Source organism: Ipomoea nil, unplaced genomic scaffold (assembly GCF_001879475.1).
Source record: "Ipomoea nil cultivar Tokyo-kokei standard unplaced genomic scaffold, Asagao_1.1 scaffold2939, whole genome shotgun sequence".
Lineage (NCBI taxonomy): Eukaryota > Viridiplantae > Streptophyta > Magnoliopsida > Solanales > Convolvulaceae > Ipomoea > Ipomoea nil.
In genome coordinates, this window is record NW_017619367.1 from 628,757 (window position 1) to 700,845 (window position 72,089).

The 72,089-nt window shown below is 36.2% G+C and overlaps 1 protein-coding gene across 2 annotated transcripts; it reads left to right on the forward strand.

The window, feature by feature from the left end:
- Positions 1–20,526: 20,526 nt before the first annotated feature.
- On the forward strand, positions 20,527–33,811 carry LOC109162364 (alpha-glucan water dikinase, chloroplastic-like). Of its 2 annotated transcripts, none has more exons than XM_019311085.1 (34): positions 20,527–20,685; positions 21,549–21,833; positions 22,213–22,254; positions 22,367–22,476; positions 22,568–22,646; positions 22,771–22,862; positions 22,970–23,123; positions 23,716–23,940; positions 24,038–24,394; positions 24,487–24,594; positions 24,719–24,814; positions 24,947–25,078; positions 25,170–25,258; positions 25,720–25,854; positions 26,005–26,167; positions 26,254–26,343; positions 26,410–26,595; positions 27,034–27,096; positions 27,182–27,244; positions 27,353–27,412; positions 27,502–27,654; positions 27,750–27,833; positions 28,446–28,622; positions 28,711–28,817; positions 29,234–29,447; positions 29,538–29,641; positions 29,759–29,891; positions 30,071–30,196; positions 30,557–30,667; positions 31,550–31,648; positions 31,873–32,046; positions 32,488–32,580; positions 33,018–33,133; positions 33,222–33,811. In XM_019311085.1, exons 2-34 carry the CDS (start codon positions 21,570–21,572, stop codon positions 33,424–33,426), a joined length of 4,404 nt encoding a protein of 1,467 aa, XP_019166630.1. In that variant the 5' UTR covers positions 20,527–20,685; positions 21,549–21,569; the 3' UTR covers positions 33,427–33,811. The 2 variants fall into 2 exon arrangements, with proteins under 2 accessions (XP_019166630.1, XP_019166631.1); XM_019311086.1 differs by having other exon boundaries at positions 20,527–20,671; positions 21,546–21,833.
- The last annotated feature ends 38,278 nt before the right edge of the window (positions 33,812–72,089 follow it).

Below are 72,089 nucleotides of genomic sequence, written 5' to 3' on the forward strand. Positions count from 1 at the left end.
GTGGACAGCCCGGTCTCGCTCAGAATTCTGTTAGGAATAAAGTATAATGGTTTTGATATGCCAACTTTGTATTTATAGATCCCCCAATTTTGTTTATAGGTTTAGTAGAGTCTTAGACCATGATCGGGAAATTATTTAAATATGAAAAGAGAAAAACAGAGGAAGATGGATGAAAATAGAAGAAGAAGATATAAAGCCTAAAATCAAGAATTTGTCTGGAGAAAATGACAAATTGAAGAAGAAGATGAATGATACAATATTCACGTCGCTACTACTTAAAGAAATATCCCAGAAGAATTTTCGTAAAGAAAATTAATATTGGAAGAATGCATGAAATTGACTTGGAGATCAAGCATCTATGGAAAGAAAGGAGTACATCAAATGTGATTGGAGATTTAATCAAAAGCTGTACGGACGAAGTCGATGATGCTTGATATGTTATGTGAAATGGCTCAAGTTTAAAACTCACCATCAACAATTTTACAAGGTAAAATTTGAGAAGACAAATTAAATTAATCTGATGGAGTTGGGCGCGATTACAAGTGGAAATTGGGAAGCAATTTCACTTGGGTGGCAATTGAGATGCAATTGCACTTGGGAGCCAATTCAAAGGAATTGGGAGCCGGGAGGCAGTTTCAGAGAAATTGAAATGAAATTGGGAGCCAATTCAAGATGGGAGCCAATGTAGAATTGAAATTGGGAGCCAATTGAGGTTTTGAAATTGGGAGCCAATGTAGAATTGAAATTGGGAGCCAATTGAGGTTGTAGTATGGGATGCAATTTCAAGTTGGGGACCGATTCAAAGAAGAGTTGGGGACCGATTCAAAGAAGACATGGAGATCAAATTGAAAATTCAAGATGGGAGCCAATGTAGAATTGAAATTGGGAGCCAATTGAGGTTGTAGTATGGAGCCAATTGAGGTTGTAGTATGGGATGCAATTTCAAGTTGGGGACCGATTCAAAGAAGACATGGAGATCAAATTGAAAAGAAGACATGGAGATCAAATTGAATTGATATGAAATTCAATACCAGGAGAAGTCTGGGAGCCAATTTCGAAGTCAAAGTCAAAAATTCAAATTGGGGGAAGCAATTGAAAGCACCAGGAGCAGTTTGGGAGCCAATTACAATGGAGAAATTCAAATTGGGTGCCAATTACAAGCCAATTGAAATTGGGTGTCAATTACAAAGGAGAAATTCAAATTGGGTGGAAGTTCAAAGCCAGTTTGAAGTCTGAGAACACCCAGACGTGAGAATGAAGAAGATGAAGATGAACTTACAGTGAAAATATTCTCACTAGGAAAAATACTAGTGTTAACTAGTATGTGATTAAATTGATGAATATTTTTAAATCCCAAAGATACAAAGACCACTCCAGAGCTGATCAGAGAAGTCATTCTACACCAAAACTGAGACCCAGATATTCACACTCAACGTTAAACCAGAGGAATATCAGATGAAGTTTGGGAGCTCATTTACATGGAGATGAAGATCCATCAAACGGCTAGCTTATCCTTTCTGACATCTTTGCAAAAGATAAGATAAGATCTCTGACAAAAAGATACAAGATTTCAAAAATGAGAGCGTCTCTTTCCAACGGACAGATTCTCATTACCAGCTATAAAATGATGAAGATATGAAGACTTGAAGAATAGTGAAGAGCATAGAGCAGTTGAGAAAACTCACGAACAAGAGAGCAAAAAATTCGAAACTCTTCAAGGACTTCGAATAGAGCAATTAAGCTTGAAAGAGCATAGAGCAAAAATCTCATTTGGTACAGAGCATACCAAAAATCTTCAAGTGAGAAGTGAGAAAAGAAAAAGAACTCAGAGAGCTTCAAAGAGAAATATTCTGAGAGTTCTTAAACAGAGCAAAGCAGAGCAAAAATATCAAGTGCTTTACTTGGTATATCCAAAGAGAGAAAACACTCAGAGCTATTAAGAGAAATCATTCCAGAGTGTTTATCTTCATCAAAGAGACCTGCGCATCATTGAAGATCATCTACAGAGTCTCAGAAGTTGGAAGCAAGACAACACTTGTTTTGGAGCAAAACAAGAGAAGGGAGGAAAGTAGCACGGAGCTGTGAAATCCTGGATTGTCACACGGAGCTGTGAGATCCGAAGCAGCAGTGTTGGAGGCACTGGGCGTGATTAGTGTGGGCTTTGTGATCAAAGCACTATATCACGGGATATGTTTCTACCGGAGTGTGGAAGACAGGGGGAAAGTAACGCGGAGTCGTGAAATCCTGGGATAGTAGCGCGGCGACGTGAAACCCGAAGCAGCAATGTGGTGTCACTGGGCGTGATTAGTATGGGCTTTGTGATCAAAGCACTAGATCACGGAAATTCATTGTATCTTGGAACCAAGAAGTGGTAGATATAGTGAATTGCTCTTGGAGATAAGAGCAAGTGGAGTATGAGGATTACACCACCTCGCGAACCACTATAATTGTATTGTGTTCTTTACTGCTTTCTTTACTTACTGCTCTTTACATTTTCGCTCTACACGAGATATACTGCTCACACAATCTCACACACACTTTATGTTTATTTATTTCCGCTGTGCACCATACTCTAACAATCTAGTTAAGAGTTTTGGTTTATCTCTGGCTTAGCAATTGTTATGCTGTGCGAAAAAGTTTGAAAGTCTATTTTACGCCCCCCCCCCCCCCCCCCCCCCCTCTCTAGACTTTCACCTTACCTCTTTTGGGACCAACAATTGGTATCAGAGCCTGTAGCCTATTTGAGTCAGTTTATACCAACCTTTGGTATTAAAACACGTTGCCCAACCGGGTTAACTGTTTTTGACTGCTAGGCTGATCCATTCTACAAAGTGTGTAAATTGTATTAATCTTTCATATCTCTCGTGATGATGATGAAGAAAGATTTAGCTCAAAATCTATTATTCTCACTTGATAAATTTGATGATTGGAAAGTTCGTATGCAGGTACACTTATCGGTTTTACACGACGAAATGTGGGAAGTTATTTCCACTGGCCCTATCGAAATATTAAAAGTCAATACGGCGTTTGTCCTATCGCCGGATGCTCCACAGTACGTACAAAAGCCAAAACCGGAATGGACATCGGACGATAGAACGCGGAATAATCTTGACAATATTGCCAAGGATATTCTATTCAAAGCCGTTGATGATACAATATTTCCGAAGATCCGAAAGTGTGCCACTGCCAAAGAAATATGGGAAACTCTCATCAAGATTGGCGAAGGAGATGAACAAGAAAAAAACAATAAGCTCACAATCGCCATGAAGAAGTTTGAAGATTTCAAAATGCTCTCAAATGAAAGTGTTGCAGACATGGAAGCTCGAATGATCAAAGTTCTTGGAGAGATTAGTGATCTTGGCAAAAATATTAGCCAAAAAGAAATTAATCTCAAAATCCTACGAGGCTTACCATCTGCATGGGATATGAAGGTTACGGCTATGCGCGATCACCGAGATCTAAGAATGTTGTCAACAGACAAATTATTTAGTGATCTAAAGGCATATGAGTTCGAAATGAAGGCCAAAGATGATGATGTTCATGAAGCTCGAAATGCTGCTCTAATGGCCGAACAACCGTCAATCTCCAGGTCAGTAGAAAATAATGTTGATTTTATGACTGACGAACAATTTGCTCTTTTTGTGAAAAGATTTAAAAGGTTTATGCGAAAAGGAGACAACAAAAATTCTGCTCGTGGAAAATTCATCTCTCGCATAACACAAGAAGAAAAAGTCGAAGAAAATAAGGATTTGTGCTACAATTGCTGCAAACCCGGACATTTTAAAATAAATTGTCCGTATCCGATCGTTAGCCAGTATCAAGGCAAAAATGTTGAATCTACGCCGAACAAATCCGAAAGCAAAAGGTTCAAGCGCGACAAAAGAAAAGCTCTCGTTAGCAACGAACCAAACGAAAATGATGATTCGGAGGATTCATCATCAAGCGATGAAAGTTCATGTTCGGATGATGATACGGCTCTAATATGCAAGTCAATTGAGTTGAGTACAAGTGAAGATTGTCTTATGGCTCTTGAAGCAGAGGAAGAAGAGGTAACATCTAATTCTTTCAATTCTGTTAATTCTTCTTTTTCTCGTGAATCTATTGACAATCTAATGCGAGAATGTCAAGAGATTATGCTCACTCATCCTCAACTCAAGGAGCGCAATAATATTCTAATTCTTGAAAAAGAAGAAATGAATAAAAAATCGCAAGATGCTTTACTTGAAGTGAGTAAATTGAAGAATGAAAATATTCATCTTCAAGAAGAGTGTAAAGCTAGAGAGGTTAGAGAACATAATCTTAGAGCTACTATTGCTACGTTCACTAATTCGTCTAAAATAATAGATAAAATGGTGAGCATGCAAAAGCCATCAGGAGATAGAACCGGAATTGGTTATGACTCCACATGTTCTCAAACCCCTCAAAATCTGACTAATTCTACTACTACTTTAAATAATAAAGTTCAAGTGGTAAAATTTGTTAAAAGTCAGAATAGCACGATGAGACAAGGACTTGGCTATCAAACAAATGCAAAGTTGAATATTGAAAGGCCAAAACAATTCTATGATACGGCAAAACAACAAAAATTCATCAAGCAAAGATATGCCAAAGAGTCAAGTGCAAAAAGATTTCATAGAAAAGAGGGAAGCTTTTCTAGAAATAAAGTTGGAAAATTTCATCCCACTCAAAAAGATTGGTTGTGCAATAGATGTAATACTTTTTATAGACCAAAGCAACCATTCTCTTCCCAGGTGCCAAAATATAAAAATAATTTTCAAAACCCGGCGCCAAAAATATTTTCTAATGTGAGTTATGATTATCGTGTCTCTAATAGTTACAAATCGCCTCATCTTAATTCAATAAGATCAAGGTGGGTTTGGTTACCTAAAATCACTAACAATAAAGGACCCAAGCAAGTATGGGTACCTAAAGTTAATTAATCTTTTTTGCAGGATGTTTGGTACATCGATAGTGGTTGCTCACGCCACATGACTAGAAATAAATCATATCTAGTGAATTTCAAAGAAATCGATGGACCAAAAGTTATATTCGGAGGAAATCAAAATTATGGAATCACAAAAGGAGTTGGCACGATCAAGAAAAATGGTTTGAACATTGAAGATGTTTCTTTCATTGAAAGATTGAAATTTAATTTGTTGAGCACTAGTCAATTTTGTGATAAAGGCTATCTTGTAGAATTTTCTAAAGATAATTGCCTAATCAAAAATGAGCTCACAAATGAGATTATTTTATCTGGAAAACGGCGAAAGAATATGTATGTTGTTGATTGGAGCACAAGCAAAGAATCAGTGTGCTTAATGGCCAGAAATTCAAATGAAGCTAATTGGGAATGGCACAGAAAGCTCAACCACTTAAACTTCAAGACCATCAATCAGCTTGCAAAGAAAAATCTAGTAGAAGGCTTGCCAGATATTATCTTCAAGAAGGACCAAGTGTGCGATGCATGCCAACGCGGAAAGCAAATCAAATCATCATTCAAATCAAAGACACACGAGTCAACGTCCAGACCGCTAAGCTTACTACATATGGACTTATTTGGACTGGTTGATCCAATAAGTGTAAGTGGTAAGAAATATACTCTCGTTGTTGTTGATGATTTTTCCAGGTACACTTGGACCGTGTTCATCAAGAAGAAAAATGAAGTTGAGCAAGTTCTACCGAAGCTGTTGAAGCAACTACAGAATGAGAAAGAATTGCAAATATCAAAAATACGAACGGATCGCGGAACCGAGTTCGTGAATGGAGTTATACAAGCTTTTTGCAATTCACATGGAATTTCTCATCAATTATCTGCCGCAAGAACACCGCAACAAAACGGTGTTGCCGAAAGAAGAAACCGGACGCTCAAAGAAGCCGCACGAGTGATGATTAGTGCTGCCGGTCTCCCGAAACGATATTGGGCAGAAGCTATCAACTCTGCTTGTTACACGCAAAATCGAAGCATGATCCATAAGCAGTACAAGAAGACGCCATATGAGCTTTATAAAGGGAGAAAACCAAATATTGGTTATTTTCATATTTTTGGATGCAAATATTTTATTCATATTAATGATAAATTGCATCTAAAAGCTTTTGATGAGCGTGCAGATGAAGGAATTTTTCTAGGATATTCGACTACCAGCAAGGTGTTCAGAGTTTTGAATAAAAGATCAATGGTGGTTGAAGAATCCATACACGTGGTATTTGATGAAAAATCACAGATCAAGAATGATGCACTGGACGAAGAAATTGCACAAAATGGTAACAAGTGTCATATTGATTTTTGTGATACTAATGATACGTGTGAAGATGATGTTTTGCAGGGAATGGATGAGTTGGAAATTAATTCTCTAGAAAATCTCATCCCTCATCTAGAAGAAGTTGGAAATTCTTTTAATAATAATTTTGGGAGTGATGCCTCACGTGATAATGAGGATGCAGTACGGGTTCCAATTAGTGATCAAGTTACTGGTGAAGTTGGTGGTCAATTACAAAGTGAATTAAATGTGGAAATTCGAACCAACTCTCCCAGTACACAACAAATGGATCCACCCAGTACCATGCACCCATTTGAACCAGATTTAAGATGGCTCAAAAATCACCCTCCAGAATTAATTATTGGGAATATCCATGAAGGCGTGAAAACAAGATCATCTACCATGGAAGCACTGTTCACGTGTTATCTATCTCAGATTGAACAAAAAGAAATTGACGAAGCTCTCAATGATCCGGATTGGATAAACGCTATGCAAGAAGAGCTCGATCAATTCAAAAGAAATGATGTTTGGGAACTTGTTCCAAGACCGGCGAACCACAATGTTGTAGGAACCAAATGGGTCTTCCGGAACAAAGCAAACGAAGAAGGCGTGATTGTTAGGAATAAAGCAAGGCTCGTTGCAAAAGGATACTCTCAAGAAGAAGGAATAGATTTTGATGAAACTTTTGCACCGGTGGCCCGACTTGAAGCAATCAGAATTTTCCTAGCCTACGCCGCACACAAAGATTTCACCGTTTATCAAATGGACGTGAAAAGCGCATTCTTGAATGGTTTACTCGAAGAAGAAGTTTATGTCGAACAACCCCTAGGTTTTGAGCTTATGCAGAATAAATTCGAAATGAGCATGATGGGTGAATTGAATTACTTCTTGGGCTTACAAGTCAAACAACTGAAAGAAGGAGTATTCATCAATCAAGCAAAGTACACCCGCGACTTGATAAAGAAGTTTGGCCTTGATGGAAAATCATCGATCAAAATTCCAATGAGCACATCAATAAGGCTAGACAAAGATGAAGATGGAAAGGATGTCGATCAAACAAAATATAGAGGAATGATTGGTTCACTTTTATATCTTACTGCAAGCAGGCCGGACATTTCTTATGCTGTGGGCGTGTGTGCAAGATTCCAAGCAAATCCAAAAGAAAGCCACCTCACCGCAACAAAGAAGATCATACGATATTTGAAAGGCACAATCAATGTTGGATTATGGTATCCAAAAGGTACAGATTTTACTCGAATGGGTTTTTCAGATGCGGATTTTGCAGGTTGCAAAATAGACAGAAAAAGCACTTCTGGGACATGCCAGTTCTTGGGGGGAAGGCTTGTTTCTTGGTTCAGCAAGAAGCAAAATTCTATCGCAACTAGTACCGCCGAGGCCGAATATATTGCTGCAGGAAGTTGTTGTGCGCAAATTTTGTGGATGAAGCAACAATTGAAGGATTACGGAGTTAATTGTGATGACGTTAGTATTTATTGTGATAATACTAATGCAATCGCTATCACTCACAATCCGGTGCTTCACTCAAGAACCAAACATATCGACATTCGACATCATTTCATAAGGGATCACGTTGAAAAGAAAAATCTGAAGATCGAATATATCCCTACGGAAAACCAAGTTGCTGATATTCTCACGAAGCCTTTATGCGAAACGAAGTTTTCTACCTTAAGGCACGAGTTGGGAATGATCGAAATGAGCTAAGTATCACTGTACTTAATCTCTCTATTTAAATTGATACTTGTGCTCAAAATAAATTGTTTTATATGAATAAATTGTTTTACGTATTTGCATGTATGTTTTTATTCGAAATTTTTATATGATAAAATTGCAATATGTGTTAGGAATTTAATTGTGTATTTGCATGTGTTATTTAACGTGAGATCATATGCCATGCAAATTAATTTGATAAAATTTGCAATTCGTGATTTATTTGATGTTTTGTTTAAAATTGCATGTTTTAACGTGTTAATCAGTTTTTGAGTATGTGTTCATGTTTCTGTAAATTAACTAACTTGTTTGCATGAACAATTTACTCTAAAAATGATTTACCGTGTTTGTTTAATAATATATATATATGTGTGTTATGTGCAAAATGTGATTTAAAGTGTTAATTGTACATGTGTTTCGTATATATGCATTATATGTGATATAATTTGCTATAAAATGTTTTAGAAATTTAGAAGTTAGTATTTTTGTTAGTTTCTAAATTTTTTTTTGGAATCTGTTTAATGTGCTTTTTATATAAAGTTGTTTCTAAAATGTTAATTGGAATATGTGTGTTAATTTTGTTAATTTCCAAATGTGTTTAATTTTTGATTGGAAATTACCGTGTATGAGTTTAATATAATTGGTATGTGTGATTAATTATTTGTGGAGTAATTTTTGCTACTAACGAGATGTTTGAGTATTATTATGTTTGTGGTACACGAATTTGAGAAGGAAATCAGGAAATAAAGGAGGATAATCAGAGTTTAATTGGGCATCAAATCTCCACCCATAAACTCCTACCCTTTCTAAACATCCACCCAACCTAAACCTCCCCCCATAATCCTCTCCTAAATCAAATCTTTCCAAACAAGATTTACCCCCTCTCTCAATCGACACCCCCATCTCGCCTGTCAGAAATCTACTCTCTTAATCGATCCCCATAAACAAATCTCAAGGAGATCAGAATCCAAATCCTTCCTAAGTGTCTCTTCAAATCTCCACCCTCTACATCTTACGTGCATTGGGTATTTCTAAAGAGGTGTGAGCATTAAATGCTATTGTCTGCTCATGATGACATTTTCTCTTTCCTCGTAACACTATCTATCAGATGACTCATCTACCCTAAACTCACCCAATCGACACACCTCAACCAAAGGGTACAATTGAGAAGTCCCATCTCTCTCTCTTAAATTCGAAAAACCCCTTCGAGTCGTCCTCCTCATATAAACCCCTCACTTATATCTCAAAAACTCTTTCAAGACCTTCAGAATATCAGAAAACTCTCTCTCAAATTATCTCTCCTCGATCAATCGATCTGATCATCATGGCCCAATCTGGAAGAAGGCAAATTGATCCTATTTTCGCCCTCGCAACAAGTGACGAATGGGATGGTACTCAATCCTGAGTTTTTCAGACTAGGTTCTACCAACAAGGACACGGCCGAGAAAATTCTTCAAGCTTTAAAAGACTGTGGATTGTTTGATTTCTTCACCTACAACTACTTTGGAACCTTTGAAGAAGATGTAGCCGAATTTTATCTACATGCAGTCGTTGAAAATGACTCGATTAAATCTAAAGTTGGAGGATCAGAAGTTTCGATCATTGAAGATGACATACACAAGTGCTTCAGTTTTCCTGAATCTCAGATAATGCCAGAATCTCACAGCTATGTTGTTCAAAACTTTTGGAACGAGATTCGTGGCCCTACGGCTCTAATTTTCTCTGATGTATCCGCTCATAAGAATGTATTGAAGTTTGAATACGAGATGATGGTGGACATGATTTACAAGATTCTTGAACACAAACTGGGAAGTACTGAAGATTTGACCGCCTCAATAGTGTGCCTGATGGTCGGAAGATGGTTATTTTTGTGCCTGACCGGAAGAGCAAAATTTTGTTCATGCTGCCAAACCAATGAAGAAACCCGCTGTAGTGGATCGGTTCTATCAAAATGTTGGATATGGTCTCATCATTGGAGAACTGCTAAGGAAGAAGACAATTCCAATGAGAAAACACACAAATATTGTAATTTACAGAGCTCTCTTCAGAAAATTCAGTCCTAATTTTGGAAAAAGGTCAAGCCAGAGAAGAGGACAAGAAGGTGGGAGTTCTACAAGTTCAAAAACACCTCAGAGTTCTAAACCGAGAAACAGCAAAGCAATCTCAACCTCAAGTAATCAAATGGGATCAAGCAATCGATCAGGAAGAGATCAAGAAGCCATCAGTACGGCTATGGCAGTTGTTCCGATCAAATATGCCGAACCAAACTTGTTGGCCGAAGGAGTTGATGATACTACAAGAATGGAATTTGCAGGAGTTGATGTGCAAATTTCGAATGATCTACAAAGAAGACTCTCGAGTCAATCTGCAGCCGAAGGAAGTGCAGGACCTATAGTTTTTGACTCAGCTCTCATTCAAGATGATCCGGAGCTGTTGAAAGAATTGATAATGGTGCAAACTTGGAGAGAATGGAAACTTGAAAGATATCATTCTTTCATGTCAAAAATCATACGGAGTGAAGATTTTTCCTTAGAATGGTGCGGAACGAACGTGATGCTAGATGCACTCAACATGGATTTAAATCAAGTTTATCACATGAAGCTACACGAGAAGGCAGCAAGACAAAAAGGAAAAGCACCAATAAAGGGAGGCAGTACGGCTCAAGACAGCTTAGTCGAACAAGAACGACAAAATGAAATTTCACTTCAGTTAGCTCTACAAAGGTCAGTTTATGACACACATCATTATCCAGGTAACACATCTCTTGTGGATAATGAAATTTTTTATGAAAGAACTAAAGGGACGACACTCATTGATGTACCAATCATAAGCATTGAAAATCATATGGACATACCTGTGAAAGTCCATGATGTTTCTTTATTAATATCTGATCTGACCCCCACAACAACTAATGTGAATCTGGAGTGTAATGAACAACTTGTGGGATCCAATGAAGCAGAAGTGTCAGTACGAGAAGTGTCAGAAGAAAGAAGAAGAGATATACCAGTTGAAGTTGCAGTAGAAGTTGCTACTGAGAGTAGACAACCAATCACAGAGGATTTATCCAGTGTATTGCCGGTACACCATACCGAGTCTACCATGCCTACCATGGACCCTGTTCTAGAAAATGAAGGATTATTTGCAGACAATTACACGAGAACAGAAGTCCTAGAAGAACAAGTTGGTGATCTCAATCAAGAAGTCGAATCACCTGAAGAAGAAGGGATGCAACTTATTGATACAGTTGTTCTCACAGATCCGAATAGAAGTCCATTCGGATCCCCTCAAAACTTTGTGCAGATGAATGATCAAGATGATGGCATATTTTCATCCTTATTTGCCAAAGTGGCCGAATCCAGTGATGTTGTTTGTCAAACAATTGGAGAAAAGTTGGTTGAACAAAATCAAAAGATGGATCAACAACACACGTACACGAGTCAATCTGAAGGAATTAATGGAGCATCAAAATATTTTGAAGACCCAGATTGACAAAGTAGAAAGAATTTTGAAAGGAGAATTGACAAAAGGCTTACTTGAAGTGATTCAGCTCATGAAGAAGGAACGAGAAGCAGCTGAAAAGATTAACAACGAACGTCACTTGAGACAGATCAAAGCAATTCAAGATCAAGAAAGACGAATCAACAAACTTGAAGCTGAACTCGTAGTTACAACAAACAAGCTTGACAACGTGCAAACTGTTTTCATTGAAACACACAACAATGTTGAAACTGTGAAGGCAAACCAAGACCGAGATTTTAAGACCCTTGCATTTTTGGTTGATAACGCCAAAAGGGGGGAAGAAATTCTCAGTCACTTGGCTTTGCAACAACAATAATTTATTCTTGGAAGCCAACAACAGCCAGTAATGTCTACTCAAGGTAGAGGCCGAAGCCGCGAACAATCCTCACAAGGACCATCTCAGATTGGTTTTGCTCAGTTCGCGAATCCTAGTCTTGGTACGAGTACATCAAAGGTTGCTGAACAGCGTGGCTGGTTTGAATGCTCTAAGGGTACCGCCACTCAGACAACAATATGGACTAAGGAAAATCTACCAAGCATGATCAAGAAATGGCCTGCAGCCGATCAAGCCCAATGGATCTCGGAGAAGAATAAAGAAGAAGAAGGCAAAAGGAAAAAAACCGAGATGTGGTATGAACTAAGAGATTTCACCGGAAATATGGGCATGAATCTTGGAGAAGAAAGAAGCTTCGAAGAATGTGTCTTATGGTGGGAAAACGGAGTTCTTCCGGGCAACAATATCAAAGAAGCTTATGGACATTACATGGCCGGACAACTTACAAAGAAATTTCAGAATGCAAAGTTCAAAGATGATTTCTTCAAGCTTAGAGAACATGTCAAGGAAATTTTGAAGAAAGACTTTGGTGTGAAGAAACCTAGAAGGTAATCTGAAAATTCTCTTAAGCTGATATTTTCTCTATTTTCGAACCTCTGTTGCGTTTTTCTCCATAAATTCGAAATATATCAATAATAATTTCCCATGGTCTATTTTGAGTCTTTAATTTTATTTGTTTAATGTAATTAGACTTTCGTGAATTAAAAGACAAGAAATATGTCAAACGCACGACAAAATTAAAAATTGATGATGATCAAAATAAAAATAATTCAAGATGCGTTTAGGAGCTTGTCTAAAAATTTAATTCACAAATTTCTTTTGATTGTGTCTAGAAAACCATCTGTTAAACTCATCTTGTCTTTGTCAAATAAAATTGAGCAAAAAGATTATTTTTCAAAGACTTAAAGCCAATGACTGAGTATAGGTTTTGACATTATCAAAAGGGGAGAAATTGTTAGGAATAAAGTATAATGGTTTTGATATGCCAAATTTGTATTTGTAGATCCCCCAATTTTGTTTATAGGTCTAGTAGAGTCTTAGACCATGATCGAGAAATTATTTAAATATGAAAAGAGAAAAACAGAGGAAGATGGATGAAAATAGAAGAAGAAGATATAAAGCCTAAAATCAAGAATTTGTCTGGAGAAAATGACAAATTGAAGAAGAAGATGAATGATACAATATTCACGTCGCTACTACTTAAAGAAATATCCCAGAAGAATTTTCGTGAAGAAAATTAATATTGGAAGAATGCATGAAATTGACTTGGAGATCAAGCATCTATGGAAAGAAAGGAGTACATCAAATGTGATTGGAGATTTAATTAAAAGCTGTATGGGCAAAGTGGATGATGCTTGATATGTTATGTGAAATGGCTCACGTTCAAAACTCATCATTAACAATTTTACATGGTAAAATTTGAGAAGACAAATGACAAATTAAATTAATCTGATGGAGTTGGGCGCTAGTTTAAGCTTTGGGCGCCGATTACAAGTGGAAATTGGGAAGCAATTGCACTTGGGAGCTGAGAGGCAGTTTCTGGAAGCAATTGAAAGCACCAGGAGCCAATTGCAAGTCAAAGTCAATTGGGTGCCAATTACAAGCCAATTGAAATAAGTCAATTGGGTGCCAATTACAAGCCAATTGAAATTGGGTGTCAATTACAAAGGAGAAATTCAAAATTGAAATTGGGTGTCAATTACAAAGGAGAAATTCAAATTGGGTGGAAGTTCAAAGCCAGTTTGAAGTCTGAGAACACCCAGACGTGAGAATGAAGAAGATGAAGATGAACTTATGAAAATATTCTCACTAGGAAAAATACTAGTTATAACTAGTATGGGATTAAAAATACTAGTTTTAACTAGTATGGGATTAAATTGATGAATATTTTTAGATCCCAAAGATACAAAGACCACTCCAGAGCTGATCAGAGAAGCCATTCTACACCAAAACTGAGACCCAGATATTCCCACTCAACGTTAAACCAGAGGAATATCAGATGAAGTTTGGGAGCTCATTTACATGGAGATGAAGATCCATCAAACGGCTAGCTTATCCTTTCTGACATCTTTGTAGAAGATAAGATAAGATCTCTGACAAAAAGATACAAGATTTCAAAAATGAGAGCGTCTCTTTCCAACGGACAGATTCTCATTACCAGCTATAAAATGATGAAGATATGAAGACTTGAAGAATAGTGAAGAGCATAGAGCAGTTGAGAAAACTCACGAACAAGAGAGCAGAAAATTCGAAACTCTTCAAGGAGTTCGAATAGAGCAATTAAGCTTGAAAGAGCATAGAGCAAAAATCTCATTTGGTACAGAGCATACCAAAAATCTTCAAGTGAGAAGTGAGAAAAGAAAAAGAACTCAGAGAGCTTCAAAGAGAAATATTCTGAGAGTTCTTAAACAGAGCAAAGCAGAGCAAAAATATCAAGTGCTTTACTTGGTATATTCAAAGAGAGAAAACACTTAGAGCTATTAAGAGAAATCATTCCAGAGTGTTTATCTTCATCAAAGAGACCTGCGCATCATTGAAGATCATCTACAGAGTCTCAGAAGTTGGAAGCAAGACAACACTTGTTTTGGAGCAAAACAAGAGAAGGGAGGAAAGTAGCACGGAGCTGTGAAATCCTGGATTGTCACACGGAGCTGTGAGATCCGAAGCAGCAGTGTCGGAGGTACTGGGCGTGATTAGTGCGGGCTTTGTGATCAAAGCACTAGATCACGGGATATGTTTCTACCGGAGTGTGGAAGACGGGGGGAAAGTAACGCGGAGTCGTGAAATCCTGGGATAGTAGCGCGGCGACGTGAAACCCGAAGCAGCAGTGTGGTGTCACTGGGCGTGATTAGTGCGGGCTTTGTGATCAAAGCACTAGATCACGGAAATTCATTGTATCTTGGAACCAAGAAGTGGTAGATATAGTGAATTGCTCTTGGAGATAAGAGCAAGTGGAGTATGAGGATTACACCACCTCGCGAACCACTATAATTGTATTGTGTTCTTTACTGCTTTCTTTACTTACTGCTCTTTACATTTTCGCTCTACACGAGATATACTGCTCACACAATCTCACACACACTTTATGTTTATTTATTTCCGCTGTGCACCATACTCTAACAATCTAGTTAAGAGTTTTGGTTTATCTCTGGCTTAGCAATTGTTATGCTGTGCGAAAAAGTTTGAAAGTCTATTTTACGCCCCCCCCCCCCCCCCCCCCCCCCTCTCTAGACTTTCACCTTACCTCTTTTGGGACCAACAAATTCTCCAAAATTCTTAAGAAAAGTGGATAATGGAGATGGAATAGGAATTTGGATAATTAAATTTAGTAAACATGTTTTTCATTTTTCATTTTTCTACCTCTACAATTTTATGTTTTTAAAGAAAACCTTTCATTTCTCCACTTTGGTAAATAACCCATTGTGTTTTTGCAGGAAGAACCTACCCCTCTCTCTCTCTTCCATGTGGCAAAAATGTCTTAAAAAAACCACTTAATAGTGATGCTCTGAGCAACTACAATAGTCTAGTTTTTTTGTGGGGTTTTAGGTGCCAAATAGGAGTGAGAAGATGGAGGAAAAAAAGGGAGAAAAAGAAAAAGAAAAAAAAGGAATCTAACATGGAATCAGGAAAAAAAAAAACACAAAGCAGGTTACGCACCCGCAGGTGTTTCCAGCACGCGGAGGCAGACAAACAAAGAGCTTTGTTTTCCTTTCTCAAAATGTGGACCCCACAAAAATTTATCTCTTGTAAGAGTAAAATTTCTCCAAAAATTCTATCCCACATTAACAAAAAATCATGTTTTTTTTATACGATTTCAAAAACCCACCAAAATTCATTGATGTGATTACTCTTAGGTAATGATTATATTTTCTCTCATCGCTCATATATAAAATATATTCTTAACATTACTTTTCTTTGTACGTAATTAAATTCAAAAGAGGCATTAACTATGTATTTGTTAGTGCAAATATGTTTGCAACTCAAAATCACTAACCAAATAGAAAACTTTAAGAGAGCATTTGATAATTTTTCATCAATTAAATTTTTGGGAAATATTTTTAAGGACTGTTTGCTAAGAATAACTTTGCAGAGAAAATATTAAAATGTTTGGAGTTACCCAAAAACATAAGAATTAAATTACCTAGAAAATCAATTAAGAAGCGCGGTTCAATTAAGCTTTCTTATGGAAATTTGTAAATTTCTAATATATCCTTGATATATACAATCACTAAAAAAAATATAAAGAATAATCGAGAATTTAATAAATCATATGCCAAAAGATTTTAGTAAATTAAAATTACCAATATGGTCATTGGCGAATTTTTTACCAATTAAGTCCCTCAACTTTAAAAATCTTAATTAATTTGGTCCTCAATTTGTTTTGCCGTTAGACATCCGTTAACTCAGGACCAAATTGATAATTTTGCTATAGTCAAGTAGCCATTTTAGTAAAATGGTCATCACGGTGCATGTGATGACCGAAATAGTCCCTTGGCTATAGCGAAATTACCAATTTGGTCATGAGTTTATGGATGTCTAAAAGCAAAACAAATGGAGGACCAAATTGGTTAAGATTTTAAAGTTGAGGGACTTAATTGGTAAAAAAAATAGTCAAGGACCAAAAACGGTAATTTAGCTATAGTCAAATGACCATTTCGGTAAGAGAAAATTACCGATTTGGTCCCCTGACTATGAGGATTTCACCAATTTGGTCATCGACTTCTAAAATTTCTCAATTTCGTCCTCGACTATGTCATTTTCACCCGATTTGGTCCTAAGTGTTAATTGAGTTTTTACCCGATTTGGTCCTCGACTATACCACTTTAGGACCAAATCGAGTAAAAATGACATAGTCAAGGACGAAATTGAGGAATTTTGAAAGTCGAGGACCAAATTTGTGAAATCATCATAGTTGGACGACCAAATCGGTAATTTTCTCATTTCGGTAATTAACTCTTTATATTTATAAGAAACTTTTAACCTAAGCCAAAAATGATAAATATGGAATTGAATATATTTGGTAGATTTCCCAATCACTCGGGAAAAAATTTATACCTCTCCTAGGTGGAATTGAATTTCCTTTGATACCATGAAATTAGATTTTCTTTGACTCAAACTTTTCTAAATCAAATATTGCACAAACATGAAAAGTAATTTTCTCACCTTTTAGATCCCAGAACAATTCAAACTTTTATAATTATCGAGCGCTCTCTAAGTATTCACGTACTACATTGGGAGCTCACACTACCTACCAAGGACTCTTTACACGACTCATTTAGATAAGCTACATGAACCGGTTGGTCTCATCTTGTGTTAAGAAAATAATTTACCTATTAACCAAATACGAATCAAATATTGTAACTAGTTTTTCACGCGTATTGCGTGATTGGGTTAATGCCTAATGTTTAATTTCAAATAAGTACTTAGTATATCAAGACAAGATTATATTGAAGTTATTCATGCATAGATAATTGAATGTTAAATTTACGTATTTAAATATGTAATTGCTTGGGATAGGTTAATGGAGGTTGGACGGAGGCAGCAATTTGTATAATATTATAGAAACATGATAGGAGATGTACAAACATACTTGCAAAATTCCTCAAATTCCCCATTGATATTGTGCCTCATCGGAAGAGTTAGATAATACCCAACATGTGCAGGGCTGACACACCAAAAAAATAATAGTTTCTTTAGCACAAATTGATCTGGTCTTACTATTTTTAGAAGGAAAAATAATCGTGCACAGTAACAGCTCGTTTGGTTTGCTGGAAAATATTTGAACAGAAATGAAATTGAAATTCCATAGAAAATAAATTCCGAGAAAATAGATTCCATTGTTTGGTTGGTGGAAAAGAAATTACTTGAGAATATGAATTCCATTGTTTAGTTGAGTTTGGAATGGTAAGAAATAATGTTTATAATGACAAATATAACCTTACACAACAACAATAATATAATAATAATAAGAGTAATTAATAAAGAATGGTGAGGTTAAAATTGTCATATTAGTTTTTCATGGAAAACAAAATACCTATGATGAGTTAGGAATTTGTTTTCCTCATTTTCAAGGAAAACTTTTTCCAATAAAAAATATTTTTCATGACAAGTGTTTTCCATCCAACCAAACACCCCTAATAGTGTAACACTTCAAACACGATTCCTAATTAACTGAACTCATCACATATTAATCAAATAAATCATAACGACGAATGCAAATTTGTGTGCATCTTATTTTGCGTATTCTTATTCCCCATTTGCGTATTTAGGTTTGTACTTCTAAGTTCTGAACAGTGGGCAATGACTTAATATATAAATTAATAGGGTAGTTATAATTTTATAAGGATTTGTGGGTTAGAGTTCTATTAAGAATTTAATATTATAATTAGACTAATGGTATGGTTATAATTCTATATTAGACTTTAATAATAGAATTAGAGTAATGGTGTAGTTATAATTTTATAAAGATTTGTGGGTTAGAGTTCTATTAAGACTTTAATATTAGAATTCTATAAGGATTTGTATGCTTTTCTTCGGTTGAATTAAGGGAAATTATAATAATATTAACGGAGAAGATAATATTTAACGGAGAATCATATAATTAAGGATAAATTAAGAAATTTCAAGGAAAATTTAAAATCTGAACAATTCATTTTCTTTGGCTCTTATTCTTCCAAAAGGAAGAACCCCAACTCGGTCCGACAGAGCATTTGAGAAGATGTAAATTATGAGTCCCCTAAGGGCCCCCCACACCCCGCGACAGAGCATTTGGGAGGATATAACTCAACTGAACATGAACCATAGAGGCTAAATCACGGTGACTCAACTGAACATGAACCATAGCCCGACAGAGCATTTGAGAGGGTGTAAATCATGAGTCCCCTAATCATGGTGACTCAACTAAACATGAACCATAGAGGCTCTATAGCCCGACAGAGCATTTGAGAGGGTGTAAATCATGAGTCCCCTAATTATGGTGACTCAACTGAACATGAACCATAGAGGCTAGACCGGTGCTCACTGCGCACAAAGAGCCCCCCTCACTTTGAGAGGTTACTCCCACACTACCGCTGGTGAGACTCGATCCCTGGTCATTCTTCCAAAGTTTCACCTCTATGACCAGTTGAGCTACCCATGCGGGCTTCTTTAGCTTTTATTAGTATAATATACTAGATAGATAGATGCTAGATGATGATAAAATATTTTGATATATGTTATTTGATTTTTTAAAAATTTTTTACAAAATATTTAATCACTATCAAGATGATTATTTCAAGTGAAGTTCTATTGCGAAAGTAAAAAAAAAAAAAAAACTAGAAAAGGGAAAGAGAAAATCTTGGCACCGGAAATATCGTGTACATAGATCCAAATGGAACAATAAAAGGAAAAATAAATATGGGTGGACGCGAGCTTTTTTTTTGAAGGCGGGTGGACGCGAGCTACTTAACCCATTTTTGCATTTTATTCCGTAAATAACAGAAAAAGAAAAATCCAAAAAAGAAAAAGAAAAAAGAAAAACAGAAAAAGAAAATTCAGAAATAGCCAAACGATAGAGTCAGATATTCATACGATCTTTATCACTTTATGGCTTCCCATCCCAAAATATCTCTCCTCACGGACCCCACTGCCACGCACCATGTCACCTTCTTCATGTGAGTGTTTATTTATTTATTTATTTTTTTAAACAATGGTAAATAAAAGAATTTCAAAAAAATATTATCATAAAAATTATTTTCTGTATCATTCTGTCAACTTACTATTATTAATTCGTCAAACCAATTCTTTCTACTTTGTTTATTTTCTTTAGTATTTTTACTTATTTTTAATTTTTTATGTTTAATAGTACATTTAGTACAATTTTTAAATATATAAATTTTGTATATCAATACTATACTTAATATTATAAACAAATGAATTAAAATAATTTCAGTTAAGTCTCGTTAATTAAATTCGACACAAAATGAGGTAGACAGAATAATAAATTTATAAAAGGCTATTCATTGTCTCCTTCCTTTTTTAATTTGTTTGATTAATAATTAGCTGCAAAAGAAGTTTACTATATTTGTTTTCCCTTTTCTTCTTATAACTTACATATATATGTTCATAAAAGTAGAAGTAGAAGTGTTCAGTGCACAAAAAATTTAGACTAATTGAATTAATATCTAAATTAGTCATTGACTATAATGATTTTTTTTTTTGATTTAGTCTAAATTTTTTGTGCTTAATTAGGTTGTCGATTTTGATGATTTTACCTTACCTAATTGGTCATCTATTAATATAACTCGGTAATTTCATCTCTTTTAATACATATTGGTTGTTATGACTTAAAAAATAACGAGCGAATATATGTATTTTGTATTGATGGAGGTTGCTTGTGAATAATGAATATTGCTCCCATTTTTCTCATCTATGGAGTTTATTTATACCGTCCTACAAGAAATTAAAATTCGAAACTATCTGAAGTCTTTGTTACATTGAAAATAATAAATCTTATTCCTATTCTTATTATATTAAAAATAGTGAATCCAATTCTTATTCTTATTACATTATAGAAAGAATAAATAACTCAATTCTTATTAAACTCTTAAGTTGCTTGGTGTATCCTTCCTAGGCTTCATAGATGTAGTTATTTTTAAATATACGGTGTGTATGCATTCTAGAATTTTTCAATAATTTTAGCTCCAAACTTGCCACGTGTCTCTTCTCGCGATACTAAACCCGATCCCCTCGCAGTGACGTTTTCGCCATTGCACGTCCCATACTCCAAAGCTCTGTTCTCCTTCACTCAAGCTCTTTGGTATCTGTGCTTCACGTTTCACTCTCTTCACTTTTCCAGCTTATTCCCAGGTAAAGTATCTTCTAATGTAAGAAATTTTACGAGGAATCGGATCTCAATTTCCATGCGTTTCTTCTTCACTCCGTGATTCATGAATTTGAGCTTTTCTGTTCGATTTTTGCGTGCTTCTCATAAAGTTTATTCAACCTCATGCTGGGCGCATAGATTCACACATTTATAGGAGAGGCATTTTCTATTACATTGATGAATTACGTAAACAAATTTGGTTGTATATATGGATATGGATTGTGTCCCCATACAGCGTACTGAAATGTATATGTGGTGTACGTCTGTTTGCTTATATATAAATTGGTAAATTCAGGGCCGGATTTTGGGCTGTGCAAAATGCTCAAGAGCTAAGAGTCTCAAATTTTAAAGGATTCAATATTTATTTTTGACCATAAATTTACAATTAATCCTGAAACTTATCAGTTTTTTTTTTTTTTTTTTCAGGTAACTACTAATCAGGTAGTTTTAAGATGTTTTATTTTTTTATTTTTTTATTTAAATTTTTCTATTTGTTTGGACTTGAGATAGTAGGCTAATAGGATTCTTATGGTTTGATTTTAAAGATTGCGCTTATATTTTGTGTAAGACATCATTTATTTATAAGAACCGAGACCACAAAAATCCGGTTAAATTTCTGTTTAGCAGTTCTTACTTGTGATCAAGGTTGTTGTTGTTGTTGTTGTTTTTTTTTTTTTTTTTTTTTTTTTTTTTTTTTTTTTTTTTAAATTTATTTTTTATGCATTCTTACTTCTAGTACGTGTTTGATTTGCAGTTTATTAGTATATATATATGCGATGTGTACTGATGCAAATATATAATTGTGGATTTATGCTTGCTTGTTAATTGATATTTGTACTTGAGACAGTGATATCTGAGAGACTGGAATATGAGCAATTCAATAGGGAATAATTTGCTGCATCAGAGATTCCTTCATCCAGTGGTGTTGGAATATCAAAGTAGAATCGGCTCGACTTCTGTTCGGGGTGGTTCCTTGTTTCAGTCTCATGCAATTTCACACATACGGAAATCAACTTTGTCAACTGAGTTTCATGGCGAAAGATTAACAGTGCAGAAAAAGAAGTTACTGATGCAACAGCAGCGTGCTTCTTCTGTTTCTGGAGCTGTCTTAGCCACCGTTCTCTCTTCTGAGGTGAAATTGGAATTAAGTATTCCCTTCATATAGTATTGGTTTATTGGCTGATCAGGTTATCAGATGGATGATTTGTTGATTCATTATTTTGGTTAGAGAATGGCTCTTATCATTCTGGGCATGACATTTGCGTCCCCTTTATTTTATAATCTGTTTTAGCTATAAAGAATCTCCTAATCCTGCAAAAATCATATTGATAATGACATAGCGGTTAACACTTTATTTTTGAATTATATTCACTTTTAGTTGATAATCTGCATCAAAGTTTGTGGGGATGTCTATTATGTTGTTACTCATTTGTTTTGTTTTTTTTTTTTTTTTTTTGTTTTTTTTTTTTTGTTTTTTCGTTTTTGTTTTTTTGTTTCTTGAATTCTTGCAGATTGCTGAGAAATTCAACCTTGAAGGAGATATTGAACTGCAGGTATCTAGAAAAGTTTCAAGTTATTTGTTGTGGTCAGTGGTCCTATGTGATGGGGATCAGCAATACTGGAGTTATTAATAAATGATATAAGGTTTGCCTTTTCCATGAACAGGTTGATGTTAAGCCCCCCACTTCAGGTCATGTCACAGTGGTGGATTTTAAGGTTACGAGAGACATCAGTGGCTTGTTTCTACACTGGGGTGCTGTGAAGTCTGGAAAAGAGTAAGTCCTATTACATTTATCAAGTTGGACATAAATAAGCTTTGTCATATACTCATATGACATTTTACCCTTTTTTCTATGGTTCTATTAGCAAGTGGGTACTTCCTCATCGACGTCCAGATGGAACCAAAGATTATAAGAATAAGGCACTTAGAACCCCGTTTGTGAAAGTAAGTTTGCAGCTGGCATAAAACTCAGTTGTTGGATTATTTTGGGTAATGAATACCTGCTTATTTGCTTTAGAAGCATTACTTGAAGTGGATGTTTACCTGACTTCAAAATACTTCCCTTTAGTCTGGCTCCAATGCTATGGTGAGATTGGAGATAGATGATCCTGCAATTCAGGCCATAGAGTTCCTAATATTTAATGAAGTCCAAAACAAATGGTATGGCAACGCATTATTTTTTCAAATTATAGTGATTGTAAAAGTGAAAGTAGAAATGCAGGAGTAATTTTGCCGTCTCTCTCTCTCTCCCCCTTCTTCTATATCAGGATAAAGAACAATGGCGACAACTTCCATGTTGAATTGTCACCAAGAGCAATACAGATAACTAATGCCTCAGTTCCTGAAGATCTTGTACAGATTCAGGCATATTTGAGGTGGGAAAGGAAGGGAAAACAAATGTATTCCCCTGAGAAAGAGAAAGTAAGTAATTTATGTTATTTGATTCTGGTAGCCTAAAGGTGCAACTGCATTGCAAGTATTGCTGACTCTAGAAAGTCACCTAATTTCCTTTAAGTAATACAGGCCAAAATCACATGTTTATCATAGTCACCTAATTTCCTTTAAGTAATACAGGCCAAAATCACATGTTTATCATAATTTATAAATCTGAATGTTTTAAATGTTTAAGTTATAACATTGGGAAGTAACCAATTTGGACATTCTCCACTGTTGCAGTCATGCATAGTTCAGGTTAATTTATTGTGGATCATATGTGGTCAATATAGAGGTTTTCTTGTTGTAGCTATTTGAAAGTTCCAATCATGATTATGCTGTTTTGCTGGGCTCCCTAGTACTTTATGTTATTCAAAGGTGCTTTTTCAGCATCAATCTAACCTCTCAATTTTTAAGAATGCAAACTTGATACTTGCTAGTTTCAAAGTTCTTGAGAATTATGGTTCAACATTTTTTCCAGCCTTACAATGCTATAAATCCTTGTTCTGACATAATAATTTTATTGCAACTATACATACATGCACATGTTTATTAATAACAAATGCTGTAACATTTAAAGGAGGAATATGAGGCAGCACGAGCAGAACTTTTAGAGGAAATAACAAGGGGTGCTTCCGTAGAGGAAATCCGAGCAAGGTTAACAAAGAAGAATGATACAACTGAACACAAGGAGCAGCATCATCGTGAAGCAAAGAGTGATATACCTGATGACCTTGTGCAGATACAATCTTATATACGATGGGAGAAAGCTGGAAAGCCAAGCTATCCTCCAGAGAAGCAACTTGTAAATCCTGAACTTTGTTATGTGTTTGTATATAGTAAAGCCATGCTATAATCCACAGAAGTCACTTTTGAGTCCTCAATTATTGTCTGATTAACAGAAAGAATTTGAAGAAGCAAGACAAGAGCTGCAACTTGAACTTGAAAAAGGTGTAACCTTTGATGAGTTGCGGAAGAGGATTGTAAAAGGAGAAGTAAAAACTAAGGTTGCCAAACAACTGGAAAAAAAGAGTTATTTCACCATTGAAAAAATTCAGAGGAAGCAGAGAGATTTAGCTCAAATTATCAACAGGAATGTTCCTTGGTCTGGATCTGAGTCTGGTTCTGGGGTGGAGCAGATCTTGTTGGAACCTCAATCATTATCCACGATTGAGCTTTTTGCCAAAGCAAAGGAAGAACAGGTTGATGGTCCTATCCTAAACAAGAAAATATATAAGGTTGCTAACGGCGAACTCATGGTGAGTACTTAATATTGTTGACTTCTACCAACAATAGTTTTGGTCTTTTGGATGTATGGTTCTAAAACATTTGTTCCCATGTACTTCTCTAGGTACTTGTCACAAAACCAGAGGGTAAGGTGAAAGTTTATCTGGCTACAGATCTCAATGAGCCTGCTATTCTTCATTGGGCGTTATCAAAAAATGCTGGAGAGTGGTTGGTAAGATGGTGGATATGATTTCATAGGCCATTTTTGTTTTGAACTCCAAATTTAAAAAAAATAAAAATAAAAATGTGAACTTATATTAGCTTTATGTAAATCACCTATGGTGGCTATTTTGCAGGCACCACCTGAAAATGATTTGCCTCCTGGATCAACTAGTTCAGATAAATACGCTGAAACACTATTTTCAACCAGTTCTGATAATCTGTCTTATAAGGTATGGCAGTTGATTATATTATTGTTTTCTTTTATTTGCAACAATGCTGAACCATAATTCAAAGTGTCGTTAGAATTTATATGTTGTTGAGATTCATGGAAGATAAATCATTTCTATTTCCAATTTTTGCAGGTCCAATCATTAGAAATTGCAATTGAGGATGAAGATTATGTTGGTATGCCGTTTGTTCTTTTGTGTGGTGAAAAATGGATAAAAAACAGTGGATCAGACTTTTATGTTGACTTTCGTACTCAACCTCAGCGGGTAAAAGAGAAGGATCCCATTCCCTATAATTATCTTGTCAACCTCCTATGATTTACCTTGGTGAAAAACTGTTCTTTATTGCTTTGGCTAGGATGTTGGGGATGGCACGGGGACCGCTAAGGCCTTGTTGGATAAAATAGCGGATATGGAAAGTGAGGCTCAGAAGTCTTTCATGCATCGGTGAGTATATTCTACTCTTTTTCTTTTTTCGTTTGTTATATTCATGAAAGTTGATTAGTTAGCTTTACATGTCATTAATTCATGTTACTCATATGTGATATATTTGGACTGTTTTAAGGGATTTAAGATGTAAATGGCATTGTTTGAGATTTTCTTCAAAAGACTTCTGTTCTTTTGAATTTCTATGTTTTCTTCTTATTATTAGCGATGACAGTTTAGAGGAATAATATCATGTTTTAAGGTGGATTTTGGATAATGGTATTGAACGATTCAACCTTAATGCTTGGTTTTGCTTCAATGCATAATTAATGTAATACGTAATATAAGTGTATTTTATTTATGCATATATCTTCTTACTAGTTATCCATCTGATAAGCACATGGTTTGTTAATTAGCATGCTAATTTATTCTGATAGATTTCGAAAGAGTGATCTTCTAGATATTGTCATTTCTCCTCTTAGGTTTAATATTGCAGCTGACTTGACAGAAGAAGCCACAAATGCTGGTGAGCTGGGTTTTGCAGGAATTCTTGTTTGGATGCGTTTCATGGCTACACGACAGCTTATCTGGAATAAAAACTACAACATAAAGCCACGGTATAACTCTTATGAATATATATATTTAAATATTTTTAAATTTATTTGTGGATTTATATTTGTGAAGATCCACTGCACTATTGTTTTCTGCTGATGTACATGTATGAAGTAGCAGGTTTTTCCTTATGTGATGTTCCTAATATGGTGCAGTGAGATTAGTAAAGCCCAAGACAGGCTGACAGATTTGCTGCAGAATGTTTATTTAAGTCGTCCACAGTACCGTGAATTATTGCGCATGATCCTGTCAACTGTGGGGCGTGGAGGTGAAGGGGATGTTGGACAGCGAATACGGGATGAAATACTGGTTATCCAGGTACATTCAATTCTCTTCATATTTCTAGTCTTATATCCTGGGTTCCATTCAATGTAACTGATGTTCACAACTTCTTTCTAATGCAGCGAAAAAATGACTGCAAAGGTGGAATGATGGAGGAATGGCACCAGAAACTGCATAATAACACTAGTCCTGATGATGTCGTTATCTGCCAGGTATCAAGATGCTACAATGTTATATGGTTGCCTTTGAAATCCATTCTGATGATTTTCTTCTTGCAGGCACTGATAGACTATATCAAGAGTGATTTTGATATTAGTGTTTATTGGCAAACCTTGAATTCAAATGGAATCACTAAAGAGAGGCTTTTAAGTTATGACCGTGCTATCCATTCTGAACCAAACTTTAGAAGTGATCAAAGGGAAAGCCTTTTGCGTGATCTAGGGAACTATATGAGAACACTGAAGGTGGGTTTTCTCTATACAATACATTGCATCAATTTTTTCTTTGCTCTGAGCTTTCTCTTGAATGCATGTGTTCATTTCTAGTATAACATACAGAGTATTCTTTAAATTATTCTTAAGAAAACAAAATGACTTATTTAGTTCATTTAGTCTCCTGCTTAAGCTGAAAGTTTAACTTTAATCGTGGATAGAAAAATACATCATCACCATACGATTCTGAGCCAGTGTTGTGGTAAACCTCACTGTCACATGAATCAAGCATGATGTAAAATAAATGTTCCTCATATACAAATACTCTCTGTTTGGCTGTTCCTTTTGGATATGCTAAGGCACGGAATTCTGTTCTTAATGTTGTACTTATTGTGTACAAAATTGTTCCGCCAGTAATCATTTTCTAATATGAAAGCTATGGAAACTGTCCTAACTGTAAGTTTTGCACAGGCTGTCCATTCAGGTGCTGATCTTGAGTCTGCCATTGCAAATTGTATGGGATATAAAACAGAGGTAAAGGTCTTATTAGGAAAGTTGCTTAAAAAACTGATATATTCCCGGTATCTGTTTGTCTGGCTTAGCTTCTAATTCTCCTCAGGGTGAAGGCTTCATGGTTGGTGTGCAGATAAATCCTGTATCAGGCTTGCCTTCAGGATTTCCGGTATTACCTTACTGGCCACTACTGCCATATGGTTCATGCTTGAGAATTCCGTCAGTTGACAACTAATGAGTTCCTAATAAGAATAATAATTATTACCATTTTAAATAGGAGTTGCTTCAATTTGTCTTAGAGCATGTCGAAGATAGAAATGTGGAATCTCTTCTTGAGGTCTGTCATCTATTTTCCCTGTATCCTTAATCTTCAGTGTCGTTCAGAAGTTGTGGGCTCGTTCCTTTAAGTAAACCTCTTACATCCAGGGTTTGCTAGAGGCTCGTGAGGAACTCAGACCATTACTTTCCCAATCAAACAACCGTCTGAAGGATCTTTTGTTTCTGGATATTGCCTTGGATTCTACTGTTAGGACAGCTGTAGAGAGGGGGTATGAGGAACTGAATAATGCTAGTCCTGAGGTATATTTTGTTTTCTTATACATAAAGCATTTAGATTATTAAGGCAATATATACAATCTTTAAAATATCATCATGATCATGTTCATTTATTACAGAAAATTATGTACTTCATCTCCCTTGTTCTGGAGAATCTTGCACTGTCTGTGGATGATAATGAAGATCTTGTCTATTGCTTAAAGGTAAATGCTGGGCAATATTCTAATACTTTGTTTTTTCATTCTTTTACAAGTTCTTTAGATTACGTTCTTTTTCAAGTTACACTGGTTTTGTGGTGCATATTTTTGGCTTCTTTTCACTGTAAAAATTGTGTATATATTGAAGTTGCTACAAGAGCCATCCACTGAAAATGCATATAGTTGTAAATTTAGCTTTAATATTCATAAGCTTTTTCTTCCTTCCTGGCGAAAAGCTTTAAATAATATTACGTATTTCTATTACCTATATGCCTGTATGATACAAAAAATTCTGTAAATAACTCTACATCCCATCTTGTAAGCAGTTAATAAAGGGCTGCAAGTAATGTGCATATACTAGTCTTCACAGTGCATGCATGATTAGTCTGAGTATGGTACGGGCTTAAAGGTGCCTCCTACAGTTAGGGCCTACTCAGGACACCTCGTGGTCTGACCAAAAAAAATAGTGCATGCATGATAAGCTTTTCCAGTTCTTTCCAGTAATCAAATTAAGGATTTACATGTTCAGATAAGCACCAAAATACTACTTCAAAATTCAAGTATTCTCTTTTCGCAAGTAAATCTACACTAATCTAGGGTACCATTGTTGATATGAAGGGCTGGAACCAAGCACTGAGAATGTCTAAGAGTGGAGACAATAACTGGGCTTTATTTGCAAAATCAGTCCTTGACCGAACGAGGCTTTCTCTTGCAAACAAAGCAGAGTCGTATCATCATCTATTGCAGCCATCAGCAGAGTACCTTGGATCAAAACTTGGGGTGGATGAGTGGGCTGTATGTCATTAATACTAAAAGCATGTAATACATACGCTTGTTATACAAAGAGTTTACAAATAATTACCTATATGATTCTTTAATGCAGGTGAACATATTCACTGAAGAAATTATACGTGCTGGATCAGCTGCTTCCTTATCATCACTTCTTAATCGACTAGACCCTATTCTTAGGCAAACTGCTAATCTGGGAAGGTTGAATGGCTTGCCAACATCTCTTATTGAATTTTTTTTAACAATGTTTTGAGTTTATGAACATTTGATATATCCTCAGATTACCTACAATTGGCACTGATGACCCTTTTCTTTAAAGTATATATATTTAGTGCATTGCTACTTGAAATATATTTCTTGGGATTTCCAGTGCAGGGAATACTTTAGCTAGCATGTACTCCTAAACCATCTAATGGTTAATCTCTGCATCAGCACCTACTAATCTCTTTTTTAAAAAAAATATATAGCTGGTCATTGTATGATGGCATCAACTAAGACTTAACTCTGAACTTTTAAGACAGCTGTTGAAAGAAACAGAAGGGAAGGTTTTGGAGTCGGAGTCCTTTTTCTAAGCAAGATGAAAACCTCTTCAATGCAATAATTTTGTGCTTATTCAGTTGGCAGATTATCAGCCCAGTTGAGGCTGTTGGCTACATTGTTGTTGTGGATGAACTGCTCTCTGTTCAGAACAAAACTTATGACAAGCCAACAATTTTGGTTGCAAATACTGTCAAAGGTGAGGAGGAAATTCCTGATGGTACTGTTGCTGTGCTGACACCAGACATGCCAGATGTCCTTTCTCATGTTGCTGTTCGAGCGAGGAACTCTAAGGTAGTATTTTTATTACAGCTCGTATGTCTAAATGTATCAGAATATCAATCCTTGCCATGTATGATTCAATAGGAATTTCTCCTTTGGCAGGTATGCTTTGCAACTTGCTATGATCCCAGTGTTCTAGCTGAACTTCAAGCAAAAGAAGGACAATTTTTGCGCTTAAAGCCTACATCTGCTGATATAATATATAGGTGCACTCCTGTAACTCCAAAAGTTTGCTGAATTTGTATTTTCATATTCAATTCAAATCTCTACTGAGTTAGTAGATGTGGGAATTAAGGCATTTATGTTCTTCCATGTAAACACAGCGAGGAGAAAGAGGTTGAGGTCCAGAGTTCAGCTAACTTGATGGAGGCTGGCCCTTCACAATCTTTAAAATTGGTCAAAAAACACTTCGCTGGTAGATATGCAATAACATCTGAGGAATTCACGAGTGAACTGGTGAGGCTTGCATTTGTTCTATAATCAATGAATTTGAGTGGAGGTTCTTCTCTGTTGGCATCATGTTATTTATAAACATTTTTGCATTTATATACAATATATTTTGCATATATATGCTATTTTTTTTTTTTTTTTCCTATTAATGATGAACAAAATTCTTTATGCTTTAATATGCTTAGGTTGGTGCAAAATCTCGTAACATTGCAAATCTGAAAGGAAAAGTCCCATCTTGGATTGGGATCCCTACTTCAGTTGCCCTACCATTTGGAGTTTTCGAGAAAGTTCTTTCAGATGATATTAATAAGGTTCAGTTCTATTCTATTTTAGTAACATGTTTATTCATATTTCTGGTTAGTTATAGCTGCTGTCAATTGGTGTACCTTTAAGCACAGTGGAAACAAGATTTTCCTTAAGAGTGACAAGAGCTTAACTGCAATGACTTAGTACTCTTGTTTATTGATTGTAGCAACTGTTTTGGTGAAACAACCAATGACCTTGGATCATTACTCTAAAATAAAGGATGAATTATATTTTTCACAATTCCTAAAATTCCTACTTTGAGCTACTTCTTTTCAGTGGGACATTTGATGCTTCACTGTTATAGTCTTCATACAAATATTTTCCTCAAATTGTTCCATTTTAAAGACTGTTTAAATACTCTTCAGGGAGTGGATGCAAAATTGCAAGTTCTGAAGAAAAAGCTATCTGAAGGGGATTTCAGTTTCCTTGGTGAAATCCGAAACACAGTTCTAGAACTTTCAGCACCACCTCAGCTGGTATTGTTTTATTCATTTATCTAACATGTTTCTCTCATTGACTTTTCCTTTGATGACCTCATGACACATTCTTCTAGGCCTTCCATGTCTATGATGATTTCTAGCTGGATAAATTTTGCCTCTCGTATATAGTTTAGGGAAAAGGGTCAAATAGGCTCTTGAGCTTTATACGAAAAAGCAATTAGGCCTCTGAGTTTTATAAAGTTTAAACACATCAGCTCGTCGGTTTTGATAACTTGCCAAATTGCCCAGCAAACCTAAGTCCTAAGGTAAAGCTGGTAAAAATATGATGATGTGTCAATTTTTAATTAAAAAATTTTAAAAAATATTTTTTTAAATAAGATGATCAAAAAAATATTTTTTAAATAAAATGGTCACCATTGGTATACCTTCTCCCGTGATTCTCTGGTGCCTATTTGTCTTCTTTGGTGATTTTTGCTTTCTGTCTTTTTATTTTTATTTTTATTTTTATTTTAAATTTTTAAATTAAATTATTTGAATAAATATTGCCACATCAACATTTTTATTGGTTACCTTTGGATAACTAGCTAATTGGTTTAATTGCATTAAATTGAAAAGTTGATGCGTAATTACAAATTTTTAAAGTTTAAGGGCCTAATTGGCTTTTTGCATAAAGTTCAGGCCTATTTGACCATTTTCCCTATAATTTATTGTTAAATATCTCAAGTAATGCATACTCCATACTATATTATACTCCATTCTTCAATGACCATACTTGAATGCTTACATGTGCACATTAGATTCTGCTTTTGTTCTATTTAGGTTATTGTGACCCAGATACGTTCATGTCTACTATAGAAAATAATTCATTCATGTCCGGGGTAAACTTTAAACTTGATGTGGGCCAAATTTTTATTTCAGATCAATGAGCTCAAAGACAAGATGCAAAGTTCTGGTATGCCTTGGCCTGGTGATGAAGGTCCAGAACGATGGGAACAGGCATGGATGGCAATCAAAAAAGTAAACTGCATTCTTCTTCTTAGCTATGATTTAACCAAAGTATTATTGCCCCAAAGCTCTGTTATGGGAGGGCAATCAGTGATGAAAAGTTCTATAGATATCTAGTGATGAAGTTTTCCCCTTTCTTGCCATGTTAGGTTTTATACAAGGTTCAGATGAATATTGTGGATACTTATAGAATACTTGTTAATGCATATGCGTTATTGTTTTCTCCCATGTGCCAGGTGTGGGCTTCAAAATGGAATGAAAGAGCATATTTCAGCACAAGGAAAGTCAAACTAGATCATGACTATCTTTGCATGGCCGTACTTGTTCAAGAAATAATAAATGCTGATTACGCATTTGTTATTCATACCACTAATCCATCCTCTGGAGAGTTGTCTGAGATATATGCTGAGGTGATGCTATATCAACTTGTGTTTCATGCTGCTTCTATATTAGTGCCATTTTCTGCTAGATTTAGTCAAGAAATTAAAATATGAATATCCCCACCAATTAACTTTCAAATATTAAGGCCTTTTAATTTGAGTATCAGGTTCAGAATCATTTTACAATGATTTGCAATGAGGAATTTAAATCCTTCTCATAACCTAATTGCTACCTAATCCTAAAAGTTCTGAAACTAGAGCTTCAAATCCCTGATGTTAGGAACCAAAAAATCAAAATGGAACCTTTGTTAAATTTTTGTCCATACAGTACATGTAAATAAGCGAACATACAAAATGAGAAGCTCTTACTTTCAACCCAAGAATCAATATATCTGGGAAAAAATGTCAGTCTTCATGAATGTATGTTAAAGTAAGTACTGATGCTTATATCATGTATTCATTTGGGAACAGGTTGTAAGGGGCCTTGGGGAAACACTAGTTGGCGCTTATCCAGGTCGTGCTCTGAGTTTCGTCTGCAAAAAGAATAATCTAGACTCTCCTCAGGTGAGTAGAGAGCGTGTTTTGATCTTCTAGAAATAGTATGTAATCTGATATCCACCTACATATCTAGTGTAATAATTGAAATTCCACTTAGTTTTTGATGTTTTTATTGTTTAATCTAGCACACGAACCCATCAGTAACAAGAAAAAGTATACCTGATAGCCTTTTATAAGTGTAATTAACTGGAAGACCTAATCTTTTGTTGCTCAACATGGCTATAATGCACATGGGCCAAATCATACTGAAAGATTGGATCTAAGGGTGGACAATTGGGTGAGCACGGAGTGGACTGAACATGCTCTGATACTATGTTATAATCTAAAATTGGGTCAAGGTTGCTATAATGCATAGGGCCAAACCATACTAAAAGTTATCCAAGGATATCCATAGGGTCAATGTGGGATTTTTAACACTTATATTATGAATTTAACACTTTCAGGTGCTTGGTTACCCAAGCAAGCCCATAGGCCTTTTCATAAGGCGATCTATAATCTTCCGCTCTGACTCCAATGGTGAAGATCTAGAAGGTTATGCTGGTGCTGGTCTTTATGATAGGTGAAGCTCATAGATTTTCAGTTTATTTTACATGCTCTTGTTTTCTTTCCTTTATGTGCTGATCTTGAGCATGCAAACTTGCTTGTAGTGTGCCAATGGATGAAGAGGAGAAAGTTGTGTTGGATTACTCAGCTGATCCATTAATAACCAGTAATGATTTCCGTCATTCAATCCTCTCTAACATTGCCCGTGCTGGAAGCGTGATTGAGGAGCTATACGGATCACCTCAAGACATCGAAGGTGTAGTGAGGGATGGGAAGATTTTTGTTGTCCAGACACGACCACAGATGTGATTGACTATGTGGAAATCCGAGCTATCTTTGAACTTGGCCTGATCTCAGTTCTAAATTCAAGATTTGGAAGAGAATTGCAGGATGAAAGAAATGCACAGATAGAATGCAAAACTCAACAGCTATAACCTCATGCAATAAATTATTTCTGTATTAAAAGGTTTTGTTATTGATTTTCGTATCAACATAGTATTACCAATAAAAATATTGTATCCTATATATACAACCGTGTCTCTGTACACTGTGCAGTGTTATGCATGCAAAAGCTATTACACATGCAAATAGCAGAGAAAAGATAATAAGAATTATAGCAGCGCCACACAAGCTTCGTGACTTCTATTGCAGCTGAAGACTACTATAGTTTAGGCTATATGCATTTTACTTTTCACTGCTTTTACTATTGACTAGTTCATTATTTAATTAGAGATTTTATTATTAGTCTACTACTTGTGCGGCAGAGATATCAATGGGGTCAATTTGTTCGATTTTGAGTTAGTTCTGTTGGGTTGTTGGACTTATTAGGTCGAGCTAACTGATATTTAACTTTTTGGTTTGATTTTTTATTTTATTTTGGCTGGGTTGGTCTTAACTGTAAATCTCGAGTTATCGGGTTTATCGGGTGAGTTGAATTACTAAACTAAAATTGAAAAATGAATGTCAATACTTACATTCGATGGAGTGAGATGAGTTTTGTAAAATTTACCCACACCATCGATAGGTTGAAATTTACTTAATGATATGTAAATGATAACCTTATAAATTTATTACATGACATGTAAATATATAATGACTATCGATGTCAATCAGGTTTGGTACTCTACTGGGTGTTGTTTGGAAGACCACTGCAATTGAGGAGATTAGTTAGTCTTTGTAATAGTATAAATAGCACTAAATCATTTTCATGTTATCAAAAAAAGTTATCATTCTCAACGCCATTATAATCTCTTTTTCCTCCAAATTCTTTTGAGTTATATAATGGATATGCATACAGAGTGACGTTGCATTGGCGGATGGTATGAGGTTTTTGAAACATCAGTCAGGGGGTTCTGCATTGGTTGGCTTTACCAACCGTGCTTACAATTCGATGGCTTGTGAGAGTTTGAAGTGTTTGGATGGAACTGATTCCAATTCTTTGATTGGAATATTTAGGAGGAGGCAATCTAATGAAGCTAATTTCTTTTTTGATTTTGAAATTGATTTGGATGCAAGACTGTGTAGTTTTTTTTGGAGAGATGGTCAAATGAGACGGGATTATGAGTTGTTTGGGGATTTGTTAGTGCACGATACAACATATCACACTAACAAATATGATATGATTTGTGGTCCTTTTATAGGGATGAACCATCATTGCATGAATGTAATGTTTGGATGTGGGTTCTTGATGAACGAGATGATAGAATCATTTGCGTGGTTGTTTAGAGCGTTAAGATCCATGGATGGCAAATGTCCACAGACTATCATGACGGATCAATGTTCAGCTATGGCTACTGCCATTTCTATGGTATTTCCAACATCACGCCACCGTCTTTGCATATGGCATATTGGTGAGAATTCGAAGAAGCATATCAAGGCATTAAGGAATCATAAGGATTTTTTGGATATGTTCAATTGTGTGTTGAAATACACCGAGACTGAAGCTGAGTTTGAATTTTATCGGACAAGGTATGTTATTATTTACTTTGTTCATTGGGTACTGTATCATATTTTGGTATTTTAGTCATTTATATTGTGTATATTCAAGAGGAGGTAAGAATTATGAATATACAGTTAGAAGTTATGAATCTAGAGCATAGATATTATAGATATTCTATGTATATATTATGAATGTACAATATGCTGTTTGGACTTTTACTCATTTATATTCTGTATTGCAGAGGATAAGAATTATGAATATGCAGTTTATATATTATGGATATACAACATAGAAATTATGGATATATAGTATTATGTTTTTTTGATATTGTTGTTCTGTTTCATATAAGCTTAGTAAACGTGTCTTGTAACTTTCAGGATGGTGACAGAATATAAGTGTCCTAAGAATACTTGGCTAGAGAAGCTTTCTTATTGTAGGGAGAAGTGGTGTCCAGCATTTAACAAGGGTTATTTTTCCGGGGCATTTTATCTTATCAAAGGAGTGAAACTACAAATCATTCAATTTCTAGAAGGTTATCTAAGACTGCTGGTCTATGTGATTTTTATTCATCCTTTGTTAGTGTTATTTCTGAATGGAGAAGTAAGAAAAGTGGTGAAGGTTTTCGGTGTTCTCAAGGAGTACCTGCCATGATGATGGATCATGTGAAACTTCTTTCACATGCTAGAGAGGTATATACTATTGAGATATACTTTTTGTTCGAGGAACAATTTATGAAAGGTATCTCTTGTTATCGAGAAATTGTTATGAATGATGGATGCAAGTGTTGTATCATTTGTGGCGACCAGATATAGACATTATAAGGCATGAAGTAATTTTTAAGCCAGTCAATTTGGATATATGCTGTAGTTGCAAGTTGTTTTCAGAATTGGGAATACTTTGCTGTCACTGTTTACGTATACTTCATGTGCACTGTGTTTCTAGTATTCCAGAAAAATACATTTTAAAAAGATGGACTAAAAATGTTGTTGATGGTAGAAATGTGGACATTGCATCTGTGTTTTATAATGTTGGTATCCCTCCTTCAATTTGGGTTGTCAAGATTAATAGGAAATTTCAAAGATTGATTGTTTCTAGTCAAGATAATAGTGTTGATTTTGTGATGAAGCTGTTGAGAATGCAAGGAAAAATGTTGAAGCTGAGATTGGGGATGTGAATATCGAGGAGGGTGCTTTGTCTTCTTCAAGTGGTATTGTACAAGATCCTACAAGTCGGAGGAGTAAAGGTGTGCGATAAAAGGAGTAGTAGTGTTATTGAGAAGAAGTACAGTGCAGCAAGGGGGAGAAAGAGTGCTGCAAACAAGCTTGCTTCAATTACAAAGGGTGCTGTCCAAGCATTGGTTTTGGAAAATATATCAGAGATTGCTCGGGATGGATATCTCGTACATCTAAGTTCTAGGGGTTCACAGTTTGTTCATTTTAATAAGAATTTATATCACAATGTAGATATAGATTGAGATTGTGTTAATAGAACTTGATATATGTTAAGCAGTGATGTGATGAACACTATGCAAAATATTCAGATTTGAACTATATATTTGCAATATGTTTGATGTATACATCTGCAAATTTTGCATTCTATGTTCAGATTATCAATTTACATTTGTTAAGTTATGAATTTTCTTTTATGTGATTATGAATTTACAGTTATGTAATTATGAATTTCATGCTATTAGATTATGAATTGACAATTATATAATTATAAATTTTCTGCTATGAGATTATGAATGTACAGTTATGTAATTATGGATATAGTGGTTACAAGTATGGCTAGAAAACCCATAATTATAAATTCATAATCTCATACCGAAAAGTTCATAATTACATAACATAAAATTCATAAATCCGCATCTGCACATTCATGATTATATTTTCATAATATATGGACTCTATAATTATAATAGATTTAAAATTACACAATAGATTTAAATTAAAATAACAGATTTCTATAATTACATAACTTTGAATGCTTATACCCTGCATATTCATAATTATATTACTTTAAATTCATAATGTCATACAGAAAATTCAGAATTGTATAATTGTAAATTCATAATCTCATAACACAAAATTTATAATTACATAATAAAAAATTCATAATTACATAACAGAAAATTTGTAATATGATAGTAGAAAATTCATAAATCCATATGAACCATATATTCATAATATCTGAAACCTGAATTAACAAGAATAGATTTTATATTCACAGGTGCAAAATATTTGTTCACATTACAAAATGAGAGATTATGAAATTAGGGTACCAACAGTCACAATTTCAAAATGAAGTATTCACAAATTTACTGCTTCATGTTCACAACATTTTCAAACCCCAAAAACAGTATAGATTCATTTCTTCTTTGAGAGCTCCCTTGCTGCCTTCATAACCTGGGTTTTTACAGCGTTCATACCCCATGTGATAATGTTTGATGCATATTTAGCTCTCAATTCGCAAAGAAGTCAGCCTTAAAAAAAAAAAACATTAAATAATCAGTTTAATGGGATGTTAAAAAATAAAAAAGTAAATATAAGTTGAAAGTAATATATCTTATACTCTTACATTTACACGAGTGTTTCTCTTGAACCCACTGTTCCAATCTTGCATATCCCCCTTGTACGTTTCCAGGTGTCGCATGACATATATGCCAGAGTCAATGGCATTGTCAAGCTCCTTCCAGTGAATGGCCAAGAATTCTACAGGAAGCTTTTGTATCTTACGTATAGGGGTGATTTCTCTGCAGTCAAGTATTCCTTTAAAGCAGTTATCTGGACAAAAATCAAACTGGTGTCATAATGGTTTATAGCAAATGTGTAACAAATGATTAGAAGTTCAAGTTTATTGTCAAGTTACTAGTAGACTGGGGCAATCTTGATATTTGTCAACTTCTGTAACACCAGTAGGCAGGGATTTGTTGTCTATGATATCAACTTTTTTTGCAATGGTGTTAATGCAGACAACAAAGTAGTGTCCGTGTCGAAGCACGGGGAAAATATCTAATGTCAGAAGAAGAAGAAGTTAGAATAGAAAAAAAAAGTGTTGCTAATAAATAAAAGTTGAACGTGGGTAATTATAAATTACCAAATCAGCATCACTAATGTCAAGATTCCCAAACTTGGCAATTTCATATTGTAACATCTCTTTGAAATTTTCCTTCCGCTTTTGAAGTGGAAGATCCTTCATCCATTGATCAGTTGGGTCAAGTTGTAGCTAAGGGGAAAAAAATACATATTAATGATAAGTTGTCCAATATGTAATGAGAATGATTAAATTATATATTCAGAATTATAGAGTCATACATTCATAGTTTCAAATTTTAAAATTTTTTGGTATCAACTTACATGTACTAATGTGCTAAAATAGATGCATTTTGGCTGCCCCAATGTGGCTGTGTGTTGAAGAATGTAAGCCTCAACGCCCATATATCAATGAAGGTGCTAAAAATTTCACCACTGCTCAGTGTGTGGAAATCTACCCGTGTCATAGAGAGTTCATCAAAGCTAAATAGTGTTTCACTACAACACCAAAAAGTTAGATAAATAAATAAACAAATTAATACATGTTTATAAATGTTAAATACTCATGGTAATAAAAATTTTATTAAATATTTAGATTCAAACATACTCTATTGGATGATTTGGAGAAGCATCCATGAAGGCATAATTTGATACGGCCTTCTCTTTGACAGTAGCATTATGAGCAAATGGTGCATTTTTTGTCCAGAAAGGTGACCTCAAGTTCAGTGGGATGTTTTTGAATTTTCTGATTGGCCTCCTTCGGATAGTGACATCTTCAACATCGGATTCGCTATCCTGAAATGCACTGTGTGTGTACACAAAATGCATGAAGTTAGTTAACAATATCATAATTGCATAATCTCATATCAGAAAATTCAAAATTGCATAACTGTAAATTCATAATGTCATAACACAAAATTCATAGTTGCATATATCTAAATTCATAATATCATAACAGAAAATTCATAATCTGCTAATTGTAAATTCATAATCTCATAACTTTAAATTCATAATATCATAATAGAAAATTCATAATATCATAATAGAAACTTCATAATATCATAACATAAAATTCATAATTTCATAACTGCATTAGTTTACCTATCAACATCATCAAGGTCAGCAGCAGGTGTAGCAGTATGTGTAGCTGCATCAGTAGCACCAGGGATATCTTTGGGGAATGGCACCCTAATCAATGGAGTTCTTTCTTGACTTTCAATGGTCGAAGCAGCAGGAACACCTTCCATAATGTTGTGAACGAGGGCATCTAATTGTTGTTCATCCAATGTGCACTGCTCTTGTGGTTGTTCAGCCAATGGTGTTGGGGGATAAGAAATTCCCAAATCAAATGATGGAGGTTCCATCTCCATTTGCTTGTTAGTCTTTTGAAATGCTTCAATCAAAGCATCAACTGCCTCTGTGAAAGACTCTTGGCCAAAGAAGATGTCATCAAGTTGAGAGGAGGTTGCGGTTGACAGTCTGTCCATCGTACTAGCCACGATAATCATGGTAGAAATGCCTGAAAAGGCTGTCTTCATAACCTCCACAGGTGCACTTTTTTTGCCAACTTCAGCCATCGCCTCTCCAAATTCCAAGACATCAGCAGTAAGCCGCCGTAGCACTTACATAACTCTGTCAACACTGGATGGCGGCACAGAGACTGATGGGACTGTCTGATGAGCAACAGGAGCAGTAGGTTGGTTTGAAGTAGAAGCAGTAGCGTGAGTGACATGATCAGCAGTAGGCTTCGCAATACGCGGGATAACTTTCCCTTTCCCAAATCCACCTGACCTTCTCTCCGTAGAAACTCTTTGTTTTACAAGCTTTCTTGCCCTTGCGGTTATGCTTGGGTATGTTCTCTCAACTCTCATCCCTTTGAATTGGACCCGATCAAAGTAGAATAGCTACAATTTTCAAAAAAAAGGAAAAAAAATAGTTATAATCATAATTTTATAACTGTAAATTCATAATCTCATAACACAAAATTCATAATTACATAACAAAAAATTCATAATATCATAGTAGAAAATTCATAAATCCATATGAACCCTATATTCATAATATCATAGTAGAAAATTCATAATATCATAGTAGAAAATTCATAAATCCATATGAACCCTATATTCATAATACCATAATGAAAATTCATAATATCATAGTAGAAAATTCATAAATCCACATGAACCCTATATTATAATATCATAAATGAAAATTCATAATATCATAATAGAAAATTCATAATCTGTTAACAGAAAATTCAAAATCTCATAATCTCAATAACCCTATATTCACAATTTCATAATTATATATGTGTAATATTATAACATTGTATTGAAGGTCAGATAATCACACAAAGACAATAAATTCAATAAAGACATTTGATGTATAACTAGAATTTACCAGTATGAATGTCATCGGTCCAGTAAAAAAGCTATTATTATTTTTCTTATACTTCTCAATGGACTTGATAAGAGAGTTGTAGGTGTAGCTACACCAATTGTATTCCTTTATTTCATGAACATTAAACAAGGAGTTGAGTATTCTATGGTTGCAGTTGCGTGTCTGAAACCCTCGCATCATGCATGAAACAGTCAAGACCATGAAGTCCCTTTTAAATTCATCACCATAATCTCCTCTGTTAACAATCACATCCCCCATTTTGGTTGTGATTGGGGAACCATTTGTAATATTCCACCTTGTCCTCCAACTTTTTAACAGTGCTCTGTACTCAGGTGTTCCTCGTTCATCATACTTTCGGCCCTCAACGACCACCTTTTGTCCCCGTGGAATACCTAGAGTGTACTCTATGTCGTCTTCTTTAACAATGAGCTTATCATTCTCCAATATGAAATGTGTTTGGTAAAACTTAAAGTTTTTAATTAGATACTGCACTAACTGTGACTCGTTTGTGCACAGCTGAAGATTCAATAGGGATCCAAAACCAATATCACTGACAGTTTTTTTTTTTTTTTCTTTTTTTTGTTCTGGGGTTAGTTTCTGTACAAGTTTAAACATGATCTTTGGCCCCATTCTTGTGCTGAAGTAGGGAGTACCACTCTGCTCCTCATCATTACCTTCTTGTTCATCTTCCTCCTCGTCTTGTACTTGATCCGGGACATTGGCTGCTTTGCCTTTTCTCCTATCATTTAGTGTCTTTGATCTCTTTTCTCTTATTACTTCATTACAGAGTAGCTCCTCAAGTTGTTGTTGGGATGGTTCAGCAGATTGTGAATCCAACGTGGCTCGTGCTGTTCTTTGTCTTTTGGTTTTTGATTTAACTTTGACTGAAGGGTTCTATTCCTCACGGGACGGTTGTGAAGGATCTGTAGATTGCACTACAGTGTTGTGCTGCTCAGCAGGGGGTTGTTTGATTCCTCGGCAGCTTGTGAACTCAAGATTGCCCGTGTTGTTTGCCCCGTGTTCTTTTTCGGGGAACAGAGTCCATTGCTGATATTAAAAACATTAGAAAAAAATTAACTTATATACAACATATAATATAGGACAAAACTGAAATGAGTTTGATGGAAATATATTCTTTATTTCAGTAGAGGGGGGGATGGGGAATGCCGAATAAATCTAGCCATGCTCTACAGAAAAGAATATATTGTCCATCAATAACAGTTACACATAATTCATAATCTCATAACATAAAATTCATAATCTCATACAGAAAATTCATAATTGCATAACAGAAAAGTCATAATCTCATAACTGTAAATTCATAACAGAAACAACAGAAAATTCATAATCTCATAACATAATTCATAATCTCATAACATAAAATTCATAATCTCATACAGAAAATTCATAATTGCATAACAGAAAAGTCATAATCTCATAACATAATTCATAATCTCATAACATAAAATTCATAATCTCATATAGAAAATTCATAATTGCATAACAGAAAAGTCATAATCTCATAACTGTAAATTCATAACAGAAATAACAGAAAATTCATAATCTCATATGAGAAAATTCATAATGTCATATTAGAAAATTCATAATCTCATATAAGAAATTTCATAAGAGAAACAGAGTATCAATAACAGCTGTGGCATTATGGACATTCAAAACTCCATAATGTTATAACTATACAATTTAGACCTGGCAATTCGTGCATACGGGTTCGTTAACGGGTCAACACGATAACAACACGAACACGATAAGACTAAACACGGACACGACACGTTAAGGTTAACGGGTTAAAATTCTGAACACGAACACGAACACGATTTGTAAACGGGTTAAACGGGTTGACACGATAGATACGTTTTGTTAATAGGTTTCGGGTCGTGTCGACACGATATGACACGAAACCCGTTTAAACCCACTAAACATATTCAATTATTCAATATATATATATATATATATATATATATATATATATATATATATATATATATATATATATATATATATATATATATATATATTAAAAAAATTAAAAATAACTAATAATGAAATAAAGAAAAATAAACAATGATTCTATTTATAAACTTTATTTTTAAAAAATGGCATTACCTAAATCCCCATACAACCATTCTTTGGAACAGACAATTCCCTCTACAACTTCTGGTTTAAGTGAGCTTCGGTATTGGTCAAAGACTCTACTGTAAGCACATTGATCCACGTAGAGAATACTTTATACGTGGCAATAAATATAAGTTAGGTCCACTAACCTCCAGCCATAGCTTATAGTCTTGATAGAACCTTGATCGCCTGTACTCGTAGTCTGACGGGCGGGAGTTCCTCGGGCTGCTGTAAAATCACCGTAGACTTGGTTGTGTTTCTCTCACTTCTCTCAGTGACTCTAGATGGTGTATGATACGCCAACTGAGCAGTGAGAAGACTTGGGAGTCTAAATAACCTACATCCCATCAATGTAGGTAACTAATTACCTAATGCTGACTAAGTTCTAATACTTAGTCAGCCTATTGATTTGCACCACTTATTTAATATTATTATTGTTATAATAATCTTAATAATAATAATAATAATAATAATAATAATAATAATAATAATAATAAAGGGAAAACGTTACATTCTCCAACTTGGTGCAAATACGGAACCCAAGAACAAGATTTACACCAACCATAATGATATGTCCTCCTTAGCGCAAGTAATATCCATTATGATCAAATGCAAATTGTCATTGAGTACTTTAGGTAATCAAACTTAATGAAACAAACCATATGTTCATTTCAAGTCCACTGAAGTATATTTTCTTATTGAGATAAAACTGAATTGTGTACACAATCAAAGAAAATATCTGAAGTATCTGAAGAAAAACTGAAGTGCAAAAGAATTTCATTATTAAACTGAATGTATATACAAAATTACAAAGTGGACGAAAGTCCCATTTTCTGAATCAGATCCTTGAATTTAGACGGAGGCATGCCTTTAGTCAAGGGATCTGCTAGCATCAAATATGTAACACCCCGAAATTTTGAAACTTTTAATACTTATATAATAAAGGTAAATTCTCATTAAATCCCAAAATAGAGTATTTCTAAACATAAAGGTACGGGGTGCTATGCCACATCTGAGCTGGAGAGCTCAGATGCACAGGCTAAACTAACTAACTATCCTCGATACATCATTGTTGCACGCAGGCCAAAAAGGAAAACTATCTATTTATTCCAAGCTGTTCTAGCGCGCTCCGGTGTCTATTCATCTGTGCCTGAAAGCCAAATATATCTGTTCAGCGAGAGATGCTGGTAACCCACTCCAACGCATTGAAATACATTATAGATAGATATATATAGAGATATACGGAAATCATTTCGAAGCAGGAAGATATATACTTAAGAGACACTAGTTTTAAAATCAGGAATAGACTCAGCAAATCGGGATAAACACATCGAAAAACGATAAACAGTTAAGTAGAGATAACATGATAAGGAATACGCATCTAAGGTCGCAGAACACTTTTCAATTCTCAAAACACAACATCATTCAATCACCATTCATATCACATAATCATTGATGGCACCACGGGACCAATCGCATGCCCCGAACATGAGGGTTAATGCTTATAGCATTAACACGGCCCCGCAGCACCCTACCTCAGTACCGTGGTACGAGGGGAGTTGATCGAAACCAACCCTTTGAGATCCGCTGATGAACTCAACGTCGGACCACGATCTGACACACCGCTGACGCGCACAGTCGGTGGACCGCGATCCCCTTTACAAGGGGGGACTTATGACCCTACACACCGTTGATGCGTACAGTCGGTGGACCGTAGCGGATCAAGCCCGACACACCGCTGAGCTAAACTCAGTCGGTGGGCGAAGATCCTCGGAGACTACAGCCCTACACACCGCTGTCCCATCACTCGGTGGATCGCAGCCAGCCGTAGCCTTACACACCGCTTGAATACTCAGGTCGGTGGACTACAGCCTTCCTCGGCTTATTGGCCCTACACACCGCCTGGCGCGTCCAGGTCGGTGGGTCATATCACCGAGGCGCATGTGGAACTACAGTCCTATATAATCTTTATATAACTGACCGATCTCTACCAGCCTGGTTAACAGTTGGGATGGTTCTCATCCCATTCAACTGCCCGTATAGTGGACCGCAGCCGTATATAATATTTATATACTTGACCGATCTTAACCAGCCTGGTTAATAGTTGGGATGGTTCTCAGCCCATTCAACTGCCCGTATAGCCAACTTGATCGCAATCGAGTTGGGGAATCATGCATCACATAACACACAATAGCACATAATAGCACATTGGGAAGGGGGAGACATATAATTAAGCTTACGTGTGATCATTCACATACTAAGAATAGTCCTAAGGTGTTCATACGACTCCCACCAAGGTCAACGGGTTACTGATTCAACTAGCATGCAATTCCTAAGATTCTCTTATCCTACGAACGGTACCCGAAACATCAAACTAGACTCAGGCACGACAAATGGGGTCTGTTGGGACACCACGGGGAATGGGGGAACATCAAACGGGCAAGCCAACGACCCAGGGTGGGTACGGACCAACGGGTAGCCGGTGGGTGGAGGTTCACCCGCTGGCTGCCCGCTGGAGATCACTGCCCGGCAGCGGGTTACCGGCGGGCGGATGCCTGCCCGATGCCTGCCCGCTACCCGGCGGTGATATTTGGGCAGTGGGTAAGTGGCGGGTACCCCTACCCCCACCTACCCCCCACTGACTCCTTCATCACAAATACGTCTTGGAATCCTTTGTGGAACCCGAACCCATGCTTAGACACTTTTAAACGCAATTAACGACACCACGTAGGCAATTAATGGATCAAAAGCGAGAATCACGTATAACTCATCCTATTACGACTTCTAAACATAAACCACACCCGAACATGCGAATTCCCACCCAAATATATATCAAGAACATTACAACACAATTTCCCAATCCACCCTAGGGCTCTAATCCCTCCCAAATCATCAAAGTCATAATTTATCTTTAACATCAAGAAATATCAAGTTTTATCAAGAATCATCAGATCACCCTCAAGAACCTCTTTTCAACATCAAGATCATCAAGATTATCAAGAATACACATGAATCATCTTATCAATCATCAAGAATATATCACAAATAGCATAGAGGAATTAATCAAGACACAAGCATATAGAAGGAGGTCAAGAAAGGAGATTATAGCGAAGAAAATAGGTTTTGTTGAGACATGGGTTACCTCTTAGCCTTAATTAATCCTCCCTTGGCTATTAAGGTTCTTCCATAAAATTTCCATCCGATGGACCTCCCTAGGCTTGGTGGCGGGGAATCCCTTGGAAATTTTTGTGTGGTGATATCTATTGTGGTGTGACTTCTTGGTTTCTCCTATGTCCTTATATATATATATATATATATATATATATATATATATATGTATATATATATATATGTATATATATATATGTATATATATATATATATATATATATATATGTATATATATATATGTATATATATATATATATATATATATATATATATATGTATATATATATATATATATATATATATATATATATATACATATATATATATATATATATATATATATATATATATATATATTTAGGAGTCCTAATTAGGGTTTGAATGGTATGGGTTTACTAATTCTATTCCTTATAGGACTAAGGACTTGTTTTAGGGATAAGGGTCCATGGTGGACCTTATTAATTAATTAAAGGGAGTCCTAATCATAATCTGAATAGTAAAGGCCTACTTTCTTCATTCCTAATAGATAATTAGATCTATGACTCCTAATTAGAATCTGATTAGTAAAAAGGTTTACTCCCTTTATTCCGGCAAATTATATTATGCACCGCGGTGCATAATCGATTATGCACCGCGCGTCTTTTTTTTTTTTAAAATGAAAATTAACAGTGTTTATTTCCGCCGTTTCGCACCCTTTTGCAAAAAGTAAGTCTGTTATTCAGTGTCATTTTGTATACACTGCAGTTTCAGTTGAACACAACTACAGTTTCATTTCGATATAACTATAGTTTCATTCGATATTTATAGACTCAAATATGTGAAAATGTTATTTAATTTTATTTTATATACACTATAGTTTTATTAAAACACAACTACATGATCATTTTGATATAATTACAGCTTCATTGTACAATATACACTCAAATATGTGAAATGTTATTCAGTTTCAGTTTATATACACTGCAGTTTCATTTCACTATAACTACAGTATCATTTTGATATAACTGCAGTGTCGGTTTGGATATACTGTAGTGTCAGTTGGTGTTTAATACACCAAACAAACGGATTCCGTTAACTCTAACGGCGGGCCGTTTCTTTACTTAAAGAAACGGCGCCGTATATGGGCCGCGGTGCATAATCGATTATGCACCGCGGTCTATAATATAACAGCTGCTTTATTCCTAATAAGCTTAAGACTCTAGTTTAGGCAAGGTGGACCACATTAATTAATTAAAGGGATCCTAGCCAAATTAAATCCCTTTTTAATTATTATTTTTGGAATTAATTAAATAATTAATCCGGGATTGAAGGCCGTAACACGGGATGTTACACTCTCCCCGCCTTACAAGAAGCTTCATCCCCGAAGCTTAGAAATCATCTTGGGGTAAAGGGCCCTAATTAGTATAAAGAAAATATTATATGAGAGATATATACATATACACATATAAATTTACTGGGTTTAACCTTAACTATTGTGCTAGCAAAATGCATCAAATAATAAGATTATGAATATGCAACTCACATTATGTTAATTTTACGGATGAATGATAACATGACATAGAAGTCTTATACATGGCATGTTCATTGTGTAATCAATTTTATAATGATTTAACACATAGGATCACAAGTTGCACCGATCATTTATTTATGTACCTATTTAAGAGGCAAATACCACGTGTGTGAAGATTTGGATAGTCACATGATTATTATAAAGCACATATGTACATATTTCAAGTTGTTAAGTAATAACTAGTCTTTTGGAAATCATAAAACACATGTATGTATTATTCAACATGTTAAACTAGTGCATGATTAACAATTAAATTCATGTACTCAACGTCGTGTCATAACCAAACGATTGTTATATAAATTCAGGAAAGTCATAAATCATATAACAATTATTCAATAGCGAAAATCAGATTTTGAGGAAAAGGTTTTAAGTAGTTTAGGAGGGAGGCTCTTGCTTCTTAAGTGGTAAATAAATTCTGGGGAGACAATAGAATTAGTGTCTTTATTTTGCATACCATGGATAATGGTGGGTAATCACATAACAAGTATTGGTGCTTATATGCAGATTGCTTGTAATTAATAATATTGCATATATGCATAGTGAGATGTCTTATAACATATAGTTTTGTCTAACATGCTTTGTATATATACATGAATGCGTGTAAGTGTGTGTTTTGACATAAACGTGCCGGCTATGTGTATATGAAAGTATAAGTTTCCACCTATAATTAGAATATGCTATTTGCATACAAATATTCTTTAATATTTACGAGTAACATAGCATAGGTTCTCAAATACTAAAAGGTTTATCTTGAGAAATCTTGACAGAATTCGACCGCACAATTACTTAGGAAAATTAGTTCTATCCCAGTGGTAAATAAATTTTAGGTAGGCATAAATCTTACCTCTAGGAGCCCAGGATACCTAAAAAACTTAGGATTGAAGACCCCTGATTGCTAATTCCTAAATCAATTGGTGACCTGATGATGAGGCTAAAGTTTTTAATTACTTAGGGAAGGTAGGGGTGGTAACATGGAGGTCATGCGAGGGGGAAATGTAGAATTAGGGCTATCTCAGGATATGTGTATATAAGAGTGATGTAATTTTTATGGAATGATATTTTAGGGTTAGGATATGCTAAGTGCAAACTCATAGATGCATATTATATATATATATATATATATATATATATATATATATATATATATATATATATATATATATATATATAATAGAGTTTTTTAGGGGAACATATTCAGAATAGTAGTGATATACCTATTTATGTGTAAATGTTTGTTTAGGGGATCCTTATCATAGTGGTCAAGGGTTCTAAACAAGGCATTGGAGGCTTCTGGTCTATTATGCAACATGGACCAAAGTCTAGAGGGATAGTTTTAAGATAGTTTGGGGATGAAATATAATTTTTCCAAGGATAATTTCTAGATAACCACTTGGTTTAGGTTCCCCAGGTTTCTCCCGGTCTCACTCATATTGTCTTTTGGGTCGAAACTTAATACGCAATGTACCTGAGGATTTAGATTTCTAGAAGTAGAATTAATCCCTATAATTTCTATGTAACTTATAAACAAATCAATTAGGAAGATAATTCGACTTTTATGTTCAAGCATTAGATTGTTATTTACATGTTAAACACATAAGAAGTACCAAGGAAGACACACAAATGCACAATGGATCAATAAAATGAGAAGTCAAGAAAACATACCGTACCAGTGGGCGCGAGGTGGGCGGTCGACCGCCTGTCAAGTCCCCACTGGAACGTGGCAGGGGGCACGTGGTGGGTGGTCGACCTCCTGCCAAGGCCCCACTGGAACGTGATTGTGAAGAAGGAATCACTTCGGGAAAGTCCCGAGAATGCACAGATTTAAGTCCAAACAATTTCACGCTCATATGAACAATAAAAGGGATTTAAGTGCATGGAAAATCTTAAGAAATCACATTATAATGATACTAACAAGGGACACGGGAGACATTCAATGAGATATCATAAGGATCACACACCCCATTCTCCCCCTTCTTAACTAAAGCTACGCCCCCACAATTTTCCTCCATGCAAACTTATGCAAGTACTTATCAAGCTTTTAGTAGGTTAATTATCAAAGTAATTGGTCAATTATGATTAGGGAAAGTGAGCTATTATATTTCGAATAAAATTACCAATTACAAGTTCCAAAATACTTTATCAAATAACAGATATCCTAATAATGTATGTTTGATCAAATAGTCTAAGCAACAATATGTAGTTCCTAACTTGGTCTAAAATCAATTAAGAACATACGCTTAAGCAAATAAACAAGTATGATAATCAAAGAGTGATAAGCAACAAAGCAGGTAAAAGTATGCAAGGACATCACAAATTTCTAGGGCAAGTAGGTGGAATGAAGAGTTAGTGCGTTGTACCCTTACCTTGATGTGATAAGCGAAGGGGGAAATTCTTTAAATTAATGAGGGATAAAGTGAGGGGAGGTTATGTGATGATAGGCAGGCTCACAATCTCACAGCGCGTCCTAAGATTCCTGAATCCTATGTTCCTAAATACCTAGAGTTCAAGCTTAATGTCCTAAAGTCTGGTCTTAAGAGTCTTATCGTAGGGTCAAACTTAGGCTCTAATACCAACTGTAATACCCTGAAATTTTGAAACTTTTAATACTTATATAATAAAGGTAAATTCTCATTAAATCCCAAAATAGAGTATTTCTAAACATAAGGGTACGGGGTGCTATGCCACATCTGAGCTGGAGAGGTCAGATGCACATGCTAAACTAACTAACTATCCTCGATACTTCATTGTGGCACGAATGCCAAAAAGGAAAACTATCTATCTATTCCAAGCTCTTCTAGCGCGATCTGGTGTCTATTCATCTGTGCCTGAAAGCCAAATATATCTGTTCAGCGAGAGATGCTGGTAACCCATTCCAACGCGTTGAAATACATTATAGATAGATATATATAGATATACGAAAATCATTTCGAAGCAGGAAGATATATACTTAAGAGACACTAGTTTTAAAATCAGGAATAGACTCAGCAAATGGGGATAAGCACATCGAACAACGATAAATAGTTAAGTAGAGATAACATCATAAGGAATACGCATCTAAGGTCGCAGAACACTTTTCAATTCTCAAAACACAACATCATTCAATCACCATTCATATCACATAATCATTGATGTCGCCATGGGACCAATCGCATGCCCCGAACATGAGTGTAACACCCCCTCCAAACAAGCTAGATAAAAAGCCTTAACACCTGCAGATCAAACAACAAAACTAGCACAGCGGAAGATAAAACGAGAACTGGATAAAAGAAATCCAAACGGGGTGTTACGCCACGTCTACCAAACACGGTAAACGCTACGACGATCAATCTTCAAGTGTATACATCTATCCCAAAGACATCAATCTAAAACTACATTGGCGCACAGGCCACAAAACAAGGATAAAGGTACTAGGCTACCAGGCACTAGACATCGCGCTCGTCTAAACATCACCTGAAAGATACAAAGATAAACATTGGGACGACGCCCGGTCAGCGATAATTGCTGGTAACCCACCAATACATGTGAAATATCATACATAGATAGATATAAGTTGTAAAACAATTTTCGAAACGGAATACATAAGTATATAAGTCAAAAGCCAAGAAACAGTCAACACAAGACTCATCACTCACAAAGATAACACGGGAACACATCCCAAACCACAAAGGTTAACCACAACGCAAAGGATAAAGACAAGACCGATGGCAACACATGCCTCCGTGACTACACACGTCACGAGAGAAAAACACACAACACCGGCTACACAAGCCCTCGCAACATTACCCATCACGAGTTGATATGCCTTCCTTATGCCCTGTTCCAACCTTATGGCTACCCCCAACCTTATATCTTTTTCCAACCATTACCTCCAGGACCCCTGTACAGCCAAGTCCAACCTTATTCCCCCGGGACCGTCGTCCCCCACCAACGACCACCAAAGACCACCAACGAGACCAACAATTCAAAGTACACAAGGTACCGTACACGGCACCACATGCCCAGATAACACATGTTATCCCCCAAAAACGTGAACCTTACACAAAGGCCACAACTCCATAATCACGTCACGGCCACCACGAGGACCGCTGCAATACCTTGGTGACTAGTGTCCCATACCACTAATCGTGCAATCTAGGTAAAGCCACACACGCACCACAACTCAACAAGAGTCAAACAACGGATCACAACGAAGGTGTGAAACATACTCAATCAAGGAACGGGTCACAGCCCAAGAACATCAACGATGAATAACACAAGTTATCATCAACCAAAAGGAAGGTACAAACCACACATACGCTAGCATTAAGACAATAAACTAGCATGCTTAACAACGGAGAAACTCAAGATAGTTCCGAGGAACACACAAGACACCTCTTGGTCCAACGAAACACAATGTTGAACACTTAGCAAGATTCACGACACCAAAGACCTACATGGATACCTACCATATAGTTCTAGACATACGAAACATCAAGAAGACACTCAAATAGTTCCACAAAAAGAACATCGGGAAGTCAATGGGCCAAATACCTAGTCAAACGGGCCACGGGGAACAAATCCCATCTCAACACCATTGTGTTCCCCGCGGGTGGACCCACGGGTAGGCCCCTACTCGTGGTTCCGCCTGCGGGTACACTACCCACAAGCCAATGTACCTGCGGGTGGGCGGCGGGTAGGGCTCTCACCGCCGTTCCGCCCGCGGGTACATACTCCTGTGCAAAAAGATCCCTTCGGGGATTTTCTTCTCCAAACACAAATTCAAGTCCAAAACATGCCAAATCTCTCCCAACACAACAAAATGACTTGAATCATGGAAAATGCCAAGCAATGGCACAAAGGAACCCTAAACAAAAGCTCTAGATATGCAATATCACAAAACAAATGCATAAACTCTCACATTTCATAGCAAAACACAAGTAGAATCCAAGAAATCACATATAGGTAAGCAAAATAGGTTTTGTAGAGCATGGGTTACCTCTTGTAGACCAAAAGACTTCACTTTACACCACAACAAGCTCCCCACAAGTCTTACTTTCCAAACCCACTTCAAGATTAAACCAAAAGATCATAAAGATCCTACCTTTAAGAAAAGACAACTAAGATGGAACCGAAAACTCAAGATGAACTTAGATCTTACCCTCCTAGATGCCCAAATAGGTGAAAGGTTGAATCTTGGTAGAAAATCTTGGAATCTTGACAAGGGTCTCAACTTGGCTTAGAGAATAAGCTACACTTCTTTTCTAGAGAGAAGGTGGAGCTAATCTCTAAGAATTGTATGGAATGAAATGAAGAAGTCTTCTAGGTTAGGTTACAATACTAACTCTTGGTGAAAAGTCAAGAATACCCTTACTAACCTTTAGAAAGTGTAAGGAACAAGGGAACTCCCCTCAAAGCTCAAGGTACAACACAACTTTAAGGTTGACTAGTCAAATACTAGTCCTTGAGTATCAAAAATCAGGATTTTAGGAATTAATTCTTCAAATAAAATAGGATTAATTATTCAATTAATCCATGGATTGAATGTGGATTTTTGGGGTGTCACATCCTCTCCCCCTTCAAAGAAGCTTCGTCCCCGAAGCTTGGGTACGACGAATTAAAAACAAACGGTGAAAGGAAACGACATTGTGACAAGTTCAAGAATAACTCTTTTGGTCAAAGATTCCAAAAGAACTCACAAGGATTCCAAAGCAAAGAAGTATTCCAAAGCAAGAAAGAAGGCATTTCAAATTCAAGGATTGGCAAAAGTTAAATAAACGGATAGATTGGGCATCAAGAACTCTAGCCTCAACACAACCACCAACTTCTGGACAACTACCAAGAACTAAACTTCTAACTCCAAACACTAACTTTCAAGCTAGCTAAACAACAAGGCAACAAGCAAAAACAAGCAAGCACACAAAGCAAGCAACAAACGAGGAAAACTAGGTACCTTCCACAAATAACTCCGGGTATCGCTCCCGCATCGATGACTCCAGCTCCCAAGTAGCTTCCTCAACCCCATGATGTGTCCACCAAACCTTCACCATCTTAACGGATTTCCTACGTGTGTCCCGAGTCCTGAAGTCCAAAATTCTGAGCGGCCTTTCTTCGTAAGACAAATCTTCATCTATCAGTATTACTTCTGGTGGTAAAACATGGGCCGGGTCATGAACATATCTCTTGAGCTGTGATACGTAGAACACATTATGCACCCTTTCCAACTCCATAGGCAACGCCAAACGGTAAGCCAAACTCTCAACCCTCTCCAGGATTTCATACGGGCCTATAAACCTAGGGCTCAACTTCCCTTTCTTTCCAATCCGCATTACTCCCCGGGTAGGAGATACTTTCAACCAAACTTTATCCCCAACCGAGAACTCCACTTGTCTTCTAACCAAATCAGCATAGGACTTTTGGTGATTTTGAGCCGCTTTCATCCTTTCTTGAATCTGTTTAACTTTCTCGGATGTGTCAAGCAAATATTGAGGTCCCAGCACTATCGGATTGACAAGATCCTCCCAACATAGTGGGCTGCGACACGTTGCGATTCGCTGGCGAGGAGGCATCACAGACTTCTGCTACAACAACGAGGTTACCAAAAGATAGCAAACAAGCAAAGAACAAAAAGCAACACACAGCTCACCGCGCAACCTAGAGTCCTAAGCCTAACACTTAGCTTCTTAAGGTCGCATAAAGGTCTCAAAACACACTTAACCACTTAGAAAGTCTAGACTTAACCCTTCCTAGGCTCAAAACCAAGGCTCTGATACCAACTTTAACACCCCCCAAAAAAGCTAGATAAAAATCCTTAAAACCTGCAGATCAAACAATAAAACTAGCACAGCGGAAGATAAAACGAGAACTGGATAAAAGAAATCCAAACGGGGTGTTACACCACGTCTACCAAACACGGTAAATGCTACGGCGATCAATCTGCAAGTGTATACATCTATCCCAAAGACATCGATCTAAAACTACATTGGCGCACAGGCCACAAAACAAGGATAAAGGTACTAGGCTACCAGGCACTAGACATCGCGCTCGTCTAAACATCACCTGAAAGATACAAAGATAAACATTGGGACGACGCCCGGTCAACGATAATTGCTGGTAACCCACCAATACATGTGAAATATCATACATAGATAGATATAAGTTTTAAAACCATTTTCGAAACGGAATACATAAGTATATAAGTCAAAAGCCAAGAAACAGTCAACACAAGACTCATCACTCACAAAGATAACACGGGAACACATCCCAAACCACAAAGGTTAACCACAACGCAAAGGATAAAGACAAGACCAATGGCAACACACGCCAAAGCAACACATGCCTCCGTGACTACACACGTCACGAGAGAAGAACACACAACACCGACTACACAAGCCCTCGCAACATCACCCATCACGAGTTGATATGCCTTCCTTATGCCCTGTTCCAACCTTATGGCTACCCCCAACCTTATATCTTCTTCCAACCATTACCTCCAGGACCCCTGTACAGCCAAGTCCAACATTATTCCCCCGGGACCGTCGTCCCCCACCATCGACCACCAACGAGACCACCAATTCATAGTACACAAGGTACCGTACACGGTAACACATGCCCGGATAACACATGTTATCCCCCAAAAACGTGAAACTTACACAAAGGCCACAACTCCATAATCACGTCACGGCCACCACGAGGACCGCTGCAATACCTTGGTGACTAATGTGCCATACCACTAATCGTGCAATCCAGGTAAAGCCACACACGCACCACAACTCAACAAGAGTCAAACAACGGATCACAACGAAGGTATGAAACATACTCAATTAAGGAACGGGTCACAGCCCAAGAACATCAACGATGAATAACACAAGTTATCATCAACCAAACGGAAGGTACAAACCACACACACGCTAGCATTAAGACAATAAACTAGCATGCTTAACAACGGAGAAACTCAAGATAGTTCCGAGGAACACACAAGACACCTCTTGGTCCAACGAAACACAATGTTGAACACTTAGCAAGATTCACGACACCAAAGACCTACATGGATACCTACCATATAGTTCTAGACATACGAAACATCAAGAAGACACTCAAATAGTTTCACAAAAGGACATCGGGAAGTCAACGGACCAAATACTGAGTCAAACGGACCACGGGGAACAAATCCCATCTCAACACCACTGTGTTCCCCGCGGGTGGACCCACGGGTAGGCCCCTTCCCGTGGTTCCGCCCGCGGGTACACTGCCCACAAGCCTATGTACCTGCGGGTGGGCGGCGGGTAGGTCTCTCCCCGCCGTTCCGCCCGCGGGTACATACTCTTGTGCAAAAAGATCCCTTCGGGGATTTTTTTCTCCAAACACAAATTCAAGTCCAAAACATGCCAAATCTCACCCAACACAACAAAATGACTTGAATCATGGAAAATGCCAAGCAATGGCACAAAGGAACCCTAAACACAAGCTCTAGATATGCAATATCACAAGACAAATGCATAAACCCTCACATTTCGTAGCAAAACACAAGTAGAATCCAAGAAATCACATATAGGGAAGCGAAATAGGTTTTGTAGAGCATGGGTTACCTCTTGTAGACCAAAAGACTTCACTTTACACCACAACAAGCTCCCCACAAGGCTTACTTTCCAAACCCACTTCAAGATTAAACCAAAAGATCATAAAGATCTTACCTTTAAGAAAAGACAACTAAGATGGAACCGAAACACAAGATGAACTTAGATCTTACCCTCCTAGATCCCCAAATAGGTGAAAGGTTGAATCTTGGTAGTAAATCTTGGAATCTTGACAAGGGTCTCAACTTGGCTTGGAGAATAAGCTACACTTCTTTTCTAGAGAGAAGGTAGAGCTAATCTCTAAGAATTGTAAGGAATGAAATGAAGTAGTCTTCTAGGTTAGGTTACAATACTAACTCTTGGTGAAGAGTCAAGAATACCCTTACTAACCTTTAGAAAGTGTAAGGAACAAGGGAACTCCCCTCAAAGCTCAAGGTACAACACAACTTTAAGGTTGACTAGTCAAATACTAGTCCTTGAGTATTAAAAATCAGGATTTTAGGAATTAATTCTTCAAATAAAATAGGATTAATTATTCAATTAATCCATGGATTGAATGTGGATTTTTGGGGTGTCACAATGAGGGTTAATGCTTATAGCATTAACACGGACCCGCAGTACCCTACCTCAGTACCGTGGTACGAGGGGAGTTGATCGCAACCAACCCTTTGAGAACTACTGACGAATTCAACGTCGGACCACGATCCGACACACCGCTGACACGCACAGTCGGTGGAGCGCGATCCCCTTTACAAGGGGGGACTTACGACCCTACACACCGTTGATGCGTACAGTCGGTGGACCGTAGCGGATCAAGCCCGACACACCGCTGAGCTAAACTCAGTCGGTGGGCGAAGATCCTCGGAGACTACGGCCCTACACACCGCTGTCCGATCTCTACCAGCCTGGTTAACTGTTGGGATAGTTCTCAACCCATTCAACTGCCCGTATAGTGGACCATAGCCCTATATAATATTTATATACCTGACCGATCTTAACCAGCCTGGTTAACAGTTGGGATGGTTCTCAGCCCATTCAACTGCCCGTATAGCCAACTTGATCGCAACCGTTGGGGAATCATGCATCACATAACACACAATAGCACATAATAGCACATTGGGAAGGGGGAGACATATAATTAAGCTTACGTGTGATCATTCACATACTAAGAATAGTCCTAAGGGGTTCATACAACTCCCACCTAGGTCAACGGGTTACTGATTCAACTAGCATGCAATTCCTAAGATTCTCTTATCCTACGAACGGTACTCGAAACATCAAACTAGACTCAGGCACGACAAACGGGGTCCGCTGGGACACCAAGGGGAACGGGGAAACATCAAACGGGGAAGCCAACGACCCAGGGTGGGTACGGACCAGCGGGTAGCCGGTGGGTGGAGGGTCACCCGCCGGAGATCACTGCCCGGCAGCGGGTTGCCGGCGGGCGGACGCCTGCTTGCTGCCCGGCGGTGATCTTTGGGCAGCGGGTAGGTGGCGGGTACCCCTACCCCCACCTACCCCCCACTGACTCCATCACAAATACGTCCCGGGATCCTTTGTGGAACCCGAAACCATGCTTAGACACTTTTAAACGCAATTAACGACACCACGTAGGCAATTAATGGATCAAAAGCGAGAATCACGTATAACTCATCATATTACGACTTCTAAACATAAACAACAACTGAACATGCCAATTCCCACCCAAATATATATCAAGAACATTACAACACAATTTCCCAATCCACCCTAGGGCTCTAATCCCTCCCAAATCATCAAAGTCATAATTTATCTTTAACATCAAGAAATATCAAGTTTTATCAAGAATCATCACATCAACCTCAAGAACCTCTTTTCAACATCACGATCATCAAGATTATCAAGAATACACATGAATCATCTTATCAATCATCAAGAATATATCACAAATAGCATAAAGGAATTAATCAAGACACAAGCATATAGAAGGAGGCCAAGGAAGGAGATTATAGCGAAGGAAATAGGTTTTATTGAGACATGGGTTACCTCTTAGCCTTAATTAATCCTCCCTTGGCTATTAAGGTTCTTCCCTAAAATTTCCATCCGATTGACCTCCCTAGGCTTGGTGGCGGGGAATCCCTTGGGAATTCTTGTGTGGTGATATCTATTGTGGTGTGACTTCTAGTTGTCTCCTATGTCCTTATATATATATATATATATATATATAGGAGTCCTAATTAGGGTCTGAATGGTATGGGTTTACTAATTCTATTCCTTATAGGACGAAGGGCTTGGTTTAGTGATAAGGGTCCATGGTCCATGGTGGACCATATTAATTAATTAAAGGGAGTCCTAATCATAATCTGAATAGTAAAAGCCTACTTTCTATATTCCTATTATATAATTAGATCTATTACTCCTAATTAGAATCTGATTAGTAAAAAGGTTTACTCCCTTTATTCCTAATAGGCTTAAGACTCTAGTTTAGGCAAGGGTCCACGATCCATGGTGGACCATATTAATTAATTAAAGAGAATCCTAGCTAAATTAAATCCCTTTTTAATTATTATTAACGGAATTAATTAAATAATTAATCCGGGATTGAAGGCCGTAACACGGGGTGTTACAAACTCAGTATTAATGTGTTCAATGAATACAACTTTATTCTTGACACGCTCCCTAATGGCTAAGAACTTGATGTCGATGTGTTTACTTCGACTTCCACATTTTTCGTTCTTAGCTAGGAAGACTGCAGCTAAGTTGTCATAGTAAACTTTCAATGGCTTAGATATAGAATCCACAATTCTAAGCCCGGAGATGAAATTCTTGAGCCACACACCTTGCGAAGTAGCCTCGAAACAGGACACGAACTCGGCTTCCATGGTAGAAGTAGTTATTAAGGATTGTTTAACACTTCTCCATGAAATAGCCCCACCTGCCAATATGAAGACGTACCCGGAAGTTGATCTCCGAGAATCAACACAACCAGCGAAGTCCACATCAGAATAACCAACAACATGGATGTCCGTCTGCCGAAAACCCAACTTGAAGTCTTTAGTAGCTTTGAGATACCTCAGAACTCTCTTCACAGCTCCCCAGTGGTCCATGCCTGGATTATGCAAGTACCGCCCTAACATACCAACGGCAAAGGCAATGTCGGGCCTTGTACAAACTTTAATATAGCCAAGACATCCAACCGCTTCAGCATATGGAATATCCTTCATACGCTCCTTCTCCAAGTCGTTCTTAGGACATTGGTCCAAACTAAACTTATCCCCTTTTGCAATGGGAGCAACATTCGGTAAACAATTTTTCATCCGAAATCTTTCCAAAACTTTGTTAATATAGGTTTCCTGCGATAGACCCAGTATGCCCCGGGACCTATCCCTATGAATCTTTATGCCAATGACATAAGATGCTTCACCCATATCTTTCATACCAAAATTTTTGGAAAGGAACTGCTTCACGTCGCGAAGCATCCCCACCTCATTAGTGGCGAGTAGGATATCATCCACATATAAAATAAGGTAACAGATTTTACTCCCACTAACTTTCTGGTATATACAAGGATCTAAGGGACTTTCAACAAAACCAAATGATGAAATGACCCCGTCAAACTTAATATACCACTGACGGGAGGCTTGTTTTAAACCGTATATGGACTTCCTAAGCCTACACACCAAATCCTCACCACCTCTAGAAGAGAAACCTTCAGGTTGTTTCATATAAACTTCCTCTTCTAAATCACCATTTAGGAACACGGTTTTCACATCCATTTGTTGCAACTCAAGATTAAAGTGTGCAACTAAAGCCAGAATGATTCGAAGAGAATCTTTCTTTGATACAGGAGAAAAGGCCTCCTTGTAATCAATTCATTCTTTTTTATTAAATCCCTTAGCAAAGAGTCTGGCCTTGAACCTCTCAGTGTTACCTAATGAGTCTCTTTTGGTTTTAAATACCCATTTACAGCCTAATCGGCTTGGCCCCATTAGGTAACTCAACAAGGTTCCAAACTCCATTACTCTTCATGGAATTCATTTCATCTTTCATGGCTTCTAACCACAAATCGGACTGTGCACAATTTGTAGCTTGTGAAAACGTTATGGGATCATTTTCAGCTCCAATGTTAGATTCTTGTAGATACGATACATAATAGCTAGGAACTGCTGAACGCCTCACCCGAGTAGACCGTCATAATGTTGGAACACCAGTACCTTGTGAAGGTTGTGCGCAACTACCTCTTCAAGAACTGGATGTAGTTCTTGAATTGGTTCAATTTCGGTCTGTGTGGGTTAAGGATCTTGCTGAAAATCCTGAATTGGTTCAACCATTGGCTCGAAGTCTAGTTCAGGAGGTTGCTGTAAGTCCTGAACTTATTCTTCCAATGGTTGAGTTTCAACAGCTTGTGGAATCTCAACAATGGGTTGCACAATCGCAAGCGGGACTGAAGGCGCGTTGCATATAAGTACAACTCCGTTAGATGACGTTGAAGGGCAAGAGTCAACATGATCAAATAAAGGAACTAAGTCCTTAAATCGATCTCTCCCACTGATCAAGTCATCTTCAAGAAACTTAGCATTTCTCGATTCCACTATCCTAGTCATATGTTTTGGACAATAAAACCTGTAACCCTTAGAAGATTGTGCATACCCAATAAAGAAAGCACTTATAGTCCTCGGGTCAAGTTTCTTTTCATGTGGGTTATAAATCCTCACCTCAGACGGACAACCCCAAACACACATATGATGCAAACTTGGTTTCCAACCTTTGAAAAGCTCAAAAGGTGTCTTGGGGACAGCCTTGGTCGGAACCCGGTTTAATATATACGTCGCTGTCTTGAGAGCGTCGGCTCACAATGATTTTGGAAGTGTGGAGTTGCTTAGCAAACTCCGCACCATGTCCAAAAGAGTCCGATTCCTTCTTTCAGCAACACCATTTTGATCCGGGGAACCCGGCATGGTGTATTGGGCAACAATGCCATGCTCTTGAAGGAATTTAACAAACAGACCCAAAGCTTGTCCATTTTTTGTGTATCTACCATAATATTCACCACTTCTGTCTGACCTAACTATTTGTATTTTCGGTGAGCTGTCGTAGGCTCCCAAATTAAAACCTTACAAACGTAGTAGCGGGAGTAAGGATCGATCCCACGAGGAGTAACTAGTTTAAAATATGTGCTCAAATTAAAGGAAGGGGGGTTTGGAATATATCGAGAATAAAGATCAATTAAAAGAGAATTTAAATAAACAAGTAATTTAACTGAACGAATAAAGCAATGAAAATAATATATCGAAAACACTTATAATAAGAAACCTTGGTTAGTAAAGATCCACCACCGGAATTCAACACTGATCATTGATTAATAAAGTAATTAATATGCAATTGAATATTTGTCGTGAAATTATTTCATTTCTGTTTTCCCTTAGTTGTAGGTAAATAAAGCACAAGCGGTTTAATTACCCCTAACTACTAAATAATCTAAGACAAGCGCTATAGATTTAATTTAATAGCAGCAATAGGAACTAGGAAAACCGACAAACTAAATAACACAAGCACAAGCGGTTGCATTTAATTTAGGAAAATATTCTACCCGAGACCAATTATCACTAAGCCGTCAATAATTAACCTCAGTTGCTACTGAATATTAGAATAATTTGTAGCACAACATTATCTAATATAGCAAATAATTATATCAAATAAATAACTAGTAGGCCTCCCTAACAATTAAATGATACAACTATTCAAATAATTTAGAAGAATATTTAGTACTCAAAATGCATAAAAACATATATATAATAAAGTTAAATAAATAACCTTACAGCGTTATCAACTCCGGGGCTTCAATTCACTAAACCAACTAAAGAAATTAGCAATGAATGGACATTGATAACAACTTTACAGAATAATCGAGAGGGGAAGAATGAACATTTTACAATAAAACACTTATACTATTTATACACTTTCTAAATTAAACCTAATGAACTTTCACCACACATTTCCTATTGTTCAGCTTCACGTCCGAATGCCAGCTGCTTTGCTCCGCAAGAATCGGTCATTTCAATTAGTGAATTGAGCTTTTCCATTTGCTTTGCATCGATTTGGACCAAAAAAAAAACTTAATGTTATATATATATATATATATATATATATATATATATATATATATATATATACTTGTTAGACTGCACAGTACGTAATATATAAATATATTATAGTATGTATTCTATTATATACTATATATTATGTATTATATATTATATATAAAAAGAACTAATTATAAGATAATATTAAATAATTAATGCAAAATTATTATAAAGATGTACCTAAAATATGAGTGTAAAATATACCTATCAAATTCCCCCACATTAAAACGTTTGCTTGTCCCCAAACAAAAATATTATTTGCGAAGTAAATTGAAACGAAATTCCCAAAACTCATAACATATCATGAACAACAATCTGAAGCACCCTGCAATTAATAAGGTAGCACCCCTATCTGAAAGTTGAGAGAACTAAATAATTAAGCCCTCGCAGGAATATCACTCATCACTCAAGTGTTTGATGGATATAAATTTGACTCAAGTTCATTCCTATAAAATTGCTCTACCATAGGCTTGCATATCTTCTCAATCACCACTACAAGAGTCATGCATGACACAAATCATAAGGACTTTTCACAGGTTGTAATGGGGCTAGGGTTAAGGTAGAGAATTTTTTTAGGAAGGTAACTTAAGCAAAAGCTTCAAATTAGAGGAGCAAATAAATACAAATAATCCAACACCCTCAATTTCCAATCAAAAACACATCCCATTGAGGTACAAAATGCTTCCTCAGTATTACCAGAATTTCCCCTTACTTCATTTATTTAGAAGTAACTTCAACTCAAAATCAATTGCTGATTCTTTTTCATTTTCTCATAAATTTTCAGCAATATTTTTCTTTTTCAAACGTATATTCTCCATTTTTCCATTTCATTTTTTTTCAATTTTCCATACCTTTTTTTTTTTTAAATGATGAACTGCCTTCATTTTCTCTTAGAAGACCAACAAATTTGCAATAAAGGTGCAACCCGCCTCACTCTCAAAACAAATTAATAAGAGTAGGTGATCTCCCCCACACTTATCCTTCACAAACTCACGTAGATTACAAGAATAATCCATAATTTGCTCCACTAGTTATTCAGCTGGGTGAAGGCATTATTTTTAGATATAAAAGGCTTGTAATGTGGTTCAAGATAAAGAAAAGAATGGTCGTAAAGCTCAAAGTGGGTTAACGAAGGAAAATAAATCATGGGACAAACCGGTTATTTGGCTAGTGAGGCTCAAAATCAAATAATGGCCTTAATCACACTTGAATCATGCATGGTCTAATTAGCTTTAAAAGAGAATCAAGGCAAGTTCTAGAGAAACAAAATTATGGAAGAAATCACACAATAGAAAGAAAATAAGACCGAAGTGTCAGTCAATGGCTCAAAATCTCACAGGTTTATTGCTTACTTAATCTAGCCACTACACATCGAACAGGAAATGCTAACAAATTAATCACAACTTGCCAAACTATTTATTCAATCATGTTATGAATTCCAAGAAAGGAAAAATAAAATATTTTTTTTTTCAAAATAATACTCATTTTGCATAAAACACTAGTAAAATATTTGTGAAAATTTGTGAAAATTTTTGAAAATTTTGACATATGCAAACAAATAATAAAACTAAATTCCCTCCCCCCACACTTATTATCAACAGTGTCCTCAATGTTGAATAAAAAAGCACAGAAAAAGGGTTATTGAATGAGAATATGGAATAAAAGAAAAAAAAATGGAACAAACACACCTTAGGTTGCCTCCCAAGCAGCGCCTTTGTTTATCGTCGTTGGCTCGACTTATGATATTTCTTTAAATTTTCATCGTCTTTTTGAGTACCTTCGATGATTATGAGTATTCAAAGAAACAGTCCCTTCATGCAGATTAGTACTCAAAGATGATTTATTATTTCTTTCTTTTTCATTTGAAGCAATTTCATCAAATGTAACAAAGTTCAAAGAATCAACAAAAATTGCAAAATTATCATCACTAGGAGATTTCATGGTATCATAAATATTAAAAGTCACAAGTTTACCATTAGACTCCATAGTAAGCATACCACTATGAATATCAATTTTTGTTTTTGCAGTTTTTAAGAATGGCCTTCCTAACAAAATATGATTATTATTTTCCATATCAAGCACATAAAAATCAGCAGGAATAACCAAATTATTAACTTCAACAATCAAATCCTCAATCACACCCCTAGGATATGTAGTAGATCTATCAGCCAATTGAATTATTATACTAGATTTATTCAGGGGTCCAAGATTTAAAGAAGCATAAACAGAATATGGCATGACATTAATAGAAGCTCCTAAATCTAACATAGCATTTTCAAATTTCACCCCACTTATCATGCATGGAATAGTAAACATACATGAGTCTTTGCACTTTTCAGGAAGATTACTTTGACTAGTCGTAGAGACATTTTCTTGCACTTTCACTTCCTCAATTCTTTCATTATTTCGTTTCTTTTTCATAGTGCGTACCTCTTTTAGAAAATTTGCATAGCGAGGTACTTTTTCCATAGAATCTAAAAGTGGTTTATTAGCATCACATTCACGAAAGGTCTCATATAGATCATTATTTGAGTTTCCTCTTATTGGTTCTAAAAGAGCTTGAGGAAATGGGGGTACTGGTTCATAATCAGAAAAAGAAGAAAGCTTACCTTGGGACTTCTCTTTATTGTTGGCAATGATTCCTGCACTTATTTCCTTATTTAAATCAACATTATTTTCTAGCGACATACTTTCAACACTAATTGCACTTACATTCTCTTTAGGATTAACAACCGTTTGAGAGGGTAATTTGCTAGAACTCTGTGCTTCCAACCGATTAACCGTAGTTGCAAGTTGGCCCATTTGTCTTTCAAAGTTTTGAATGCTAGCCTTTGTTTCTTGAATACTAGCTCTCGTCTCTTGTTGGAATAGTTGTGTTTCTTGTTGAAACTGCAAAGTGTTAGTAGCAAGAGATTTAACAATATCTTCTAGATTCGTACCTGAGCTAAAGTTTTTGGTCGGTTGTTGTCTTGAAGGAAATGGTTGTCTATACTGTTGAAAATTAGAACAATTCTGAACAAACTGGTTCCCTTGTGAGTTCCCATAGCTAAGGTTTGGGTGATCCCTCCATCCAGGATTATATGTATTGGAGAACGGATCATACTTACCTTGAGGTTGTCCAGGAAAACCTCCAGCCATGTTAACTTGTTCAATAGGTTCTTCTTGAAGAGTTGGGCAGGCATCAGTTTGATGCCCAACTACCGAGCAAATTCCACATGCTTTTACAGTTTGCATATTGCCTACTGCTAATTGACGGACAAGAGTAGTTAAACCAGAAATTTGTTGTTCAAGAGCAGAAATATTTACCTCATTCACATGCTTAGACGGTTGGACTATTCTATTGCCAAACTGTTGAGAATTTGCAGCCATGTTCGCAATTAGAGTTTTTGCAGCGTCTGGTGTCTTGTCAACTAAAGCACCACCGCTTGCAGCATCAATCATGCTTCTATCTATTGGAAAAAGTCCTTCATAAAAGTACTGAATGAGTAATTGCTCACTAATTTGATGGTGTGGGCAGCTTGCACAAAGCATTTTGAAACGCTCCCAATATTCATATAATGACTCTCCATTGTTTTGCCTAATACCACAGATTTCCTTTCTAATGTTGGCCGCCCTTGAAGCTGGGAAATATTTTTCAAGGAATAGTGTCTTTAAGTTATTCCATGTGGTGATGCTTCCGGAAGGTAAATAATATAGCCAATCCTTCGCTGAATCTTTCAAAGAAAATGGGAAGGCTCTCAACTTGATTTGTTCTTCAGTAACCCCTGTGGGTTTCATACTTGAACACACCACATGGAATTCCTTCAAGTGCTTGTGAGGGTCTTCACCTGCAAGTCCATGAAAAGAAGGCAAAAGATGAATTAATCCAGATTTTAATTCAAATTGGACATTAGCATCCAGAGCAGGGAAAGTGATGCATAAAGGTTGGTGATCTAAATTTGGTGCTCCAAGCTCTTTTAAAGTCCGATTTTGAGCCATGGGTTCCTCTTCTAAATTAGAATTGATAGAATCGGTAGCCAGATCACTAAACTCCAATTTTCTCAAAGCTTGTTTCCTCCACCTACGTACAGTTCTTTCAATTTCTGGATTGTATGGCAGGACTTCTTTGTTAGCACATCGAGTTATAGGCATAAACAAAAAGAAAATATATTGCAGCAATTATGTAAAAGTAACGAAAGAAAAAGATTTTTTTTTAAAAATTTTTTTGGGACAAATTAACGAGAAAAACAAATAAACAAATAAATAATTAAATAAACACAAAATAAACAAGAAAATCTCCCCGGCAACGGCGCCAAAATTTGGTGAGCTGTCGTAGGCTCCCAAATTAAAACCTTACAAACGTAGTAGCGGGAGTAAGGATCGATCCCACGAGGAGTAACAAGTTTAAAATATGTGCTCAAATTAAAGGAAGGGGGATTTGGAATATATCGAGAATAAAGATCAATTAAAAGAGAATTTAAATAAACAAGTAATTTAACTGAACGAATAAAGGAATGAAAATAATATATCGAAAACACTTATAATAAGAAACCTTGGTTAGTAAAGATCCACCACCGGAATTCAACACTGATCATTGATTAATAAAGTAATTAATATGCAATTGAATATTTGTCGTGAAATTATTTCATTTCTGTTTTCCCTTAGTTGTAGGTAAATAAAGCACAAGCGGCTTAATTACACCTAACTACTAAATAATCTAAGACAAGCGCTATAGATTTAATTTAATAGCAGCAATAGGAACTAGGAAAACCGACAAACTAAATAACACAAGCACAAGCGGTTGCATTTAATTTAGGAAAATATTCTACCCGAGACCAATTATCACTAAGCCGTCAATAATTAACCTCAGTTGCTACTGAATATTAGAATAATTTGTAGCACAACATTATCTAATATAGCAAATAATTATATCAAATAAATAACTAGTAGGCCTCCCTAGCAATTAAATGATACAACTATTCAAATAATTTAAAATAATATTTAATACTCAAAATGCATAAAAACATATATATAATAAAGTTAAATAAATAACCTTACAGCGTTATCAACTCCGGGGCTTCAATTCACTAAACTAACTAAAGAAATTAGCATTGAATGGACATTGATAACAACTTTACAGAATAATCGAGAGGGGAAGAATGAACATTTTACAATAAAACACTTATACTATTTATACACTTTCTAAATTAAACCTAATGAACTTTCACCACACATTTCCTATTGTTCAGCTTCACGTCCGAATGCCAGCTGCTTTGCTCCGCAAGAATTGGTCATTTCAATTAGTGAATTGAGCTTTTCCATTTGCTTTGCATCGATTTGGACCAAAAAAAAAAACTTAATGTTATATATATATATATATATATATATATATATATATATACTTGTTAGACTGCACAGTACGTAATATATAAATATATTATAGTATGTATTCTATTATATACTATATATTATGTATTATATATTATATATAAAAAGAACTAATTATAAGATAATATTAAATAATTAATGCAAAATTATTATAAAGATGTACCTAAAATATGAGTGTAAAATATACTTATCAATTTTCTTCTTGCATTGGTTTTCAACTTCAGCCTTAAATGTTTTAAAGGAATCCAAAGCCTCATACTTATGATGAAGTAAATACACATAGGTAAATCTAGAGAAGTCATCTATAAAGGTAATGAAATATTTCTGACCCTGCATATCCATATCTGGACAGCACTTGTCAGTATGAATTATCTCTAACAATGTTGAACTTCTATTGGCACATTTCTTTGACTTGTTAGTCTGCTTGCCTTTAATGCAGTCTATACAACTCTCAAAGTCAGTATAGTCTAGAGTAGAAAGTACTCCATCCTTTACCAATCTTTTAATGCACTCAAGGGAGATGTCTCCCAATCTCCGATGCCACAACATTGAAGATTTATCGTTAACACTACACCGTTTGGTGCCAGTTTGAACATGTAAGGAATCATAACTTGCATCGTTTTGTAAGTGAAGATGATAAAGACCATTAGACAGTGTACCATTTCCAATACAAGTAGAATTATTAAATAATTTAAAATACTTGTATGAAAAATTAAAACTGAATCCCAATGGTACAAGTCTTGAAATGGAAACCAAATTTCGTGAAAAAGTTGGTACATAAAATGTCCTCTCTAATTCCAAAACAAAACCACTGTCTAAAATCAGCCTGCAAGTCCCTACAGCTTCAACCGACGAGCCCATCTTATTTCCGGAGAAGATGTTTCGCTCATTTGACATCGGTTGTCTCAGATTTTGCATATCCTGTAAAGAATTTGCAATGTGGATTGTTGAACCAGAATCAATCCACCAAGTGTTAGCATTAACGTCTGACATATTGGATTCAAAACAGACAAAGGAAGAGATCATACCTTTCTCGGACATCAACTTCTTAAACTTTGCACAATCCTTCTTCATATGCCCCTTCTTCTTACAGAAGAAGCATTTCTGTGCCTTCTTAATGTCAGTCTGAGTGGATAATTTTGCTTTCCCTTTAGCTGCAGTGTGGCACTTTCCAGATCTCCCTTTAGGCTTGGCTATTGCAAGCATGGCACTCTCCCCCCTTTGTTCCTGATGTAGTCTTCCTTCTTCTTGCACACACTTATTGATTAGGTCATTAATAAACCATTTCTTGTCATGTGTGTTATAAGCAATTTTGAAGGTGCTATACTCAGGAAGGAGAGTATTCAGTGCAAAGTGCACCACAAATGAGTTTGGCAGCTTGATCTCCAACTTGTCAAGTTGAGCTGCAATATCACTAAGTTGCATGATGTGACTGCGCACACCATTGACAGGAGAAAGACGAAGGGAGGTGAACTGCATTATTAAGGTACTTGCTATGGATTTGTCTGAAGTTTCAAACTTCTTGTCAATGGCCTCAATACACTCTCGAGCTATTTTAAGCTTATCAACCGTGCAACGAATATCACTCGGAACCCGAGACTTAATGAAAAAAATGCACAGGCGATTGATCCGTTCCCATTTAGCCCAAAGGTCTTTGGGTTCTTGAGTGCTTGTCGCGGTTATAGCCTGGGGCTCTGGATGGTTAATAGCATAGTCCATCTCGTGCATGCCAAAATAGATCAGGAGCGCATCATTCCATTCTCTATGATTATTAGGAGTAAGCATTGGAACATGAATGGGTGAGACAGTTGGGATAGTTGCTTAAAGAAAATTATGAGTTTGTTAGTTTTGATTTTCGAGGCACAAAGAACTAAAGTGCATATTTTGCCAATGCAAACTTATGCAAAAGATAAATTCAAATGCCATAAAAATTGCATGTGGGCTAAATTTTTACGCATAATGAATTTACCAAAACTGAATGGTGAAAACCAGAATGGGTACGGTTTGGGTTTTTCCACCCTTGATGACAAAACTACCAAAACTATATGCTGATACATAATCCCTGTAGGCACATTATGATCATAGCTGGCATTTCATCCTAATCAATCCTACAAATACAACAAAATTGCCTGTGGGCTAAATTTTGCCATATCATATAGAATTAATTACAAGGATATTGCCAACTCTTTATGTGAGTTAATCTAAATACAATTTAAGCAATTAAAGATGTTGTGGTTACTCTTTAATTACAAAATTGTAATCACTTGGCAAAGGGTAATTTAAAGCCTAGCAAACAAATTAAACCAAAACATGATAGACAATCTTTAGGTATACTCCCAGGAAAGTTGGTCGAGACGAAGCTCGGTTAAATACCAACTTCTTAGATAGAGTAGCGTTGCAAGGGGACTAGTAGCAACAAGGCTTTTAAGCCAGGGCCATAGAACTAGTATTCCTCCCCAAGAAACTTCCCTAAGTCACATGTTTTCATATTTGAAGTAAAATTGTTTGAAATATCTATAAGATGGTTATATACCTATGGATAAGGCTTTAAATTTGGGTAAACTAGAACTTTGATGTACTTTATGTGCTTTATTGCTTTAGAAAGGCACGAGCGGAGCAATAACCGAATGAGTAAAATAATATGCTTAATCTATCCTTAAAAGGCACTAAATTCACCAAATGGCACTATAACATGCGTAATAGGCATATAATTCAGACCTAAAAGGCACTAAATTCATACTTAAAAGAACATGCTTTTCTAACATATGCATAATTATAACAACCAAATAATTAATGCAATAAACAGTAAAAACATGCTCAGATTATGCATATTATAACTCATGCTCCACAATTAAATTGTAATACTGAATACAATTTAAACTGAAATTCAATATTAAATTAAAATTTAAACAAATTGAAACATAATAATTTGTTCAAAAGAATTATAATTTAATATCAACTTTAGGCAAAAAAAAATCAATTGGATAAAACCCATAAGAAGAAGCCAAATATGATGAATAAAAAAAAAATTCAGGAAGCCCAAATGAGCACAGGCCCAGAACCATTTTTTTTAATGGAGCCCAAGTCTGGCCGAAGTGGGCCAGACCCGGCCCATGACATAATAAACCATCATCTTCTTCATCTGCTACGCGAGCGAGAACAGAGAAGCAGAAACGGAGAAGCAGAAACGTCATCGCCGGGAGGTCCCGACTTCGCCTCCACCGCCCCCGCCGTGCACCTGTCTGCGCCGCCGGCCACCACTAGTCGCCTGAAGGAGGAGACAGCCGTGGCATCACCACCGGGAAAAACCCAGTTCCGCCACCACCGTCGTCCTCTCCGCGAACAGTCTGCAGGAAAGAAAAAGAGAGGAGAATGACCGGAGAAAGAAAAATTCCGGCCCCTTTCCTCCCTCAATAATGGTCTACCAGTAAGCTTAAAAATCCGGCGAACCAATGGATAAAGGCGATGAACAGTGCAGTAGCAGTCCGAAAAACCCAATTGCAAATTTTTTTTATATTTTTTTTTTGAACTCTAAATGCGCAAAAGGTTTACACAAATATTTCCAGCAGCCCAACAAACATGATTGCACATTACATACAAATCCTAAATTATACAAAAAGTATATCATATGTAAACAAACTGTATTTTTGCAATCAATCAAAAGGCTAGACAGAGATAAAAAAAAGGCACTGATACCAAATGTAAGCGCATTCATCCACGTAGAGAATACTTTATACGTGGCAATAAATAAAAGTTAGGTCCACTAACCTCCAGCCATAGCTTATAGTCTTGATCGAACCTTGATCGCCTGGACTCGTAGTCTGACGGGCGGGAGTTCCTCGGGCTGCTGTAAAATCACCGTAGACTTGGTTGTGTTTCTCTCACTTCTCTCAGTGACTCTAGATGGTGTATGATACGTCAACTGAGCAGTGAGAGGACTTGGGAGTCTAAATAACCTACATCCCATCAATGTAGGTAACTAATTACCTAATGCTGACTAAGTTCTAATACTTAGTCAGCCTATTGATTTGCACCACTTATTTAATATTATTATTGTTATAATAATCTTAATAATAATAATGATAATAATAATATTAAAGGGAAAACGTTACATCTACCGCCAATACTGAATGCAGACTCTGAAGCCACTGTAGACACTGGAATACTTAAGATATCTCGAGCCATGGAAGCAAGTTGAGGATACCGAAATTGATTTCCCTTCAAAAAATGCAAAATATTCAATTCTACTTTTCTGTCAATTCTTTGCACATCTAAATATATTTCAAGCTCAGACTTGTTTTTCGAACTCCCAAATTCAGTGCATTCATAATTGTCAAATTCCTAGTTACATACACACACAAAAAAAATACATATTAAAATAATTCCTAAAAAAATTGATATAAGAAAATTATTATATACATTATTACATAAAAAAAAAACTTACCTCAAAATCATCCTCATTTTTCCCGGTGCCAACTGACTCATTGCCAAGATTCATATAATTTGATGAAACATGTCTAGGAGAAATCTTGTGAGCATATTCATTGTAGAGAGAAAATAAGCTCTCCTTAACTCTTTTAAACTCCATAGAATCATGCCCATATAGCTTTTTGTAACTCCAATCAACAAATGATCCAATATCACAGCTATAGCTAAAATCAAGCTAAATGCAGACCAATACTTCTC

Coding starts and splice junctions, on each gene's coding strand:
- LOC109162364 (XM_019311085.1), top strand. CDS start 21,570: ATGAGCAATTCAATAGGGAATAATTTGCTGCATCAGAGATTCCTTCAT. Junction 25,855..26,004: donor AACTACAACATAAAGCCACG/GTATAACTCTTA, acceptor AATATGGTGCAG/TGAGATTAGTAAAGCCCAAG. Junction 32,047..32,487: donor TGTCTGAGATATATGCTGAG/GTGATGCTATAT, acceptor ATTTGGGAACAG/GTTGTAAGGGGCCTTGGGGA.